Source organism: Papilio xuthus, unplaced genomic scaffold (assembly GCF_000836235.2).
Source record: "Papilio xuthus unplaced genomic scaffold, Pxut_1.1 DF825928.1, whole genome shotgun sequence".
In the NCBI taxonomy this organism is placed as follows: Eukaryota; Metazoa; Arthropoda; class Insecta; order Lepidoptera; family Papilionidae; genus Papilio; species Papilio xuthus.
The window spans coordinates 5,609,792-5,664,124 of NW_013532721.1; the positions used below are offsets into that span (position 1 = coordinate 5,609,792).

General features: G+C 32.1%; 1 protein-coding gene across 3 annotated transcripts; it reads left to right on the forward strand.

Annotated features, from left to right (window-relative positions):
• The first annotated feature begins 6,297 nt into the window (after nucleotides 1–6,297).
• On the forward strand, nucleotides 6,298–38,364 carry LOC106125389 (elongation of very long chain fatty acids protein AAEL008004). Of its 3 annotated transcripts, none has more exons than XM_013322571.1 (8): nucleotides 6,298–6,607; nucleotides 21,765–21,843; nucleotides 26,078–26,268; nucleotides 28,409–28,489; nucleotides 29,929–30,091; nucleotides 33,864–34,000; nucleotides 35,313–35,501; nucleotides 35,841–36,298. In XM_013322571.1, exons 2-8 carry the CDS (start codon nucleotides 21,795–21,797, stop codon nucleotides 35,970–35,972), a joined length of 942 nt encoding a protein of 313 aa, XP_013178025.1. In that variant the 5' UTR covers nucleotides 6,298–6,607; nucleotides 21,765–21,794; the 3' UTR covers nucleotides 35,973–36,298.
• The last annotated feature ends 15,969 nt before the right edge of the window (nucleotides 38,365–54,333 follow it).

Sequence of the window (54,333 nt, forward strand, 5' to 3'; positions counted from 1 at the left end):
CTAGATTTTATAAATCTATTTTTTGGAAAAAATCATCAAAATATCTACCAAAATAATGTTCGATAAAGAAATAAAATGTTTACGTTAAATTAGGAATTGATTGCTAAAGTGCTAACGCAATAATAAACCATAGAGGTCATTCACCCCTTGATAACTGGTTTAATTTAATCGAGATTCAGAAGGGTTAGTGACTTCTTTAGAACCATACAAAAGATTCAAAACTGTAGCTGTCGGTATAATTCATATGTTAATGGCATAAAATACGGTGCATCGGCCCATAGGACCCGCCCTCCGGCCAACGTTTGTACACAGCAAAAACCTATAATATTTAATACATTTCAAATAAAAAAGGCAACCCGCGTCTTGGTAATTGAAAAAATATTGATTTTAATTGTCAAACTTGAATTCGAAATGAATAAAAGTATGCCCATGGTCTAGTGACTAGGTCTAGTGACAGCCACAAAATTTATATAGAACATTTCTTTTTTATAGTTTTTTACGGAGGTAAAATAGTAATGGCCAAAGTTAATAAGATTACATTTATAATTCCTAAAGAGAATGTATTTAAATTAATAAATAAAAGTTACATCTATAATCTAACATAAAACAAAAGTTTAATGAAAGATTATTCTTGCTACATATATGACATTTTTTTATTTAAACTGTGTTATTTTCACTACAAAGAACTTTAAAGTTCGATTGGTATTTAAGAATTGATAAAATTTACAAAAAATATATATTTCAACTAGCTGTCGCCAGCGACTCCGTCCGCGCGGGATTAAAAATAGATGTTGGCCGATTCTCAGACCTACTCAATATGCTCACAAAATTTCATGAGAATCGGTCAAGCCGTTTCGGAGGAGTATGGGAACGAAAATTGTGACACGAGAATTTTTTTTTAGGTTACCCATAAATCAATGAAATAAGCACTTGTTAATTTTTCATTTTTTTATTTGAAAAGGCATCGGTCGCGAGCGATATGCTTTGTAAGTGAAAAATGATAAGCCACGTTGTGTTGGACGTGAATTGTAGATTACAGTTATCATTGTAAGATTAATAAACATAGATCTTATCACCACGTATTAATTACCGTTTGTAATCTCTAAAACCTTAGAATATGAATACCGAGATGATGAATACTGAGATTAAATCAAAATATAAGTTTAAACTAGCTATCGCCCGTGACTCCGTCAGCGCGGAATTAATAAAACTTAATTACTAGCATATGTGTATTTCCAGGCTATTTTTTTGCCAAATTTCAGCGAGATCCACGCAGCCGTTCCGTATATCTTCTAAAAACCATCCATCCATATATCTAAACCTACAAAATCGATTTCAGAAATTCTTTTATTATAATATTACATAATTAATGAGTAACCCAGACTGATAAGGATAAAATGCTTGAAAAATTTTACTTCTTACTTTGTTGCTTCTTACTAATATTATAAATGCGAATGTTTAGATAGATGGATGTTTGTTTTAAGGTTTTTCTGGAACGGTTTAATGGATTTTTATGAAACTTGGCAAACATGTAGAACATAATCTGGAAGAAGACATAGGCTTATTTATTAAGTGTTTTTTAATACCGCGCGGGCGGAATCGCGGGCGACAGCTAGTGACTAATATAAGGATGTTTTTTTTAAAAACCAAGACCAAATGGAACACTCCAGATATTTTCCATTAAAATATGTGGCCATTTCTGATTATATCATATTTAACTATGTAGTCATCAGTCAATAATGCGGTAAAGGCAAATAAATACCTTCAATATTTGGCACAATCAATGACAAATATAAAATATTTGGATCAATGTTAAAGATATTTTTACTTGAATTAAAACCTTTCATAAATAAAAAGTAACCTTTTGTAGCCGAAGCGTGCATCAACTAGTTATCTTTGTTTTTTTAAAGTGAATAAGCGGGATGGCTATGTTTTCGACAGAGGAAAATTTAAATTGCAATTTGTAAGATTAGGTTATGTTAGATTGAAAGGTGTCTCACCGTTTAACATTATTTTGACTTTAGCATTTTGACGAATTCAGGAAGTACAATTAAATTAGAGTGACTTTACCGCGTTAACGGAACTTGGACTGGAAGCTAGCTTATGTAAGCGGAAGGACTTAGGCTACTTTTTTAAATTCCGTCATGATGAAGTCGTAGTCATCCACTAACGTAATAAATACGAAGATGGTTAAAATGTTTGATCTTACTCATCAAGACATAAGATTATGTTTTGCATGAGACTTGTTTTTGTATCTTATAACGAAGTGTTTCCGCGGAAAAATTTAAGAACCAGTTTCTTTAATAATTGGTTCTATTAAAATTGATCGCTTTTATACTAATATATACTATAACGATCATATTTTATTTTCAACTAGCGGTCGGGTTCTACAGCGAAGAATTAAAAAAAGCTATAATATTCCACCATACATCAGCTTTCTTCCTTTTTTTTCCAGAGAGGAATGCTTTATGCATACTCCGCGCCCCGGGGGGACGCGGTAGTTATGTGGGATTCTCCTACATAGCGGAAAAAAAACCTCTCTGTTCCTCCAACGCATCGGGACGCGACCACGGGCACGCTTTCGCTCTCGTCCGCGGCCCCGTCTGCATCAGCTATCTTCCTGTGAAAGTCGTGTCAAAATCTCATCGTACCTTTCGGAGTTACCCAAAACAAATGCGGACAAGCAGACAACAGATAAAAATTTTAACAATTGCTTTTTCGTCATAAGTAACGCAAATATTTTATATACATTAAATATGATTTTTTTATGATATGTACAGGCACTGTAATTTTATTAATTGTATAGATAATTTAGTTAATATTAATTATGTAAACAAAATAACAGAGTTAAATGCTAATTCCAAATATATACCATAAATTTGTAACAAGATATGTTAATAAATGATAATATTCAAATGCCAAAACCTTTTTAATATTAAGTCATATCAATAATGACTTCAATCTCTTTTCTGTTATTGAAAAAGACTGAAAATATTACGATCGTATTACGTATACAGCGTGTTCTAAAATTCTACGATAAAACTGTAATGGTGTATAGCCAGATCAATAACTACACAGGAAAAAATACTAAAAAAAAATCAAAGTCTTTTTGTTTAAAGTTATATTAACTTTTCTTATAATTTGATACCCTCCACCTAGTAGTTATTAACCTGGCTATACACCATTGCCGTTTTATCGTTGAATTTTGGGACACGTTGTATATACAAAAATGTACTTTGCTCACTTTTTGTTTTTTTTTTATAATTCGCGTGCATAAAAATGCAAAAAAATGTGTATTTAACATTCCATTACGTGTTTTAACAAAGTATAAGAACACTAAAACTTTATTGCATAAGATACCTTCGTAAATATCTCTTGATTTAGGAAAAACCAACCGATGTGTTTATTTTGCATTAACAAGTTTTTAACAATATTACAAAGTCTTGTTTAACATTCCTACGTAAAGTACATTATTGCGAAAGCGAATCGAATCCCACGCGAAGTTTAGACGTATGGGCTTCATTTTCCACCATTCCACTCTCTCACGTCTCACTCTAGCCAACCCAAGTCCCCGAAGAAACCTGACACCACCTTGAAGTTTTCTATAGTTTCCGGGAGTGATGTCTTCGAGAGACGCGAAATAACTAACACCCGATGCAAACAGTATTTTCGACTATATCAAACTAAGATAAGGTTCCCGCTTTCGCGGCAGTCTATATACGTTACAAACAGTCTTGATACTGGATCCGGATTGAATAAATACACATGTACATACAATTAGTGTAACAAAACGCCAAACTACAAACGTTTAAAGGAACTTGCTAGTCACAAAAAATCACACTCCCACTTTTTCTACTAGATTTATGTTACAAACTATCAAAGTAGTACTTAAAAATTTTCATGGTCAAAATTGTTTTATTTTGTCCATTAAAATTTTTAAATCATCCTTTTTTTTGCTCAAAAACATTATAATCAAACGATTATAATGTTTTTGAGCAAAAAAAGGGATGATTTAAAAATTAAAGTATTAAGTATATCTATTCCATCGCGACTGTGTAAAAAAACTCAACAACGTGCCCTTTAGTGTGTGGTTTCTTTATTTTTTTAATTACGTGTTTATTAAATTTTTTTGTCATAAATATTTTAACATAACAAATACACTTATAAACTTATTTATCTTTTATTTCATGGTAGTCTTTTTCGTCTACATTTTATTATAAAATCTTTGTTTATCGTGCAAAGATGGGCATATTGTTTACACTTATAAATGCTTAAGGTTGAAACATTTTAAAACTTGTCACGATAAGTTATCGAACTTAATTGTAACACGTAATTTTATAATTTTGTTATATTTCTTGAAACATTTAAAGGCTTAAAGAGATGGCTTAATATATTGTGTTTTTTATTTATACCTCTTTGAATAACACGTCGCAATATACATATTTCAACTGACAAGAGACGGTGTATGAGATACGGCGATGACAATCTCTCGTATCGGAGACCAAACTTGCGTGGCTGTGTCAGCGTTGTTCATCAGCTCACTATACGTTTCCACTAAAGGGCTTGGAGCCTACCTTCTTCGCAGATATGTGCAGGTTGCATCACGATGTCATCCTTCACCGTAAGCGCAGTGCTTAAATGTAAATATCGAATAACAGACCCTTACTCCGTCCAAAAATGTTTTAACAAACATCTTGTAACCCAGGTACTTCGTAAATTGCTAAATGTTGAAAACAGATTTACGAATTTCAGTTTTGGGTAAAAATAAATTACTTTAAACCAGGATTAAACGATGTTGCACCTCTTGTTTTCATATAAACAATAAACGTTCCCTATACACTCTCTCTCTCTCTGTGAACTTAATAAATAAAACTGTAAACTATGATTTAATAAATATATTTACGCACTTTAAATACAATTATAAATTGTGAATAATTTAACTGAAACTAGTTAATTTAACAATATTCCATTCAAAACATGTTGCCATCAAAACATCCGCTAATATTGTTTCAGAGTTGTTTCGTTAAATAACAAATAACAAGATAAAAGGTACATTTTATTATTATAATATTTATAATATATAAAAATCTCCTTAATTATATTAACATGCGTACGGAGATCTTAAAATAATAGTCCTTTTTTTGATTCGTTAGTTATCTTGGGAAGACAGACATGTTATGTCCGGTTTGCAAGGACTAAAACCGCACGATGGCCACCAACTGCGATAGCCAGGTGACACAGGATATTCACACAGTCCCTTCTAGCTTTGCTACATGACAATATCTACCTAGGCAACCAACCTTGTGGATCTCATCAAGGCGCCCTAGTGCCTCGTCGCCGACGTCTCGACTCTATCCCGACAGCTTTACAGAAGGAGGAGTATATCTCTCAACATACACATGTAGGTTGGCATTCCTCTATCTGCCACCAAAGGATGCACTTAGAAATGGGATAGGCCTTGTAGGTATCTTGTATGAAGTATTTTCCAAATGTTGTTTTAATTTAACAGACATGTTTTAATCTGGCACCATGTTATGGAAAATAACCTAATGTTTGTTTCGGATATTACATTCTTACGGACCAATAGTTTTTTATACGATTATATACCTGTTTGATATCGAGACTCAATATTAAAATTAACAGACTATCGGGGCCTTTCTGTTGAGCCTAGAAAGGCGCAAACGTGAGCAGATTACGTCGGACTCGCACCAACTGAATGCCTGCAATGTTTCCCAAAGTCATGTTGGTAGGAGAAAGCTAAGATTAAAATGAAATTGTACCAATTCAATGAAACGTTTTCTTATCCTTATCTATAAGGTATAAATATACTTTGCTACCAAGTAGCCTTCACATATACCTATATTCGGAAAAACTTTCGTAGAAGTAGCATCTGGTAACAACCATAAGCGTAGAGATTGAGATGAACCTAAGAGGTATGACAGTGACATCTTGTGATAAAAACATTAAACTCGATTTAATCTCACTTTTTTTTCATTCATGTAGCGCCACCTAGTAGTCAAAAGACAAGATTATAATAATGAGCTTTTGGACGCCAGATGGCGAATGATGCGTACATATAATAACTTTCTTCGTCAGATTTCAACAATTTCGATGCAAATGACGTTTTTTTTCAAGTCTACATATCTCTATCGGTGCATTAAATACTTTCATCAGTCTTAGAAAATAATTTGCAAATACAATATAAGCGTGCCCTATTTAGATCATACCTTATGACGGTATGACGTAACAGCAAATGTCAAACCTTCTGAATTCTTATTTAATCTGTGTGATCCAACTGAAACGGGAGTGGGTCATGGAGTAGTATGTTGTTAGTGGAACAGTATTTCTTTTATTTAAAATATAAAAATTGTAAAATATAGATATGGAGTTAGAGGTGTAAATTAGATTAAAACATAAGTTTAAGTAGGAAAAGCTCACTAAGAGCTATTTTCATAACCTAAATTAGTCATCCAGTGTAGATAAATGAAGAGGTGACAAACGTCTCCGATATTGCATTGAATCATAGTTAGTTTGAATGCCATTACTAGTACTACACGTTTTTCAATTTGCAATATATTTTTCGTGGTGATATCAAGAGATTTTGAGGGTGAGTAAATAAATGTATATATTCTCTCTCACAGCATATGTACAACGCCCACTGGTAGCTATGCCGCTATGCTTGGTAAAAAAATGTAGAAAGTATCGTGAATAATTTTTACGTGCGGTTAACAATTCTCGCGGTTTGTTTCTACTTACTAAAATAGAATTAGAAGAAAAAAGATAACGTTTGCCACATTATCTAAAAAACAGAATGTGAAAATTAACACTAACAACTATTAAAGCGGCAAATTTTTAACCTTTTTACAAATCTAAATATTAAAGATAGCCTTTAGTTTTTATTTATAAGTAAACAGTACTTCAAATACTTTGTCATTTTTTTTCTGCAACTTCAATTGTTCTGATATTTCAAATATTCTATTTCTCTTCATAATTTTGTCAAAGTTTAGTTAAATAATTAAGCTACAATTGCTTGCTATTTTTCTTGATCATAATAGCATTTTTATATCAAATTGAATCAGGTACATATGCCTAAATTTAGACTAAGTTTGTTATTAAATTTTAACATCCTTTATTTTACATTTATAAATTGACTAACAGAAATTATTAAAATAAATATGATAGAAATATAATTTCCAATTTATTTTAATAATAATAACTATATTATTATTTAGTAACAGACAATAAATTAAGGAAGAAGCTACAATATGAATTAAGTATTTTAACATATATCATTAGATTAAAAACAAAGTAATGTAAATGGAGATTAAACATATTAAAGAGATAATATAGAAATGTTTCAGACATGTTTCTATACACCCCTATATCAATAACTATAATAAAAAAAGGAAACGCTACTTTTTTAATACTTCTGTTATTTCTTGTACACTAAATAATAATCCTTGAGCTGTTTGTCGATGAAATCTTCTTACCTCATGTACCAAGTTTTTTTTTTTATTTTGCCTCATAAAATTGCTTGCTCCCGGTTCATTGACCAACAAACTTATCTAACTAGGTGGGAATAACTAAATTGCTATAGTTAACAAGTTTTGAGTGTCAAAAAAATGTCACAAGAATTGTGTCAGACTTACACTGACAGATAAATATAAAGACTACATTATAAACTAAACTTTTCCGCTCAAACAAAACACTGGTCCAGTTTAATTCACCAAGTTGTGTTACTGTATTCAAATGTCATAATGAATTGAAAAAATTGAAATATGCTCCCTATATTTAATCTTACTAATATTATAAATGCCAATGTTTACATGGATGGATGGATGTTTGTTGGATACATGGATGGATAGATGTTTGTTGAAAGGTATCTCTAGAAGAGCTGAACAGATCTCGATGTAATATGGCATACTTATAAAACATAGTCTGGAAGAACATATAGGATACTAATTATATATTTTTTTTAAATTCTATGCAGACAGAGACGGGGTGATAGCTAGTAATGTTATAAAATAAAAAATCTCAACTTACCTATTGTTACATTTCATAGTGTTGTACCAAAGTGTTCGAACAAACCCGTAATGGGTTTATAGACACTTTTATTGTAATTATGTATTTTGTACCATGCTTATATTAATAAATATGCCTATTTACTATGTCGCAAGAAAAGTGCTGTCAATATCCTCTGTATTATACATATGAATATAGCAGAATGTGGCAAAGCCGGCAAATGATTACTTTAATTCGCCAAAGTAGCGAAGTTACACAGGCATCCGCTCGAAGATGGTTTATCTATATTCGATAGAAATTAACACATAGAAATAGGATATTTCCATTTACTATACCTCTCCTGTGCTGCCATTGCCATTCACTCTTACAAGAAAAAAGGGATTAAACATAAGGCCTCCGTCACACAAACTCGTCAGCCGAAAGGCGTAATTGCGTCCACTTGAGAACTTTTGTGTTCGGTCGTGATACAGCGGTCAAGATAGCCAATTCGTGCAATAAATGTTACTGGCTACTATCTCTGGTAATAGATAATAGTAAGGTTTTTTATGTGAATATGTATAATAATTTGAGTGTTGGTGGATCAGAAATGAAGCACTTGACTTGTAATATGCAGGTCCTGGGCTCGAAGTCCGCCATGTACAAATGTTTTTTTCGATTTCCGATTTACATATGTACATTTATCCGACGTTCTTACGGTGAAGGAATCACCGTCATCAACATCGTGATGCAACCTGCACATATCTGAGAAGAAATTCAAAGATATGTGTGAAGTCTACCAACCCGCACTTGGCTAGCGTGGTTAACTATGTCCTAATCATCCTTAACTTAGGGTAGGCTCCGAGCACCTCGGTGGGGACGTATAGTGAGCTGATGATGATATATAATTCTGTATCATATTGAAACCTAGAGCTTGACCAATTATTATGTTATGTTGCTTTTTCGTTCTGCCTTAATATCAACAGTGACTTGTCGTCGTGAAATAGTCTTTACTATAGTTAATACCTTTTTTAACTTTACTCCTATTTACGCCAAATTTTCAGGTAATTAAAACGCACGCAAAACTGCATAGCAACTAGTGTAATATAAAAAAATGTCGTGATTATTAAATGACAATTTCGATGGTCATAAATATAGCAAAATATTATTCTTCCTATAATTGGACAGATAGACACGACTTAATCCTTGACAAATTTCAATATTATTTAAATTTACTGCATAAACTTTAAATCGATATGTTTGACAGGACCAAATTTATGTTTATTTCGTGCAAAATTATAAAAAAAATCATAAGTTTTTCTGAATTATATAATGTAATATTTATCAACGTTTCTATCCGTTCTATATGGACACTATTTATTTTTCTAAATTTTACGTTAATTTTCAAACTCAACACCTGATTGAAAATAACACTTACCTCTCGGTTGACTTGAGATTTACAAAGAAGACATTTTTTGAACACGCTGTTAATATAATGAAAGGTTCAAACAGTGTACCATTTACTGTTATGTACAAAGTTATCTTCCTTTTTATTAATTTCTTTTCGGGATTCTTCAATCTTAAATTTATTAAAAAAAAATCTAATAATAGATATGGACTATGAAAACCGACGATAGTGTAAATTCCCAACAATGAATTTTTTCAAATTGGTTCGTTATTCTCGGAACCCATTCAATGCCAACAAACAAGTAAACATACAATAAATTCGTTCCTCTTTATAATATTAAAGTATGGACTACAAATGTCAGCATAAATCAATTAATTAGAATTTAATTATTCATAATATTTTATTAAAATGTTCAAAAATTCCGGATTAATTTGCTTAATAATTAATGCAATAAAAATAAGACACGAAAATAAAACCTAATCTAACATAACCGTATCAACTATGCGTCATCCGCCCGATTTGTTGGCGTACTCGATGATAGCGCCTAACGGAAGTTACGATTTTCAAGATAGCATTTTTGCTGATCTATTTATCAAAATATTTAATTTCAATTTCTGTACATTTTAATGGTTTTTTACTTAAGGGTCACGTTCTGGTGACAGTGTCAAACAAAAGTATTGAATTTAATTTTAAAGATAGTATGAAAGGAAATGGTTAGTTATTCGCGATGTTCGGGTTTGGCGGTCAGGTCTGACGAGCTGGTGACGTACGTGTGACGCAGGTGAGCGTGCCCGAAGTCGGTATTGCCGCTGCCGTGCTGTTCGCAGTCACTGTCCGCCGCGCTCTCGACGGACGCTAACTTGCGCGTGCGCATCGCTCTCTACAATTCGAAACGATTTAATTTTTCAACTCGTCACATCCCTACACGCGCTCGGTATAGGGTTGTCGCATCATTGAAGCCTTATCATAAATTGTAAGTATATTTTTTTCTCATTTAAAATCGGAACTAGATGCTTGATGATAAGGAGTCTTATTTAGTGTAAGATATACCTTATTTAGCGACAATTAAAAATGAAACCCTTATTTTTAAGCCCTATATGCTTTTCTAAAATTTATTTTTATTTGTACACGTAAAATTACGAGGGGACGTAAAGATGGTTACCAAACATCTTAACAAGAATATTTAAAATAGAATAAATAAACAATATTGGATGGATCGTGTGAAATATACGCAAAAAGGGAGTGAATTTAGATATAACGGCTGATGGAGACGTATGGAAGAGTTGTATATACTGTGCCGACGCTTCGTAGGGAACTTGATAACGAAATAAACAAAAACAAACCATAACTTAAAAGAAAAAATTAAATTATTAAAACAGATTTATTTCTTGATTTATCTAGAAGTCAGTAACATTATTTGTTTGGTATTGCCACCATAGCTGTTACGCATAAACTGCAATTTAAAAAACTGTTTTTTTTTTGTTAAGGCACTGTCCTCTAGCGTGCGAAATTATAGTTGAAGCCAGTAAAACATACTTCGTATTCAATAAAATAACAAGAAGTCAAAAATTAATTTCTTTATCATCATTACCATATTGATAATAAAAGATTATGCATAAGTTTATTGGAACGAAAAAATAATTTAAAAAGTTAACAGTTAAGTTGTTGAAAGATACGAGATTTTTGTTTCATGTTTCACTCAAGTGATAATTTCATCAGACGCTGACCGGCTTCGACCAGTGTTACAAAATTGTTGCATTTTATTTTATACGTTAATGTTTTGCGTTAAAATTTGCACACAATAGTTGATTTCTATTGTCCTTTGTTTTAACTAAAAATAATCAAAATGTCTTCCGAATTCGATCGATTTCAATGTAAGGCTTTAAACTTGATTTATTTTCCTGTAGTTAATGACCTTTATGTTCGTTAAATAATAAACTAATATATTTGAAATATAAAAAAAAGTTTAATGCGTGGATTTTTGAATACGATTCAACATATTTAGAAATATTCTTCCAAAAAGAAACATAGTGTGTCGTCAAAACAATCTCAGATATGTCTCCAGTTCTTCGAAATTCGCAATGCTAAGTTGTCTATTAAAGCGAAAATGATAAACGTCGCATAAATTAAAGATAGCGTTAATTTATTATTTGGTGTTAGATTGACGATAGTAACACCTGTTGTCGTCTTTAACACTTATTGAGAATATGACATAACAATATTTAGGTATGGATGTTTTGATAGAGTAAACTCACCCTCAATCATCTTGTTAAATGCCTGCGTAAAAGTGCACAAGTGGGCACAGGTTAATCGAAAAGTTAACTTTGTTAACAGTTAATTTGTTAATTAAAATATTAACTTCGTTAATCGTTAACGCGTTAAATTTTAGAAAATTTTACGCAAGTTAATGTTGATGGTTAACAGTTACCAATATGTAACTCATACTATTTTTGGAAGTTTATATAGATAAAACAACCAATGAAGAATTATCTTATTTCGAGTTATTTTATTAGTGTTTTATCACATACGATTATCTAGTAAACAAATCAAGAATTAGAAGGGATCATTAGAATAGATCATTAGAAGGGTTGGCCATCAATTTATTGAATTGTTATTGCGTACTCAGTGCTCCGGTCCATTTGATCGTTTGTTCACAAAAGCGGTAACAGTTTTTGAAGTTAACTTAAAATTTAATTCTTTAACAAAAAATTTAACTTCGTTAATTAATGGATTAACGAATCAATGTCCACCTTTGTTTATATGTTATTACGTCTTTCTATCATGTATTTCTTTTTAAGTCGACTTCAAGAAGGAGTAAGTTATCAATTCGTTTGCGTTTTTTTATAAAATAGGAAAAGTAGTGTTTGTAGCGAATACTGTTTTTCACGATATGTTTATTTTATCGTAACATCTACGTCGGTTAAAAAACCGGTCAGACTTTACCGGTACTTTTATCTATTTACGTAGGTTTGACGGAAAGATCAGTTTCGTATATTGCTTAAATATTTTAAAACCGGTTTTGTATTTTGACGTAAACCGCCTTAAATAATTTCTTGTAACCGATACCTATTACATACTGTTTTTGAAACTATGTAAATGCACAATTCTTTTAATGTTACGGAATGATTCCTGATATAGCATTTGTTTTAATTTAGATTATAAATGTAAAATACTATTTTAATCGTGTCCATCGAATTAAAATCAAGGCCCGTCATTTTAAAAATAGGTGTCATTACTTCCTTCTACATAATTTCCTAATGTTTCGCAGCGATCCTTGTATAAAAATGTTAGCCTATCATAAACATCATAATATCTGGTTTATTCAAATGACACAATTAATATGGTAAAACATGTCAATTTGTTATAATTAGATATAGCAAGCATCCTTTATTTTTATATATCTTTGGTTCAATTAAACATTAATACTTTTAATACATCACGAAATTATAATATATGCATAAATATTATATATAATTTTATTAATGCGAATGAGTATATATATGGATGGATGTTTGCTAGAAGGTATATCCAGAACTTGCTGCATGGATCTAGATGAAATTCGTTATAGATGTAGAACACAGTCTGGAAGAACACACAGGCTACCTATGATCCTGGTAATATGTCAAGTTCTCGTGCGATACGGTTGATTTACATATGTACTTGATAACTCCACAATGACTTAACATCTTATTGAAGTTTGACACAGATATTGAACATAGGTTTGAGTAACACATGAGATACTTTACACCCTTTTTTTAATTTTGTACAAACGAAGTTGCGGGAAAAATCTAGCTTTTAATAAAAATGTTATAAAATAGATTTGAACATCGTTTTTATGATTTTGTTTTACTTTTTACGTCATAAATTAGCTTGTTTTTGATAACTGTTACACTAAATAGGTTTTTTAAACCCTTTTTTTCTATCCCTTTGTCTTTTTAAACTAAATACACTTTCAAAGTAAAATATTTATTGGAAATAACAACTTTTAGTGATTGTATCTTATAGTATTGATTCCGATTGCAGACAACATGTCTATATGTTTATCTATATTGCGTTACATGTATGATACATAGTCGTAATGTCGTGTGGTTGTTTTCAATTTCAGTTGTAAGTATTGTTAAAATGATTTCAAATGTCAAGTTTCATAGCAAAAGTATTTTTTAATGCTTAATCCTCGGGTGCCTTCGAAACGAACTACTAAAATTATACCAAAAACTAGTAAATTGGCTTTGTGATTTTGAAACACATAGAGACGAACATAATTTTTTTTGCATATTATTTCATCCTAGGCTTTTGCTTTCATGTGCAAGTAATAAAAAAAAAGAATTTTGAAATTCGCTATTCCATACAGTACCCTATATTTGTCCCAAATTTTATCTCAATTTGTTTAGCCGTTTTGGAGTTACTTGCTGACAAACATCCATCTAAACTTTCGTATTTGTAATATTAGTAAATGTCGCAATACTACTAGAGTTATTTGTTTATTTTTTCTCGAATATATCAAGGTTAACATGGCTCTTTTGAGAGAACGCGATATTCAATTATTTATCCATTATAAAGGGTACTAGTTTTTTTATTTGTAACAAAATATGTTTTTATTTAACGTTTGTTTCTTTAATAATTTGTATTATTTTTATTCGTTGAATAGGTAATGTAATAAAGTGTAAATCGCTTAGTGTATTTTATATTTTAACATATTTAATCATTGTCTTGTTATTGACGAAACAATATGTTAAAAATAAATACTTATTTACATAAATTCGTTGTTTTTTAAGCTATTACAGTAATAAATTGATTTTTGCTACCTCTTAGAAAATGCAGTAATTAAACGATGCGCAACATCTTCAAGTAAAGTTTTAATTTTTTATCTTCGAAATTGTTTAATAAATTCAACATTTACAGTTGCAGATAAAAATAAAATGTGTGAGAAATATATTGACCATTGTTATAATTCTTTAACTTTTTTTACTTAATTTTTTTTATTCAAAACACTTAACGCGAACTTAAGAGGATAACAGTATGTTTGTGTACAAGTAAACAGTAAAAACTGCTCGTTATTAGATAACAATTTATAACACAATATAGCAAGAAATAAAAGCACACTTCTGTTCGTGGTCTGACCCAAGGTTGTAATCCGTAAATAATTAAAATATTTGTCATTTTTACGATTTGTTAGTAGGTAATTTGGTCTTAATTTCCCGCAATACCGATAAGGACTTGCTGATCTTGAGACCACCTAAAGATCCATTTACAAAAAAAAAACAAGGTCCACAAACGCCAACACAATGTAATCCTACACTAAACGTTACGCTATATTAATATATAGGAAGATTCGCGGATATTTGAAAACATTCGAACGAGTATTATTGTACGTATTGTATTTTTTTTAATTTTTAAAGCCAGTAATCACTTTTTAGATATGGAAGGGCGCAATAGAGGAGAACTCAATGCTAATTCAATCAATTTTGTTCGTACTTAAATAATAACTTCGAGTGTGGTTTATGGTAATATTTAATAGACACGAACATAAAAGGTGATAACGGAACTGCCCACGATGGCTATATTAACATGATCTCTGGTCTTTTACGTACTAGGTCATCTTTCGTTTCCTGTCATCGAGTTACAATCCTTGACTTCTCATCTGCCCTTGGTATTTTCGATTGCTAAACAAAAACCATCCTTTTTTAACTCGATGAATTAATAAACTTTAATATTAACAAAACTATGATTGATAGCTCAACGAATTCTTATTAGTTATAATGAGTTTTTGAAAGACGTGCATTTGTTTAGACTCTGAATACCGAATGTTAAGCTAAAAAATGCAAAAAAAAAACCCTAACTTTTTGCCGCCCATATTTTGTTTTCTATAAAGACACAATGTTATGTAACATTTGTTTTGAATGCTTCTGTTCAATACAGTAAACAGTTGCAAATAACAAATTGAATTTCGAATTACGCCAATGCACAAATTAATCATTTTTTTATTCTATTGTTTCACAATGTAAATGAGACTGGCCGCATGTAATTTCTTTGGATGCGTTCATCCGTAATACTACTCCACGATTGTGACGTATTCAAGTGAAATGCCTCTACATTTAGGGTCACTACGCTTACAATTTATTAATTCATTCATCAAATAATAAAATCAAATAGATTATAGAGTATATTTATCAATATGGCATAGTAATTATTAATAATTGTATTATAACTAAGATTATATTTATTAAAAAATAGAGAACGCATCCGTTTACCTTACTTATAATTCCTTATACTATTATAATCTATGGAATTGAAAAAATGACAATTATTTTCTACTTTAATTAAATACCTTACTCGTTTTTACCTTCCTTATACGATGTTTACATTTATACATGAACAAAATTTCGTTATATTTTTGATTAACGAGAGATATTCGCTATTTTTCCTCAAAAATCAGTAACCTGTTTCCTTCAAAATAACTCATATTTCCCACACTGAGCCTTTAAGTATAAAATGAGTTTATTTATTAGAATATTAAGTCATATATAGTATAAGAATTTATTATTCCATTTTGCTTAATTTCCCGTAACTTATGAACAGCCCTGTAAAACTCACAAGGCATGCGCACGCGCAACATAACGCAATGTTCTCAAACATTCTATGGGATGGATGTCGGTGTCGGGTGGTGGATAGTGGGGTCGTACCGGCGGCGGGGCTACTCTGTGGCAGTGGGTCAGTGGTTCCGCGGCCCGCTCTGGCGCAACGTCCTTACGTAAGTCAGAGTACGAGTGAAAGTTGCCACGACCCAACGACACTCGCACGGATCCCGTGAATTATAAACATTCCAACAGATAGTGCACTTCTTTCCTCATTGATTAATGCATATAGCTTATCAGGTCTTTTTAAAACATGTGGAATCAACGCTGCCGATCTTGTATACTTATATTAATGATGACATTTTTAATTTAGCTATTTTATATATTTAAATTACAACAAAAATAAATAATTATGACGGTAGTTAAATTGGCATTTATTTTGCGACCTCCTTATCCAAATAATTTTAAAGCTTTTTGCTAATTTTAATTGGTTTATCTATTCTTATTTGACATACATTTCCAGTGGGCTATGCAAATTAGTTTTCTGCAACCGAGGTGAAACAAATCGTTGCTCGAAATATATTAATATTTTAATTGATGCAAAGTAGTATTATTTTGTGCATTGAGTAACAGTTTCCTCGTTACATAATGCGCGGCGGATGGTGTGTAACACTTAAATAATTTTCAAGTGTAAGTGGGAGTCGGTAACTCGGAGACCGGGTCAAGGTCTCTCGTATAACATACTCTATGTGTGACAACTGTTTCATAACAGATTCGTGCTTTGTCCCTTCTTCCTGCAGTTTCCATCGCACCTGTCCTGTAAAGTGTGGAACTTTGGTATTATATGTTTTTTGTTATTACGTTGAAAAATGCAATGCGAATGACCTTTTTGATTCATTTAAATAATACATTTTCTCGAATGTACCGATATTTAAATTGAAGATTTAATGTAAGGTAACAGATTAACAATACTTAGTGATTGGCATTACACTCATAAAGGAACAATAACATATATTAAAAGGCTACAAACGCATTTCCTGTCTTGTAAAACTAATCGCTAATAAGATCGGAATATTTAAATTTACCAACAAAACACGTATTTAGTTTTTAATTAAATTAATAACATTGCTTAGAAGTTATTTCATCATCATGATAAATTCGCGAAGCGTTTATATTAATGCGCTTAAAAAGGAACTGTTAAGTTATGGCGTTTTGTATATTAATAATTATTAAATAATAAAATAAGTAATGTAGTAATTTCAAATAGCCTCGATGTCATCTGGTATAACAGAAGGTCGCTCATAAAGTCAGTTTTCAATGAAAAGGAACCTGGTCCAGCAGTAAATTGCAACCTTACCTTGAAGTTGACTTCAATTATTAAGCACTTAATAAGTCATTGCATATCGTAAGTCTATCTACCCACAAACTCAGTGGCTATGATTGATTGCCTTTATATGTGTCATTAACAATATAGTTATCTCTTTATTAGATTACTCGTTTTATCAGTTTTACCTGGTCTAGTACGGCCCTGGTTTTTGCGCTGTTTGCAAATGTTTATGTTTACAAATCAAGATATATTTGTATACATGCGTATACAAATATAAGTATACGTCGTGTGTTTGTTCCATTGTGATTTACCAAAAATACCAATGTACTAAGGTAAGATGGCTTAATTATTGTAATACAAGTTAGTCCAGGACATGTATCACTAGTTCGATGTATAGCAAGGTGTAAGTTTGAAATAAATTTGTCTGAAATTATAATATTTAATGAAGTGGTCATAAAATACCGTATTACAAAATGTATAAACTTTGTAAGTATTATAACGACGTGGTTATAAAAGTTTAGTCGAAACTATAATACCTGTCGCCCTTAACTCCGTATACGCCGAATAAAATCTTAATTAGTAGCCTATGTGTTCTTCCAGAATATGTTCTATATGTATGCCAAATTTTACTGAAACCCGTTTAGCTGTTCAGGAGATATCTATCCATACATCTAAACTTTCGCATCTAAAATATTAGCAATATAAAATGTCAATATGATCCTTCCAGCGTTGAAGTCTTTACTATGCTGAGTTTGTGTTGTTTTAACTAGAAACCGTTCGCAGCAACAACATAATATATCTAGTATCCGCTTTAAGATGGTACTGTTTTGTGTGACATTCGTGGAACGTGACAATAGCACGAAAGCATACCCAACGTGCGCTTAGAAGCGAAACGTGCTGTTACCACTTCCGATGCGATTGTTAATTTGACACGATCAACCACGACGTATACGTACCGAACGATAGTCATCATACACTGCAAATTGTTAGTAATTTAATTAATATATCTAATAGTAGAATGTCATTCAAGTAATTTGTTTAAAAAGGATAACATTGTTGGATTAGAAATATAATCTAACTTCTTACTAATGTTATAAATGCGAAAGTTTAGATGGATGGATGTTTAGTAGACGGAATCGCAGGAACTGATCAACGGATCTTGATTAAACTTGACACATAGCCTAGATGAACACATTATTAAGTTTTTTTTTAATTTCGCACTGACAGAGTCGCGGGCGACAGCTAGTAAAGTATAGGTATTGTGCGTAAAATTAAATGTTTTTAATAAAAATAAACATTTACCGTAAGTTCGTTGTAGCTTTGTAAAATAAACATGATATGTATCGAACAGTTTCGATCCGAATTCACTTTTACCTGTCTGAGAAGTGGGCATTGTTGTTCGTGCTCATATAAATTTGTTTTTGTGTATGTAGATTTGTATGTATGTAAATTCCATTACGATGGCCTTGAGCCTAAACCATTGACGAGTGAGGTGTCATTGATTCGTCGTCTTCCCCGAAGTGTAATATAATATACCACATCAGCACAAAACATACAGTCGACGTAAGAAATACAATTTTAAATTATTGAAAAACGAGTTCGAATCTCACTCCACATAACTTTTTTTACATTGATTGTTTTTTCGACGTTTTAGAACTAACTAGAATATAATGTAAAACAAGAAAATGTACTTTAATTACAGCTTATTTTGCATAGTTATATTATTAAAATATTAGCTTTGAAATTCAGACAATAGATGGGGCTATAGGTCCATTAGAACCTATCATTCGTGTTTTTTTGTAGTTAAATTAAGGCGAGATTATATTAATGTTATTTTGATGTTCATATTTTTTTATAGACTGATCCGGCATCTGATATAGTCAGTTATTAAAATTGGATTTACTATAAAATTTACAATACCGTTCTCTCTGGGGCTTATTTACTATAAGTCTTATAATATGTCGGCCATTATAAACAAACTGACAGATAAACAATCCTGAAAAAGTCTGTCTGTTTTATCTTCTAAATACAAGCTACGATTGCGTACCTTCTTATGTATAAAATTCTCGTATCAAAATTTTCGTTCCCATACTCCTCCGAAACGGCTTGACCGATTCTCATGAAATTTTGTGAGCATATTGAGTAGGTCTGAGAATCGGCCGACACCTATTTTTAATCCCGCGCGGACGGAGTTGTGGGCGACAGCTAGTTTTAGTATAAAAGAATAGTATGTTGTTTATATTACATTTTCGATAGTAGACGGAAAAATATACAAGTTGATGACTACATGTGAACAAGTTATTCCACCATTTCGCCCCCCTTTCTCTCAGCCATGTGTTATGTGACGTAAGACTTGGAATTCTCTTTAATCACTCATTCCGTATGCGAAATCTGCAAACGTTCACGATTTTTAAGGACAGCGAGTGCCGCAACTCGCTTACATTGCTCGCACTTCCGCCATGAATACGCTACGCACAAAACTGTAGTAACTATCTTGTTAAAAACATTGTGCATATCTGTAACTGATAGGATTATTCAGTCGTATCTATAAATATGTTTACAAAAGCATACAGCAACATTAAAAATACAACATTTTATACCTATCAGACATGAAGTTAATAGTCAAATAATCTTACTAATATTATAAATGCGAAAGTTTGGATGATTGTTAGATGGTATTCTCAGAACCGCTGCATGGATCTCACTGGAAATTTGACTGTAGAACATAGCCTGGAAGAACACATAAGCATTTAATTGTTTTTATTCCCGCGTAAACGGAGTCGCGGGCGACAGCTAGTATTTTATGCGTATAAGAATCTCGTGTCTTAATGTATTTGGTAAACTCCAAAACTACGAAAACTATATTGGTGAAATATCGTAACAATGTGTAATTGAGTCGAAGTTAAAAGATGATATCTTTTTTTACTGAAGTAACTGGTACGGTTGAAGTTAGGGCACATCTCTTGAACTATAAAGTATACGTCGTTAGCAGTACATTAGTGATCTTTGGAACTACTTAAACACTCGCAGTTTGCAAGCGTGTTAAAACAAATGAATCGGTACAGTGAAGTTCTAGATAAATATACATATGGTAACCATTGACATTTCCATTCCGCATTTACGTATTTTGTCTCTTAATGTATTTTATATGATATTACGTTCGCTTTGCATTAATATTGTAAACTCTGATCTTCATGTTTTTTTTCCTTTGCGCAAATCTTATGTAATCACCATTTATACTAGACTGATTTAACGGTGTGGTCGAGATTATTGTATTTATGTAATTCATGACCCTAATGTTCCAAAAAATATGTTAATTCCTTAAAATGTAGGACATCTAAAAACAAAAACTGCACAACACCGATTCAAATGACATTTGGGACAAATGTTGCGAACACATTTCGTCCTTATAAATATGTATTTAGAACTAATTCCATCTTTATATTAATATCAATTTATAACAGACTATAAGACTTAACAACACGAAAAATTAGGTTAGGGTTTAACAGGCAGATGCTAGCTATAGCAACATGTATTCACGAATAGGCCGGCTCGCCCGGTGCAATACCACGACCACACAGAAGACAGGCGTTAAAGTCATTCCGCATTCCGTCTGAAAATTGTGCGTGCCGGAGTCCTAATTTTAGTTCCTTTCCATTCCTTTTTCATATAGGGATAGGATATTTGACGGAGGAGGGAAAGCATAGGACGGGAAAATATCCTCGTTCCGTGCACCCCTTACCCGTCGAACGGTAGGCAACGCAAATGCAATTGATGATGTCTATAGACCGCGGTTGTTTTGTTATTTCGGCAAGTAAAAGAAGGCGTTTCTTTAATGATGCCGATAATTTTCTGACCCCGGTTAAAAAGGTCATTATAAAGTGTTTAAGGCCGTTATTAAAGGTCTTTGCCTTTATTCAATTATTTTTAATCGCTTTAATACTTAAAATGAACCAATTTAATCCACTTCCGATCATCTTGTTGCGTTAGTAATATTTGTGATAATAAAAACACTTTCAGTTTCCCATCGGCCTTCATGCAGCGTTAAGTTTTTTTGCATTTATATCTTAAATACGATTAAATAGATGGTGTATACACATTCCTGGATCAAGGGTTTATGCTTGTTATATAATTCAGTCATGCAAACTTAAATTTACGAAACCGGCGTTCGTCTGAAATAGCTGCACGCCGCCGAACAAAACCAACATCCATTCACCGCCACTTATCCGATGTTAGCTTCATAGCCTAATTGTGGAAACACCTCGCTCGGCTCTTCCAATTAGTACAAGAACCGCGTAATTAATAAAGTCGAATGGAATGTATTTAAGTACATTTACAGCTCTAAAAAATAACTACGTAAAGAATATTTTTTACTGACCCGGTACTAAATTCTGAAACCACATATTTGGTTACTTAATTCTTTCTGTTACTAATTTAATGTATCTCTTTGTTGCAGATTTTTAGTTGCTAGATAGAAACCAGCAAAATGGAAACCGTTTATGATTGGTATAGAGACCTTATGGACAACAAAAGTGGTAAGTTTGTAACATATATTTTTAAAACCCATTTTGCTTGTTTGATCGTGAAAACGATTATTTTCTTCACAAGTGCTTACTTTTAGACAGGGATATCTGTTCTACAAATTCCTCGTACAAGATTTTGCTTTTCTTTTTTTGAATGTACTTTTCCTGGATCACAATATTTAAAAAGAACGTTACCATTATTATGTAAATTTCATACTTCGTTTTAGCGAGGCTTTAGATAATTAATTACCCAATTGATTTATAAATTCAATATATTTACTGAAATTCGCAGCAATAGATGAAGCCGCGTGGTTCAATTGTAATTTAGTAACAATTTTTAGTTTTGATATTTTTAAAATACGGTAATTAACACGCGATTGCGTGACAAATAGCTTTCAGTATTTAGGGTACTGGTGTATTACACGTAATAAAAAAGATGTATGATCGTTGAAACCATTAATTATTTAAAATATTACTTTCGCCTGTGTCTCTAAGGACAATATTAATGGGGAGTAATCTGAATAGTTTTTGCTTGAGGCAATGATACTTCTATGTGCATAAACTAGCTCTCACCCGCGACTTCGTCAGTTCATTAATAATAAAAAAGTAGCCTTATTGTTCCCGCGTGCATCACCTACCTTACCGTCCAAGTCCTGTCAAAATCGGTTCAGCCGTTTCGGAGATAACCTAGAACAAACGCGGCCTTGTAGAAAGACATACAGACCTATAGACAAAAATGTCGAGAAATGGTTTTTCGTTATCAGCAACGCAAATACATCGCATCGCATATGCGAAATATGAATTTTTTCTTGCTGTAACGTAAAGACACTTCAATTTTTCATAAAAGTTTAATATTTAGATTATTATTCGTATAATTTTTTTGCAAATCATCAGAGCGGTGTTAGTTGCATAATTACTATAATAATTAATTGTAATTTCGCAACGTTCCACAAACTGGATGTTAGTAAATTTAGGCGGATCGAGTCGAATTAACTTTCGTTTGACCGGCTCGTAGCCGGGCAGCGTCATCTGTGGCGTTTGCTCAACGATGTTACGTAAACCGACGCTGATCTAAACTCAGCTGATGTAGCATCACTACCGTAACGTAGCCCCTCCCCTGCTGTACGCCACTAGGTTACGACTGGGACTTTCCATAAGCCCGAGTTTTTACTAAGCGTGCATCTGGAACACGTAACACGTTGTGCAATGACACAATAAACAAACCTATCGACATGTGCAAGGGTCTTTACAGTTATTTATTTTAACCTATTTTTGATATAAAAATCTCAGTCTACCTGCCTTAGAATCTCTTTGTTATCAACATCTCCTTGTCCTATATTCGTTCCTTATAGTAGTTCGTTCGTTATATTAGTAGAGATACAGACATATGCTTGCAAAGGTTTTACTTCTTGCACTACGATGAATACAATAAAATAATTAGCATAAAGATTAATAAAACTTTGACCTCTTTATTGTCTTAAAAATAAACATTTTATGTTAATTTAAGAGCAAGCCAAGTAAGGTCAGTTTTAAACCATTTATTATTTATTTGTCACATAACCGAAACACTTACGACAAATACTACTGATTAAATTAATAATAAAACTTTTAAAATGTTGTTATGTTACAAACATGTAGGTTACAAGTATGTATGTTCCAAGATATTTCATTTATCATAGAATTAGTGCGACGTTTTCATGAAGATTCATTTAATTTTCTCTCAAATATTTAAAAAAACCACGTCGGTGAAATTTATTAGATTCTTCATGTTACCATTCGGAAATTAAATAGATGTATAATATATTAAAATTTTTATATACCTATATGTAATACACAGTGGAATATTTTTACTATTAATTTCTATTTAATACAAGTATTGTAGACTGACATGTGATATGATAATTAAATTACCTTCAGTACGCATAAAATACTAACATCATCAATAATATTACTAATACTTATAAACACATGTAATCCTTACATGTGGTAATCCTTCTATGAATATTATGAGATGTATTTTGAATGTAACGAATAAATAAAATAAGCTTTATTTATTACTTTATTTTATTTTATTTTATTAAAAAAAGACAATTGCAATATATTTGTATAGGTGCAAACTAATTGCATGCCTAACATTATAATTTTCTTTAATTAACTTATAATGCACTTAGGCGATGACGATAGAATATTAACTAATGATTAAATTCACTGTTGTGTAAAGTAATTTACTATAAGACAAGCTGTCGCCCGGGACTCGCGTCTGCGCGATATTAAAAATACAGAATTAGTAGCCAATGTGTTCTTCTATATGTATGCCAAATTTCATCGAGATCCGATCATCCGTTCTGGCGATACCTTTGTTTGAATGTCCATCCATCTAAACATTTGCACTTATAATATTAGTAAGATTACTTAGTATAGTTAAAATAAAGTCGTCTATTTACACAGGTAATACATTAATCTATACATTAAAGGTGGTACACATTCTTACAAGTGTATGTCTTGTCTGTATTTGTCTCCAAGGCTTGCTCTTCAATCAATTATCAATTGCCCAATGACCGTAGTCATTTTATTTGTAACGGTAGCAGGCACATCTTTTCAAATAACTATACATCAAGTATAGATCAATTTCATTGTAGAAGTAATGATAGGCTAGGAAATATTATGTATCTTACTATTAGTATTAGAAATGCGAAAGTTTAGATGTATGGATGGACCGATGGATGTTTGGTAGAAGGAATCACAGGAACGGCTCAACGGATCTTGATGAAATTGGTCGCAGATGTAGAACATAGTCTAGAAGAACACAGCTTGTGCACCAATCAATAATTTTATTTTTAAAATCTGCGCGAACGGATTCGTGGGCGGCACCTGATGTATCACAATATGACTTTCATTTGATGATTTTCACTACAATAGCTAAGCCGCTGCATAGTTTCAGACGTTGTTTTTTCCATCTCTGAATAACATTCATTTCAAATAAAATAATATTTGTAGTTCTTCTACTGCTGCTTAAATAATGAAAAAACTTCATTGTGAACATTAATTTCATAATTGAATTTCATTTTGTTTGTACATAAACGAAAAATAATTTGGAAGGAGCGGCTTTGTTAATTAAATTAATTTGTCCTCAAGAGACATGCCTTGTCCAGTTTCAATGAAATTGCTCTATTTATCTGTATTAAAAAGGTATTTTTACGTAAAACGGAAATTAATTGTGTCAATGTCTTTTTACTGCGGACGAGGTTATTTCGAGTATTTTCATGGGTATATCCCGTTGGGCCGATCGGACATTTTATATAACAGACTAGTAGTTGCTCGCGATGTCGTCCGCGCTTAACTATAAAAAAATCTAGTAATAAATAATTTCCTGTTTCAAATATAAGTGTAGATAAGTTCTAATTTTTTTTAATTTAAATTTACCCTGAGTTCCCTTGTTTCGAAGTTTTCCTCCTCAAGTTTACTTTTTACAAGTGGAACTTAGATCACTTAAGTCAAACATCCGTATGTTGAGTTTATGAGGAAAATTTACATTATAAGTATATAAGATGTACACATACTAAGAATATATGCTGTATTGCAATATAATGTAAAATATTTAATACATTAGTATATAAATAAAATAGACTTTGACTTGATAAGATTGTTTGTAAAATTAAAATGTCTTGTCTTAAGTATTTTCTTTAAAATGTTTCGTCGCTTACATGTTCCTAAACCTTTAAACAAATTTGATGATATATAAAAATATAATTAGTAAGAACATACATACGAGCGGAAAATTATGCTCGTGTCTTGTATAAAAGAATAAAGTGCCTATTTCCAATAACCGTTGGAAAGGCACGTTCTCTGCGCAGCTCGAGTGCAGCTTCTACAAGGGATGAATGCGTTGTTCTGTCTAGTCGGCACTTTCCCTAGACTCTTTCTAACTTTGTATACGACTTTTTTCAAAGTTAAGAGCGCAAAATCGCTGTATAAAGATACTAGCTGTAAACCGCGACTCCGTCCGCGCGGAATTAAAAAAATTATAATAAATGAGTAGCATATGTGTTCCTCCAGACTATGTTCTATGTCTGTGCCAAATTTTATCAAGATATGCTGAGCCGTACCATCCATCCATCCATCCATCTATCCATCTAAACATTGGCACGATTATATTACGAGCATCTTAAATATTTTTTCTTTCATAATATGTTTTTCCACATAAAATAAATATTCAACTTTTTCATACTTTCTTCTTTTGTTTTAGACCCTCGAGTGAACGAGTGGCCGATGATGTCGTCTCCGTGGCCAACATTGGCCGCTTGCTTGTGCTACGCATTCTGCGCTATAAAATTGGGACCAACCTTAATGGCCAACCGCAAGCCATTCGAACTCAGAAATGTGCTCGTCATTTACAATTTCGCTCAGACCGTATTTAGCGCATGGATCTTCTACGAGGTAAAATTTATTTCCTGTAAACAATAAGATTTCCTTTTTTTTAAACAAAACTTTTAACAAAACAAATGCGTTATAAATACTTATCTATATTACGTAACTAAAACCAAGTATATAATATTTACACACAATATCAATTGATTTACATTGTTTTTAAATTATGTAAATTGTCGATTATAATAAAATGCTTTTAATGGATTGTTATCAATAATAAGTGATGAAAAATTTTTACACTTGATATTAAGTACTGGCCTTGTCCCTGAGTAGGTTCACAGTCGTAGATGTTAAGACCTTATTCCACTAGCGCGGGTGTGACTCGTACAAATGGCAGTTGTGTGACTAGCCGTTTATTTAAAAAAGGGTCTAAGAATCACTCGAGACAAGCCACTTTAGTAAAATTGAATTGAATATTTAGTAACTTATTTATGATGTTGTTTAATTGTTAAACTTATAAAGTTCGATCTACGTCCCGAGTGAAAAACACTTTTCTAAAATTCTTGTGGTCAGATGTTTTACGATATTATAATAATAATTTCTTGTTTAAAATAAATTTATCAATATTACAAAGCGTGACACGACATTGTCGTAAAATATAGCGTGCAAATAATTTACTTTTAAAACTACACTTTCTCAGAGATAAGAATAATGTCACCATTATAAGTATAGCAAAACTTATTTATCTATGTCCACCAGGTTAGTTCAATCTTAGACCCATTTTCCACTCGACTCGTCGCATCACGCTGATTGCGATTATCATAGGAAAGGCAGTTGTGTACTTTACTCATTCAATGAACAATCGCACAAAAATTACGTCGCGTTAGTTGAAAACGGGTCTTAAAGTCTGTCATCTTATAGCTACATGATATCGCAATGAAAGAACATATGTATGTAAGTGCATGCGAACGATTAACCTTCTTTTGATATGCCAAAACAAGCGTTATATAATCTGCGAATAAGTTAATCACACCCAGTGGGTAACCGCAATATTTTTAATGTTCTCTAATATGCCTGTACAATTTGATTTAAATATACGTACGATGCATTCCCACATTATGGTGTTCATCAAGCATTATTATACTTAGGTAATAATGTTACGTCTTGTAGATGAGATTTTTTGTAAGAAAACTAGTGCATTTACTTACCTAGCGAGATTATTTTTAATGCCATAACAACCTTAAAAGGTTGATTTTGAAAGTAAAAAAAACTTCGATTTACATTATAAAAACATAGTAATAATAAACATAGTATCAATATAAGTGGCGACAAGGGTTTGTGTTCAATTCTGTGAATGCTAAGAAGCTCGTAGATTTTTGTATTTTGTGTTTCTTATTCGAAAAATTTTGGCACATTTTATGGTGCAACATATTAACGAATGTCGGCCGCACTGTTTGTGTTTTCAAAGGCACGGTCAGCATCATTAATGAATCGCCAGCGACCTACTTGCAACTCGTATGAATTTTAATCTATTATTTCCTAACCGCGCTCGCTACGGCCATGTTACGTCTATGCCACTATTAATAATTACTCATTGATCCTGTTATGTAAGATTGCTTCTAAGGAAATTTCTCGTTCTCAACTCGCTCCGAGCTCGAATATCTGATGATGCACTTTATATTCACTATTAACTTTTCGTCTTCAATTATGCAAAGAATAAAGATTGAATACGGAAATAGTGAACTAATTATAATAATCACTTTAGTTTTCTATTTATAAAACAGCTGAATACAAACACATCAATCTCTTCTTGCAAATCTATGGTTATAAAATTGACACGGTTAAAATGTTTAATAAATGTCGACGCTTCTTTTACGAAAGAGGATATGCGTAGGGGATCGATTCAGATATGACGGCCGATAGAGATGTATAGAGGAGTAGTACATACTGTGCTCCTCCATAAGTATAAGGGCAGGTTAATGATGAAGCCGATGCTTTTTTTACGAATGCTTAAAAATTACTTTTATGTTAAACAATTGTAAATGATATAACCGTAAATTGATAACACAGGACCGATAATCGTAGCGATCTTTGGGGGAGGCCTATGCCCAGCATTGGGCGGCATATAGCTGAAAAGAAAGAGAAAGAGAGGGAGAGATTAATAACAAAAGATTAAAATGTTATAAATAAAATTTATTAATATTCGCAGTATCTGATGAGCGGTTGGCTGGGCCACTACGACTTCAGATGTCAACTAGTCGATTACTCGCGACACCCCCGAGCTATGAGAGTAAGTGAAATATTTTATTATTGTAAATTCTTTAGATTATCTTGCTAAGATTAATCTCATATCAGATTATATCTTTAAGGCAACTAAATCAGATACCTGTAATTACTATATTTATAGATTTTTTTCGTTTGGTTTATGTTTGTACAAAAAATTGTTGTAAGTAGATTTTGTTGGGATTTTCCATTCCGACCGCTTATCCCAGTCAAAAAAGTTAATGGTCATTTTTCTCAGAATATAATTACAATGTAACCACCTTCCGTATTTTATATGCACTTTTAAGCGAAATATTCTGTTATATAGCTGACATAAATGAGAACTTATTAGGTATTTTTATAGTACATTTTATTGAAATGCAATATAATATAAAAAAACTAAAGGCACTAAAGTTTCTGTCTGTAAAAAATGATCATTAGCGTTCATAATAAAATCGAATGTTAATAAGTAAGAAACATGTAAACAGTTTTATACTGCTATTGTTTCAGTCACGAGAAAAATTTAAACAAAAAATATGGTAAAAAGTGCCAAAGAACTAAGATTTTAAAAATATTGTGCGCAAATGAATAAATATAATGTTTTTGTATAATATTATTCCGACCATTAATCGTATTTAAACAGTTAAGATTTAACTACAGTTTACAAAAAAGTTCAACTTTGAATAAATTGTTATATATTGAGTTAATTTAAAGCCATTTGTTTCACTTAAGTGTTAATATTAAAAATGACACGTGATTTAATTAATGGTTACCATTGACTATAAAATGTGTTGCTTCCATGAAAAAGTGAGAAATAAGGATAATGGATAATGTATTGTGTTAGCGTCAAATACAATATGTTGTTCGAATAAACAACATTCCGAATATTGATATAGAAATATCCAGTTTACTAACGGTACTAAAAAGAACTGACATCAATATTCCACTCGACAGGCTACAAATCATGGTATTTTATGCTTATTTGTTTTTCGCCATTTTGTCGCTGACGGTAACTGAAAACTCAAAATTGAGGTAGAATGAGCAGAATTAAGACCCTTCATACACAAGCCAACATAAGTCTAAGGAACTAATATAATACTCCGAACACGTAATGTTGAATCGTCGACGCGAGTCGTCTATTCGGTCAGTATATACTCGTACATAGACGCTACGTGTCAACTGTATAGATTTGGTCCGTCATTTTGAAATTCGCAGCAAATTGTCTCGCAATTATCATGACAAACAGGTGGCGAAAGACTGGTTTTGGCGACTACCACTACGGTTCTATTGCTTAAGTCGCTTAGAGACTAAAAGGTAACGTAAATCTTCGAAACCTGGCTAAGGTTTCGAAGATTTACGTTACCTTGTGTACGAAGGGCCTAACTTCAATTGACTTTAAGTTGGAATAAAACAAAAATTGTCGATGGTGTATAGAAATCAGTGCTAAAATGCATGTTTTATGAATAGATGGCGAACACATGTTGGTGGTACTACTTCAGCAAGTTCACTGAATTCTTCGACACGCTGTTCTTTGTATTGAGAAAGAAGAACGAGCATGTGTCGACTTTGCACGTCATCCATCACGGCATCATGCCCATGTCCGTCTGGTTCGGGCTTAAATTTGCACCGGGTAAGTCACACAATTAATACCCCTCTATTTTACGTGACGACAGTTCATTCAAATAAAAAAAAATCCTGGTATATGATACAATATGGAGGAAAAAGAAGTTTTTTTGAAATTTAGTCCAAAATTACTTTCGGACATTCTCTGAAAACCAACTGATTAATAGATAAAGTAATCGAGGCCAACCAATGAACGTTAATTTTTGTTGTAATTATAGGTAATTTTATTTATATAAAACTTAATACGGTTTAAAAATATCTAAAATCAAATATATGCAAAGCGTAGATTTTCACTACGGCGTTAAAAATATTTACACAAACTTCGTATACTTCATGTCACGACAAAAACTAATAAATTATATTTAAAATATAATGAATTGTCACGAAATTATAAATATATTCTAAAATCATTACTTGAATAATCATATAAAATTATTTTTACTAGATATTTGAAAACAAAGAACACTGATACTCAGAGTCGTTTAAGAGAAATCCTCGCTGCCATTATTAGTCTTAATAGTCACTAAGGTAGAATTAAACCAGTCTCTACACGGCACAAAGATATCCTTTTAATGTCTTTTTATTTGAAGTAATACATTTATTCCACGTAATAACCTTCTGCAACTATTAATTTGCAAATGGACCAATTGGAAAAACCTCTCTCTTACAGAAAAACCCGAGATACGTATAATAGTGTTATTTATACGTTGTACGTAAACACAATTTAACTTTGTAAAATTCCGTAATCAAGAATTTTATACGTATAAAAAACATAGGCAGATTTTTTATGTGTTGTTCTACTCTGACTTATCTTTCTATATATATATATATAAAAATCAATTGCTGTCCGTTAGTCTCTCTGAAACACTAAAACGGCTGATCGGATTTATCTTATCTTGATCTCGAAATGTTTGTGGAGGTCCAGGGAAGGTTTAAAAGGTTAGAAAATTCGAATATTTGCCGGGAATTAATTCAGTTTTTTTTTTATTCGGACGGAGTCATAGGCGACAGCTAGTTCTTTATATTTATGCGTGTTCAAGATAAGTAGCTTTTAACATTGGAATACGGAAAACGTGAAATTACTATTATTTTTTCCATTTGTCAAAACAAGTATATGACTTATGTTTGCGTTGACACTTTGAACATTGTAGAGTGTACTGCGCAGTAGGTATTAAGTAATCATTTTTTTATTTTAAAAAATTGCTTTATTACGTCATCTATCGGTAAAAATAAAACCTTCGAAAGGTTAAGACAGTGGAAATCCTCAATTAAAACTCCTGCAAAAAGCTCAAGTTCCACTATCCATCAGTCTTACCTTATTACTAACCGTTGGTTTGACAAAACAGAGATAACAATATGCTTTAATAACGAGATTTTGATCTCGGAAACCCACAGTAAAACAAGTAAATATTTATTATACATACATTTACATGCAAATGATTATTCCAGTTTATAAAACAAATAAAATAAGTTTCCGGTAAACGAGAAAAACTAATATTAATTTAGTGTAAATGTTCACGGTCGTAACTCAGCCGAATATGTAACACAAAATAAATAATTAACATATTATATTAACAAAAAATTATAAAATGTGTTAAGATTAAAATTATATTAATATTGTGCTAAATAAATATGACAAAGCGTTCAAACAGCTACTGACTTAGAGCTATAAGGAAGACTAGGATTAAACATATCTCCAGCTCATGCTAAATGTATAGGCAAACATTACGTGCTTTTTATACGATGTTTGTACTAATAATAAGTTATGAGCAAATCGACAATGGTTTTATCTTAGTGAATACATTTTCTTTATGATTTAATTAGGAAAATACATGTAGAATAATAAAAAGGGTCTTGACAGACAGACGGACGGACAACATAGTCATCCTATAAGGGTTCCGTTTCATTCCTATGAGGTCCGGAACCCTAATTAACGTAATTATAGATGTAAAGGTAACAAAATATTATATCAAACTAATGTCATAAATGCGAAATAGGGTTAAGCGTAAAAATTAAGTCAAAACGTTAAGGTTAAACCCTTTCGAGCCGATCCCACGATGATAAGCTTAGGGAGATAGTGATTATAAATGCGAAATTATGAATGCTTGGATGGATGTTTGTTAGAATGTATGTCTAGAACGACTGCAACGGATCTATCTGATATTTAGAGATGTAGAACATAGTCTGAAAGAATACAAAATTAACTAATCAAGTTTGCTTTTTAATTCCGCGCGGAAGGAGTCGCGGGCAAAAGCTATGTTAATTTAAATACGGAATTCTCCACTTGATTTGTTATACACAAACCGGTTTAATTTTACTGATTACGTATTAAAATATATTAATATATAAACATAATAGCCCTATCCTGTTCTATTGGAATCAAAATTATAAAACTCGTTTTCAAAAGTTTCTGCTAACCTTTATACGGCAAATGAAACGGAAGTTTAAATATTTTATTGTGATATTTGTTATATATAATGCATATTTACTTTATAATTAAGTAATATTATAATATATAACTGTGTAACGTAGTAAAGCTTGTTTTTATTACTTTATGCTACGATAATATAACGAACGAATTTACATTTACCTGCTTTAATAACTTTGAGTCTCTGTATAATATTTACTAGTGGTCGCCCGCGAGTTTCAGTGCAAAAAAAGAACCTAAAATGCTACAGTCCTAAATCGGTCCAATGGTTCCGGACAGACAGACAAAAATAAAAATAAAAAATGTTTCAATATTACATACAATCAGTTAAATTTTATATGTATAGATTACTTACAAAAGGTTTAAAATATACTCAAGAAACAAATTAAATTATTCAAACTTTCGTGAGACATTATACTAAACTGATATATAAACACGGCTAAACACTCACGTATATACGTCCGGTGGCGGCACCGACTAGTTTCGAGCCCATCGGGGGCCCTTCATCAGGATGAGTGGCACTGGTATTATTTCGCGGACGCGAAATAATACCAGTGCCAATAGTACCAGTGCCACTCATCCTGATGAAGGGTCCCCGATGGGCTCGAAACTAGTCGGTGCCGCCACCGGACGTATATACGTGAGTGTTTAGCCGTGTTTATATATCAGTCAAGAAACAAATGTTTAAATTATGTAAATGTAAGATTGAATTAAATTATTAGATATAAAACTTAACACTCCAACACTAAACCCTAATAGTTATTAATACTTCCCAGAAAAAATATTAAAAATATGACTTGTAATATTTTCCGTAGATCCTCAATTAGCATATTCGTAACGGTCATATTATTCCGTCAAAACATTTCTATATTGACTGTTAGTATTGTTTTAGCAACTGTAGTTCGCTGCCAAATAAAAAAAAATGTTTTTGCCATAAATGAAGTAAGTGCTAATTGTTTTAACGAAGGTGAATATTATTTATTAACTAACTGTCGTCCGTTACTCTAGCCGCGCGAAATTATAAAAAAAAATTAAAAGTAGTCTATTTGTTTTTTAAGACTGTGTTCTACATCAATACCAAATTATAGCAATATCCGTGCAGCCGTTTTGTAGATACCTTCAAACAAACATCCATCCATCCATCTAAACATTCGCATTTATATTAGTAAGACTAGCTGTCGTATGTTACCTCAGCCGCGCGGAATTATGAATAAAATAAAAAGTAGTCTACGTGTTCTTCTAGGTTATGTTTTATATATATGATAAAATTTCAGAGAATAGCTTCTAACAAATATCCATCTAAACATTTGCATTTAAAATATTAGTAAGATGTCGTTTCTTATTGACGCAGGTGGTCACAGCACATTCTTCGCGCTGCTAAACACTTTCGTACACATCGTTATGTACTTCTACTACATGGTGTCAGCCATGGGTCCAAGATATCAAAAGTACATCTGGTGGAAGAAGTACCTTACCGCCTTCCAAATGGTAAGTCAGACACACACACACACAGACAGAGAGAGGGAGAGAAAAAAAGATATAAAGGGCTAAATTGTTTACAAAATTAACATACCTAGGGAACCCGCAGTTAAGTGAATCTCCACATGTTTTTGTGGTCGCGTAGTACATAACAAGTACACTAATATGGTAAACCAAAGTACTTATGATCAGTGTATAATCTTTTGTATTGATTATAAGGTCTAGACTCTAGACAAAAGTGTGTCTCGGTCTTTTTTTCTATTGGCTATAGCATTTATGGAATGTTGCGTTGTTTGATTTGAAAAAACAGTATTAATTATTTAGGGAGTTAGAGTTGCTAAGTAAATTGAAAATTATAGCAAGCCTGTTTACCCCGGATTAAAGTTAAACCTTGGTTATACCAACCTTGGTTAACCTTAGAAATAATGGAGCATTTTGTTTGAGCAATATCAATGGATTTATTGCTTGGTTTATGAACACGAGCTTTGATTAAATATAATGATGGGTCAGCCACAAACCTTGTACCCTTCATTATTTACATATAAAACAATTTCAATGTAATAACCATATTAGTGTATTATATGTTAATATTAAATTTATTCAAATATAAAATGTTATGCAATGTTTAGATAATTATATATTTCTTGTAATGCAATTGAGGAAATTACTAAGGACAGGTTGAACAATGCTTACTAAATTAAAATTTGATTGTTCCATTGTAACATGTAACCTCTGACTAGACTCTTTTTATACATAAAAAGTCGGCTAAAAACTAGCTATACAACGATTCCACTTGAAATATTAAATGAAGATATATAAACATAGAGACGAATAGAGAACCTCCTCTTTTTTGAAGACGGTTAATTGTAATTCGTTTCCTTTCGAAGTACCAAGCAAGGTCTAGTTCTCTAGGTTAGTCCTCTTTCCCTTTCCACCCTTTTTCTCTAATAAGAAAAGGATGGGAAGTGGACGTGGACTTTCCGGATGAGAGGGTGCATGGAAAGGGAAAATATTTTTACTTTCTGTGCATTGTGCATGTCCGCCGGTTAAAGATAGGCAACGTATATGCAATTGCGTATGTCTATGTGCAACGGTCACTTCACTATTTCAGCGATTTCAGATGGCCGCTCGCTCGTTTGCTACATTATGATATAAAAAAAATTGCTTATTGTTGCAATCTTTAGATCTAAGCGTTTTTAATTCTTAGTATTACAAACGGTCAAATTTATTTCACCTAGATTTAAATTAATGCTTTGATATGTTATCTTTATATAATTAAGAAGCGTTCCAGTGGTATAATATTGCGTGTGTAATATCACAGGTCCAGTTCGTGCTGATATTCAGCCACCAGCTGCAGGTGTTGTTCCGGCCGTCGTGCCAGTACCCTCGTCCCTTCGTCTACTGGATCGCGATGCACGGCTTCCTTTTCCTCTTCCTCTTCTCAGACTTCTACAAAGCGCGTTACAACAAGGCCGACAGGAAGGCGAAGGCCAACAACGGACTTTGTATGGTAAGTTACATCACGCACTATTTTTATTTGGTTTGTGACCAATTATATCTTCAAAATGTATTTGGAGAAGTACGAAATGGATGAATATAGGTGACTAGCTGTCGACCGCGACTCCGTCTGCGCAGAATTAATAAAAACTTAATTAATAGCGTATGTGTTCTTCTAGACTATGTTCTACATCTGTGCCAAATATCATCGAGATCCGTTCAGCCGTTCTGGAGATACCTTCAAATAAACATCCATCCATCTAAACATTCACATTTATAATATTAGTAAGATCATCATATTCAAACTAGTCTTAAAATTATTTGTTTAAATTTTTACCTGTCCTTGTTCCAGGCTGTAATGAACGAGAACGGGATATCGTTGAATGGAAAGAACGGATACAAGCAGGAAGTGGCGTCAGAAGTTCCCAACTCGTACGCTTCTTCAGCAGCCGACGCCTTCGTCCGCCGGAGACCAATCTCATAGTGCCCTTAGTGATACTGTAGCTTTAAACCGGGACAGTCTCGAAGTTTCCATGAGACGGAGGTCACCAAGTGTTCGCTTTAAATTGACTAGGTATTGTTACTTGGCAGTGTGTCATCTCGGTGGCATGGATGTACAACATGTCAACCGCCCGTGTTCAACGCCCACAAAGTGGACAAATCGACTCTCAATCTATCTAGGGTTGGCAATTGAATATCGATACAAATTATCGATATTCATCTCGGAAGCAAAAACATATCGCTTACCGATCTATCGATTGTCATATGAGAAAATATTTTTGGATTTTAATGAAATTGTCTTTAAAAAAATTAGATCAAATCGAGAGCGTTAAAGGAAATATCCAAAACTTTTTTTTTAATAAATGGTAAATAATTATTATTCAGATTGCTTTCCTGTTTAACTGAATGTTATTATGAATTTCGATAAAGATTTTATCATGGTTATATTGTATCGATATAAATTGATATTGCGGCGCCGATGTTATCGATAATTGTAATTGATTTTATCGATATAAAGATCCAGCCCTATCTATGTGCACAAAACGCTATGAATCTTTCGAAAGCCTTATATTATTTAAGTACAAAGTTTTTAAGAGAAAACTATCAAATTGTTAATTGAATCGTGTTTGGTACTAGTTGTATTGTGTTGGTATGTTCTGCGGTGAATTTAACTGTCGTACTCAAGGTCATTTCATGGTTACTTAAACAGTACTTAGGGTAGATTTCTTTATATCTACACTGAGTACGCTAGTGATCATTTGATGACAGATTGCGGCGGTAAATCTGCATTTTGTATCTAATTGTCTAATACGGGACGCTATTTTCTTTGGATGTAAATATATTTTATTTTTTTCTTTCATAATGTCTTTTATAGTTATTATCTTTTAGGAAGTACATTTATTTACTGATAATGTTATGTAAATATTACTTTACTGTTCACGAATAAAGTTATTTTTAATGAATGTTACCATAGATTCATTTAAGCAAACCTATTTTCATTTATAGATTAAATAGTTAACTTCCAACAATGTAAAACATAACTCGTATCGGAACATGTATAAATACATGTTTTAAACAAATTAAAAACTATCCAAGAACATGTTTGAAAATAACTCATTTTTGTAATAATCAAAACCACATTCAGAGATTTTATCAAATCAAGAAAAGTCACAAAAACACTATGAAATTAATAGTCACGCAAGCACGGGGCGAACAAAGAAATATGTTGCTTTTGAAACGTTTTTAAAAGGTTTATGAACTTATATCTTATAATCTTTGGTTCTAAAGTTTAACAAAATTAGGTATTTGAGTGGCCATTTTTTTCTTTTTCAATACATTTTATTTCGTGTTTATTGTTGTAAAATAGAATATTGTTAATGCTGTCATTGCATTTGCGTATTGTACTAAACTTTATGTCCTTACTATTAAAATATAATTGTTTGGTGTTGGATACTCATATATATAAAGTTATAATGAACGAGCGATTGTAAACTTTGTTGACCTTACAATTAAAGGAGTTATTACTAGCTGTCGTGCGCGATCCCGTTCGCGTAAAGTTAAAAAAAAAAAACTTAATTAGTAGCCTATGTGTTCTTCCAGCCCTAGTCCTAGTAAAGGTCTAGTCATCCCTAACCTAGGGTAGGCTCCGAGCCCCTTATTGGGGACTTATAGTGAGCTGTATTTAAGCTAAATTTGAGCTAGATCTATGCAGCCGTTCTGGAGATATCGTTACTGATATATCCAAATTCGCATTTATAATATAAGTAAGATATTTTCTTGGGCCCACTCTGGAATAAAATGATTTTTTTTTAATCTAATGCAATTAAAATTAGTACTTGAAAGACAATTTTTGTAAAATGTTATTGGGTGCCCATTTTAGTTTTTGAGTTTATTCCTAATACTAAAAGTATAAGAGTGTGTATTAAGCTGCAAAAATAATATGTTAAAAGTTACAACCGTCATCGTATAGTCATTGCATTAAAATGTGTGCAGCGCCTCTATCGGCCGTCAAGTACACCAAAAATGTCACAAATTTTGACAAATGACCATGACTACGAAGACGCATGTCGTAAATCTTGCTAGACCTAATGGACGGCTTCATATCAAATTGAAGTAAAAGGTATAACAAGAATGTACTCTAATAGGAATGTAGAAGGTATTAAAATTGAACAATCGCTCTGTTCATTATAATATTATGTGTATAATCTTTACAAATACCCTGGTACTTGTTATAATTGTTTTATCCACGCTTTGAATGTTGTATGTGTTGCACACACGTGGTGTATAGCGGTGGGAGCAGGCAATAAATCTGCTCAATACATCCTCGTTAAACATTTGCAATTTATTTATTATTTTAATAAAGTTTTTACAAATAATTCGTTTCATTTATTTGGTAAAAGAACGGGCATACGGGTAACGTGATAATTAGATATTCAACAAAATGCTTTTATTGGAACACCCTGTAACATCGGAAAATTGACAGATGTCAAGTGTCATTACATTTCGTCCGAGTAGACGTGCCGGAGGCCTATAAGTCCTTTTCCCCTTTCCACCCTTTCCTTAAATGTAAAATATGAGAAGGAGAAGTGGATTTTGCAGAAGAGGGAGCGAATACTAAGGAGAAATATATATAGAATTCTCTGTGCGTCCCGTCCTCCGTCGATTAAAGATAGGTAACGCAACTGCAATCGGTTAAGTTAATCGGGTAAAGGCCGCTTTGCGTAAGCCAAGTTATAATATTAAAAAATTAGACATGAAAACTATCGATGGTTAAGTTATCATAAGGATGATTGTCAACCAATATTAGTTAAAAATTTGCGACATAAACGGTTGTAACTTTTGATTGCGTTGCTTTAGAAGTTTTATTTTTTCACAACACCAAAGGACCGCAGACCTGAGTATTTGATATAAATTCCAGCTTGACAGACAGAGGGACGGACAACAAAGCGATCCTATAAGAGTTCCTTTTTTTTCGTATGGGTTTAGGTACGGAACCTTAAAAATATATTTCATGTGTTTACGAGATGGGTGAAGGTCGACATCCCACCGGTTCTTAGACTAAAATGTACATATGTCGTTGGAGAATTAATCATTTATTTAAAACGTGCTTTAACACGTGCCATTTTGTCATATACATACTCCGTATACATAACAGCGTAATTAATTCGCATTACATATAGTATTTCTTATATGTTGACCTTATAACAAGCATAAAATTCCAAATTATTAATAGTATGTAATTAATTAAGTTACTAATTAAAAATTTCTAGGTGTGATTCAGCCTGAAGCTTTAATTAGGTGGCCATGGGCTTGTGCGTTCAACATACATAACATAGCAAATGTTTAGTTATAATATTTCTTATTATCGCAACACTTTTGTATTAGCCTGTAAGAAAATACAACACGCTAAGATCATCGAACTTTGGACATATCAAATAACCTCTTTTGAAATGAACTTAATGGTAAGATTGTATGTTTAAAGAATTAAAGGTTTTTATACGTACAATTTAAAATATAAAAGATACTGCTGCTTAGTTCTTTCTGTCATATCTTAGTTGAACATCCTCCTAAGGCTTAATATAAAAAGTGCTTTGTGTCACTTTTTTTCATAACTCTAACGATGTATTTTGGGAATTCCAATGCACTTAAAGCACAATATAATGATGTATTATTACATTGTTTGAGGATTCCCTGCGAATCTCAGACGATATAACTATAAAAAAGGCATTAAAACTGTGCAAGTTAATCATATACCATTTTTTAGTATTATAAGCAATAAATATTCCGAAAAAATATCTGACAGTAATAGTTTACGTTTATATTGAGCGGTAAAATTTTTAAGCTATACTAATACTAGCTGCCGTCCTTGGCTCCGTGCGCGGAAAGATCAATAATTGTAATAAAAATTACACTATACACAAGTTTCTGTTTTTTTAATGTATACATACTTGTACATCTGACTGTACTGACAAAATGTAAGCCAGACATCAGTTGCAGTTTACTTATTCGTATTTTCGCTATACGCTAATCAAATTAAATCACTCTTCTATATTAAATATGCATTCCTTTTATGTTACATATTATACGCTTCGCAAAAATATCTTATTAATACATCTATGCAAATACATAAACGACATATAACGCTATATGTCCTAATGTCAAAGGAAAATCACTCTCTATATCAAGAATATTAGCAAATAACTAGCAAGTATGTGTAAAATGGCAATATTCGCATTAAACGATTGTTTTCAATATCAAATAAAAAATAATATAATATAACAGTAGGTAAAGGAGGACTTCAGACATATAATTCAAAGATATGTGTGAAGTCAACCAACCCGCACTTGGACAGCGTGGTTGACTATGGCCTGATCACCCTTAACTTAGGGTAGGCACCGAGCCCCTCAGTGGTGACGTATAGTGAGCTAATGATGATAATATAAAGGAGACACATGTCTTTTTAATTGAACATTCCGTATAAACTAAAAAAACATTGCACGTTTAATAATATCCCAAATATCAATACAACTTTTACCCATCTATCTAAAATAACACAGGAATATAAAACACAAAGACTAAAGGACTTGCTTTTGAAAACAACTCATTAAACAGAAACCCGTTGTTAAGGATTTTACACCTTTGCCGTGAATTCTAAAATACTCGTATTGTGTACACTATTCGCCGAGATTGTCATCAATAAATCATTACAAAGGAAAATTAATGCAATTGACCACATTAATTGCAGCTAATATTTTTGTTAACTTAACTTGCTGTTTGCCAAATAAACCAAACCGCAAATAGGATGGCAAAAAAGCCTTAGCAAATCAAGTTAATTAGGTATAATTTGCAGTAACTACTGTGCTGACCTGAGACATTGTAAATATTGTCATCCCTCAAATTCTCTTCGAAGAGACAAAGACGACAATATGTTTAAAACAAGTATCAATTCAGTGGAATTCAACGATTACTACGAGACTGAAAATAATCATGTAAACATACCGAGATCATGCTAAAGTGACATTCAAGTGACAAAAACTAACGCGTCACATGACAGACGGATTATTAGCAAATATCTGTAAATCAAATGAGATTTTTATTCGTATTTTGGATGTTAAACAACAAATGTTTTACAAACAATATATTTTAAGATGTCATCATTATAAATAATTGTACATGTTCAGGCAAAGGTGAAGTTAAAACAAATATCGATCAGTATTTTAACAACATTAGACGGATTTATTTTTAAGTAGCCTAAGTAATTATTGTTTTAACTTAATAAGTAACTCGCATATATTATTGCAATTTGATTTTCTATTAAGTAATATTTACTGTGCATGCTTATTATTATCTTATGTCGTATTTATTATTCAATGATTTACAAAATCATCATCTACTCACCGCTAACTTAGGCTCCGAGCCCCTAAGTGGGGAAGGATAGTGAGCTGATGATGACGATCTTCTCCCGGTGCTTGGCAGACTTGCGTAAGGTCGGCGCACCAAGTTTCCGTTTTCCACATCAATCTATCTGCCATCATCTCCGTCGTCTCCCCCTTCCTAATCATGTCACCTTTCACGCAATTTATCTCTTAGGCCTACCTCTACAACCAAATTTATAAAATGTAAATAAAATATATATTGATAATAAATAATGTAACGCTTTATTCATAATAATGTACCGTTATAATTACCTATAGAAGCTATTCCTCTCCATCTTTGCTGTTGCAGTCAGACTGGTCGTGGTCATCATGTGTGATCCGCTTACAAGTCATCACCACTCCTCCTTATTCTCTGTATTATTTGCATATTGGTAATAGACGTTATCAACCTTACTGACCTAATTAAATTAAAAAACAAACATCTATTTTTCATCTAATACAGAACTTGTTAATAAATAAAACGTGTGATGTACATCCTTGTTCAATAAAAAATGGGATATCTAATTTTATTGCGTTACAAATTCCTTCCATAATAATGTTTATAAAATACATTTTTATACCTGAATTAATCGATCCAATTATAATGATGACGCTTTTAAATTTGAAATCAACATACGGCGGACTACGAATAATTCAATAAAAATCATGGGTACGTCATATTATCGTTGGGGATATCCGTGCACGTGTTTTTGAATCACGTGCAAAATTTTTATAGACATAAATTCTCTCTAATTTTGTATATTTTCAGTTAACACAACCTGTTCGTATGCGTGAAGTAAGACTGCATTCGAAATCTATACTAATATTATAAAGCGGAATAGTTTGTTTGTAAACACGCTAATATCAGAACCTACTGGTTCAATTCCAAAAAATATTTTTTTGTTGAATATTCCATTTAAAGAGGAAGGCTTTAGGCTGTACAAAATTACGCTACGACCAATAGTTTTTTTTAATTCCGCGCGGACGGAGTCGCGGGCGACATCTAGTTAGATATAATGTAATTTAAGAGCTAGCTAAAAGCAGACAACACATATTTTATGAAACCTGAAAGTTTTTTTATTGAGATCTCTATGCTTGTTGAATAAAACATGATGACTAATAAATAAAGGTTGCGTTAAATTCACACTGGTGGGGCAGGTAAAGATCGGGTTGATTTAAATGTCAGAAAGCTGTCGTTTTAATATTAGAAGAAAAGGAATATAAACATTAGAAGTTTCTAATGTAACACTTTGAACTTATATTGTTTGAGACAGGTAACGAAATACTAATCGATCGAAATTATTATTTCTTCCTTTGAACTCTGTGTTAAAACATAAAATCTTTGTTTGCTGTCATATAATCTAGAATTACATACTTAAGGATATGTATATTTATGTAAATTAAATAATAAAAATAAACACATATAAAATCTACGCCTAATTATAATTATAACTAAAAACAATAAAGAGGTGGGTCTATTAATATAAGGAAAACACGAAATTAACCTTTTTATAGGAAAAGCTTTTCAAATATTTTTTGCTAAACTGCAAGGAGTGTTTCCTCGTTTCAAAAAAATAATAGTTTTATTATGTTTAATAATTTTTGACGACCATGACCTTTGTCAGGAATTTTTACCTATGTACAAATTAGGTAAGGCAAATTATGTTCAAAACAAACTGAAGTAATAAATAATACATATTCAAACAGTAGTGCGTCATCAATCCACCACTTAGACCAAACAAATAGTAAAAGGTATATTTACAAAATACTTATGAGATGTAAAGATTTATCATTTAACTTGACTATGGCTGTTTGTAAAATTGAATGAATATAATAAAACTACTACCGTCGGGGGCTCAGGGGTTAAACACTTGACTTGCAATCTGCAGATCCAGGGTTCGAATACCAACAAGTACCAATGTGTTTTTCGATTTTTCGGCAACAGGCACATATCTGAGAAGAAATTCAAAAGATATGTGTGAAGACAAACATCCCTCACTGGGCCAGCGTAGTTGACTATGGCCTAATCACCCCTAACTTAGGGTAGGCTCCGAGCCTCTCGGTGGGGTCGTATAGCGTATACATGATGAAGAATAAAACTCCTTATAAAATATAAAGTGATATATACGAGTAAAAGGATAAAACGCTATTACGTTTCACGAAAGTTTGGATAATTTATTGATACGTGTTGAATCGTTTTATTAAACACAATGTAACATAAGATAAGGTTTTTATTTATAATTAATGTTATTTAATTACATAATTGTTTCAATAAATATCGTAGTTTTATAATAGTATTAAAATCTACTAATAAAAAAACTTTTCATACCTCTCCACACTATGAAGATCATTACAAAGCTTCTGAGTGACAATATCAACATTACATCTCTTACTTTATTGCGATTTAATTTCTGTAGGCACGAATTTAAATTTAGTAATCCATCCATCCAGTAATCCGTATTCAGTAAAGTTATACACGTATTTATGTATTAGTTTATAGTTATTAATCGGTTATACTCCTATATTCTAAGGTTTTTATGTACATAAACCGACTTATAATTGTGTTCTCGCACATCTGGGTAGATTGAAAACACTCAAATTTACTACTACCCATCGGACCAGATAAGTTGTTAGGTCTATGTCATCTATTCATTATGACAATAAGTTTCTTCATAAACTTGAACAATATCAGACGAACATCGGTTTAAAACTCGCTCGCATGTGACCAGTTATGCTAAACTAATGAATCTTAAACCAGTTCCTGATGAATAAAATGGCAAACTATGGAAAACCTACATCGTATTAAACGATGACGTCAGACGTATGAATGGTTTTATTATTGACCATAATCTAAGTCGTTATGCTTTTATGTCTGTATTTTTAATTTATTAGTATCTTACTAACGACATAAGACAGAAGAGCAATGAACAACGCTCGCCTCAGTAGTAACTCATCATTGACTGTGGACAAAAATGTTGAATTAATTCAAAGTAGTTTACCTAAAGCCCAAAACAACAATGACTGTGGTGGTTATTTTGTAAGTAGGTAACCGTACCCTAAGTTTCTATATTTTAACTTACGCATAACTTACATATACTTAGATACTTTTAATAGTTAGGATTAATAAAATCAAAACTTAACTTATAACATTTTATAGCTTTTTGCTTTCATTATTTTTTTTCAGGAAATTTGGTCTTGATGTTACGTATACCTACATACGTTTTGTTGCTACATTGTTGTTCTAAAGTTTGAAATATGCCTTGGATTGAAGATTTGGACTGTAAATATTTAAGGGTTATCTTTATGTACGTGATAATCATGTGATACGTGACACTATGTTATTGCAGAAGTAAATAATCCGTAGCTTATCAAAAGATGAGTGATTATCGGAAGCATCGCATCAATCGGATTTTAAAATAATAAGTATAAAAGACATACAATTGTATCCAGTAATCGCACGGATCGCACTTCGGCAATGTCGACAACGATGCTCACATGATCAACTTTTGCGATGCGTGCCGATGACGTCATACAGAATGCAGATTGGACGCGCTGCTTTTAAAATTGAGTTTATCTTGAGACATAAAAAATATTTGAAAAACATTTAATAGATCAGGAAATTGTGCAAAGTATTCCGATCTCTTTTTGAATATGTCGTGACCGGTATTATGTTTAATTTTAGACTTTTTGCATTTTCTTCCTCTTCGGCTCAGAAACATAATAATGACAAATTATTCTTCGCTTTCTTCCATTCTCATGAACACACATACGATCAGATACTGACAAAAATCCGAATGTAACTGGCATCAGCAATCGCCATTCAGATCAATACCGATACTGTAGTCATCCGTATAATGCGATACATCCGATGCGTCCGATACCGAAATATGGCCGCTACGCTTATAGATAAGACATAAAGTGAGTTGATAAATTATTTACCTTTCTGAAAAAATACAAGGCCCTATTAATGTTTATTAAAACATAAATTTACGTATAGTAACCATGACAATGGCTTAAACTTGACATTCCGTAATTGACTAAATATAACAAGCACTTTGAAATCACTAGCAGTGACAGACGCGACCTTTGTGCGCGTGCGCAAATACACATCGGCTAATATTTGCAAAACTATTATTTAGTAGAGTTACTTATTTACAAGCATACGGAACTATTGTCGATCGTTCTCGAAAAATCATTCGAATTGCGTAAGCGATCAAAGCACTGCTCATAGTACATTGTTCAGGGATATTATAGTTGGCATTGAAAGTGGCTTTTATCATTTTTTTAATATTCATATAATATTTCGTTTAGTTATAAGTAAGTAACTGTCGCCCGCGACTCCGTCTACGTGGATAAATAAAAAAACATAATTACTGTAGCCAGCCCAGCCCACCCACCCATCCATCCATCCACATCACATCCATCTAAACATTAGCATTTATAATATTAGTAAGTTAAATAAAAAGCAACTCTTCAAGGCATAAATTGGAAAAAAATAAATAAATAGTAGTCCGCCTCCTGGCTCTAAGTTACCTCCTCACCAATTTTCAGCCATATCGGTAAAGCCGTTCTTGAGATATAAATAGTGTAACTAACACGACTTTCTTTTATATATATAAGATGTAATCAACCTTTTACATCGTACTTCTTACTAATACTATAAATGCCAATGTTTGGATGTATATATCTAGCTTAAATTTGGCATAGATGTAGAACATATAGTTTGGAAGAAGACAAAAACCACTAAGTTTTTTGTAATTCCGCGCGGACAGAGTCGCAAGCGACCGCTATATTTCTATAAAAATATATGTCTCCATAATGGATTCTATTCCGATCTATCTATTTATCAAGCTAAAGAAAAACTGTCATGTTACTTATTTTAATTTATCAGAAACGATCAACGAGCCCATTTATGCAACAGCTCATTTCTGGTCGAATCTTGATTAACTATTATTTTAGTCTATAGAAAAATCTTTAAAAATTACTTTTATTCCAAATGATATTGTATTTGTATTAACTTAGCGCACCTTTTACCTACATACCATTAGCTGTCAAATTATCACATTTTTCTATAAAATCTTACTAATATTATAAATGCGAATGTTTAGATGGATGGATAGATAGATGTTTATTTGAAGGTATCTCCAGAACAGCTGAAAGGATCTCTATGAAATTTGGCTTAGATATAGAACATAGTCTGGAAGAACACATTGGCTACTAATCATGTTTTTTTTTATACAGCGCGGATGGAGTCAAGGTCATTCGCAAGAAAGCTCCTTGTTAAGGCGGAAAACCGCAAGGATAAAATGTGGGCACGCGTTGCTGATTGACAACATTCTTTAACAAATTCTCTGTTTTCCGTGGGACAAAATGGTCGTTACCATATATGATGCAACAAACCATTTATGCAAGCATATAGTAATGTTCACGCTTTTGGTCTATCCGGGTATAAAAAGATTTATAACACAGTGTTTAATTAAATAATTAATTTTCCTAGTAAATCTAATAAAGGAAGATCCCACAGCTACCTGACTTACGTCATTTTAACAAAGTTACTGTGAACTTATCCACGACTATGAAGATTAAATCAGAGTAGTTTTAAAAGTTACCTAGAGATGTAGGTAAAGTAGTAGGTACATTCGCATATTGTGTTTTTCTGTTAAGTAAAAGGATTGCATTTGCGTCAGAGTTACTTTTTATACACAAAATTATTTTGAAGCGCTATCCTAAATTACTTAGGTAGTTGTTTTTGCATGATAACACTTGTTTCAGACAAAATAATAGCAAAAAACCGGATCTGAAATAAGCTTATTGATGTTTTTACATTGGCATAATGGAGATTTCCATAGGTTTTTTATTTTTTATTAGTTATTAGCCTGTAGATTTATGTTTATGAAGTACGTAATGAAACACAAAAAATTGTAAGACTCAAAAGCAGTTATCATATAGCATAGCATATAATTAGGATAATGATTGTATTTACTCGTTTTGATGCTTAAATCACTTATTTTTGTGTTAAAAGTAAACATACGACAGTACACAAAAAATAAAATCTAGTAATATAATTTATATGTGTAATTGATTTAAGTTTTGGTTAAAGACGATGTGTTCAAACATTTGTTAACATAAATTATCACACAACAGCATGACATATCCTCACTCGACAATAATAAATGTCAGAGTGCGCCTACGTCAGTGTAACCATACCTTTTTTTTTATACCACAGTATACACATTTTTCAAACATGTACAATATGTTGATTTCAACACATTTAATAGGTATCGTAATTATTAAAAACATAATATATTTCTGCATGCACCCTTGGGGCCGTTGACACCACATGACATTTGTTCGTCGATTAATCAGCAGGGCGGGGGAGGTCGCGGCGCAGACTGCGCTCACCTTGTGCATGCGCGGCCGCCAAACACCGCCGCCGGACGAATATAATTTACATGAATAATGCGGATATTATCCCCTCTCGTTAGCTTAGAGAATTTCACATAATTATCAACATCGTTAATTATGTTCTATTTTGATCTAAAACTCAAACTATACTTTATTATTAATAAAGTACCTAGTTCCTTCCAGGTGAACCGCCGAGTTAGTGTGGACGGAAGGAAGTCGCTGGATGCATAAAGCGGAGGATCGTGTATTGTAAGCATTGGAGGAGTCCTTTGTCTAGCAGAAGCAGTAAGGAGTGGGTGGTATTTATTTTAATTCATGGATGAGACACTTAAAAGTATGAATACATGAGTAGAGCTGTAACTTGATTCTAGTTGAACTGTAACGCTGACTTACTTTATATATATGGTTGAATTTTTGTTTTGACAAAGCAATAAAAACTTTATTTTATGATTTATTCTCCCACGTTACACTTCAAATTCCTTTGTCGGCGGACATTCTGTTCTTGTCGGTTTCCTGACCAATGCAATCAATAAGGCATTTTTATGTATTTCTTCGTGTAATAATAATCAAAATAATTTAATTAATAAAATAAATAAATAAGTGGAGTCATTTGTATTTTACGACTTTCATATGTCTGTATATTTATCCGACGGTCTAACGACGAAGGAAATATCGTGATGCAACCTGCATATATCTTCAAACAAATTAATAGAAATTAACCGACCAAGTCGGCCAGCATCGTTGACTTAGGCGTCCTCTAACATATAGGTAGAGTTGCGCTCTCCAGTGGGGACGTGTATGGACAAATGACGAATAAATGAAAAATGTATACTATTGGGATATCGACGTTTAATAAATCATTAAGTTTTACTTACGTAAACTTTTAACAATTTATAAACTTTAAGGTTACAATGCTCTCTGAACATTGGAAAGGCAAATTTAAAAAGCATTGCTAGGTCTCACCCAGTATGTTTTTATTTAAATTATAATATGCTTTCAAACAGAAAAAGCCAATGAAATCGTTTAATTTATATATATTGTAGACCTCGAATAAGGTAAAATAAAATTGCGATAAAAATCGTTTCAATATTTCATTTGAATTATATGTATAGTACGACATCGCTTATATTTTATTTATTTCTAATAATTTAAAATCAATTAAATCATAGATCATTCTGTCAATATTAATTAAATCATAATATATCGATACCTATATTTATTCATCGAGATGGAAGTAATTCAGTAAAAGATTAATTTAATATAAAAATCAATTACGTACACGTGGACACACACCTAATTTGATATTTAAAATTTGGCAAACATAAATCTTATACAAAGGCAGATTAATTTTTTATATGTAATTCACGGTTATACCAAATTAACGGTGAACCAACTAGAAACAAGTTATGTAGCCTTTACCAATCCAATAGTATAGGCAGTGAGCGCATCACAAACTTAAAGCAAAAAACAAAAACTGTACAAAACCATATCGCTATCTCTATTTTTTTCAAGGAAAATGAAAGAGATGACAATATATTTTTGTAGAGATATTTCCACAGTGGAAAAATTTTAACAGTAATGGAGTCCGCAAGAACTAAATTTGTTGCAGGAATGGGACGGCTCGATTGAACACAGAAGATACGCATGGAATGAAAAAAACTCTGCGTTTCGCCTAACTGTGCCAGTGGCCTAATTTTAGTATTCTTCTCTTTTCCACCCTTTTCTTATAAGGCAAGAAAGGGTATGGGAGTGATATGTGTAGAAAGGGGAATAGTGATAGTAAAGGAGTAGGGGGAAAGTGATATCATTTTCGATACGTACCCTTCTCTGTCGATTAAATGCCTTAGGACTGTACAATCGCTATTTTAGCGAATTCAGGTGGCCGTTTTCTTATTTGCCATCTTATACTACAAAGAAACCTTTGGTAAGGAAGACCATAATTATTACAACATGTAAAGATTTAATTGTTTAGAATATTTTATATCTTGGAATCTAGTAGTACATCGTAATCATCATCCTAGCCTTGTAATACCAGTTTTAAGACTTTTATATTCTTGTTTGGTCAGGTACAAACATCAACTATGTAAATCTTTAGTGTTAGGATATGTAATATTAACTGTCGCCCGCGACTCCGTCCGCGCGGAATAAAACAAACTTAATAAGTATCCTATGTGTCCTACCAAACTATGTTATACATCTGCGATAAATTTCAACAAGATCCGTTGAGCCGTTCTGGTGATATCTTGTAACATTTATCCATCCATCTATAATTTCGCATTTATAATATTTGTAAGGTAAATTAAAAGAAAGATGGATACAAAAGCATGGAAGGAGAACCACTAATACGAACTGCAAAAATAATTACCCTAAGAAATGATATCAATGCTTTGATATGCCTATTGTAATTGTTTATTTTTATGTTGTATCATCAATTGCTTTGTATGGGACTTTAAGATAAAAACCTTGAGCATGTTACGTAGATATTATGCCTTGGCCTCGGCAATCGCCAACGAAAGGTAAGTCATTGAATATTGGCATTATTAAATAATATAAGCCAAATTTAAAAATTAATCAGACTTCCGTTCTTTTATATTCTCATTCAAGAAGTATGTGAAGGTCTTGTATGTTTCAGTTATACGCACCTTTCGTCTTTTTATTTAACAAATATTCTAATAGATATTTTTACTTGGCATTTTATTAAGATTATATCAAAGCAATATTGATATCATTGAGACAAAGTTCAAGGAATCTATGTTTAGTATATAAATACTAATTAACGTAATTAAAAAACAAATCAAATTAATGAATATTTCTGTCATGTGCTATTCAAATTAACAACACAAATACTAGTTCTTTTTAATAACTTTTTACTTTGATTCTATTAGGATTGAAGACTAAAAGATTTCTTAAATTACGATATGACATCATTATATGTCTACATTATACTAGATGTTGTGAAATGTGATATTATTTTCTCATCATTATCAGCTCACTGTACGACCCCACCAAGGGGCTCGGAACCTACCCTAAGTTAAGGGTGATTAAGCCATAGTCAACCACGCTGGCCAAATGCGGGTTGGTTGACTTCACACATATCTTTGAAATTCTTCTCAGATATGTGCAGGTTGCATCACGATGTTTTCCTTCACCATAAGAACGTCGGATAAATTTACATATGTAAATCGGACATCGCAAGACTCAGGACGGGATTCGAACCCAGGACCCAGATTGCAAGTCAAGTTTAGTAGGTTTCGGAGACCAAAACCACAGTATAGAACACTTAGCTATCTCTGTGTTGTCAATGTTAATGAGTATATTTTATATGGAGATATTGGTCTCAAAAACCAACGATATATCTTTCAGGACTAAATAATTATGAGATTTAAAAAAATCTGTACTGACCATGATTAAACCACGAGACATTATGCTTTTCTTAATTTAGCTTTTTCCTGTGCTTGTTTGGTTATAGGTACGAAACGTCATAAATATATAAAAATACCTTCGTATCTACAATACAATAAGGTAAAAAAGTCAAAAAATTTTAGGACAAGGTTTAAACACAGATTATAGCAGTGAATAATTATAAAAAATGTTTTCATATTCACACACATTTCTTAATATAAAAAATGTTTGCTGTATTGCTCTGCACATCCAAAGAATAATTTAAACTTATTTATATAAAAACTAGTTTTAAATACTAGTATTAAATAAACTTACTTAGTAGTCTATGTGTTCTTCCAGACTATCTTTCACGTCTATACCAAATTACATCGAGAACCGTTCTGGAGATACCTTCTAACAAACATCCATCCATCCATCCATCCATCCAAACATTCGCCTTTGTAATATTAATAAGATTATAAATGAAGAATAATAATTAATTTAATAGCCATAAAATATTTTATGGATTTCCTACATATTAATATCAACATGAAAAATTAACTAAGTTGTCTATATTTCTACAAAATATACGTATTAACATGGTTGCACATAAATCGATATCGTCATGAACTTGAACCTACGACTCGTACTGCAAGTACACTGACCGCTATAAATAAACTTTGCCTTCGGTTATATGGCTAGGAACTCGATATTTTACGATTATAAATACATATTTACAAAATTAAACCTTAATTTTTTTTAAATTATCATCTTCCTTATACTCTTCGCAGTTTATCCAAAGGCCTTATGGATTTTTCTCGATGGTTAAAGAAATCGATGAATATTATTGCACGGCGTTATGAAACTACAATTATGAAATCATGTTAATTTATAGTTATAACAAGATATTATCAGTTTATGATAACAAATAACCTTTTACTACTTCTTTTACGGCTTTTTTAGGAGTATACTCAAATTAACGAGCATTAAATCCAGACTAAAGACCCTGCATTTATTTGTATTTAACTTAATTGGATGCTAGTGACCATGTGATAATGTTCGCTGAAATACTCTAGAAAAATAAATATTTACTTAATCTTACTAATATTATAAATACGAATGTTTAGATGAACGGATGGATAGATGTTTGTTAGAAGGCATCTCCGGAACGGCGCAACAGATCTCGCTGAAATTTGGCATACATGTGGAACATAGTCTGGAAGAAGGCTATTTATTAAGTTTTTTTTTAATCCCGCACGGAAAGAGTCGCGGGCAATAGTTAGTATCTTATAAATATATCCAAATATCCAAAGTGTTGCGTGCCCATCGTGACATGAGCGACAATATTTATGAATTTGACGTTAGAAAGGAATCTCGATAAGATGAAATAAATCAGTAGCTATTTTAACCAACATTTAACCGTTATATAGATAAATTTAGTTTCTAGTGACTAATTGCATCATTTCAATTCTGCATATATGATTTAACCGTAAAATATTAGTATAAAAATTGTTAAACTGGTTTTATAAATGTCGATGACCCAGCGCTATAATATTGATCGTATTTTATTTGCGAGGGAATTTTCCGTTAGGATTATTAAAAACAGAAATTGATAAAAGCCTTCACATTTTCGTCTTAGACACGGACATAAGATAATTTTTACCTCGTTTCCTTTTTAATTAATTTCGCGCGGGCGGAATCGGGGGCAAAAGCTAGTTATTAATACAACCTGACAGATCTAGAGGGTTAGTATGTTTGTATGCTGGTTCGTAAGTACATTTGTAAGTTCCATTGTGACCAGCTGTAGCCTAAAAGGCTGAACCGATTATGTCTAGTGAACTAACATTCTTTTTCTTCGCCTAACTTAATAGTCGAAGGCTTTTTGATTTTTAATTAACAAAATAGTGATTTTAATAATAACAATGAAGACTCATTTAAGAAATAAGGAATTACATGATTAAGAAATAACTACAGTTTTTATTTATTTTTTATACAGAGATGTTTGGGCTGAAAATGTTTTTGTGTTTATTTTTTTACCTTGCTTATTTCATTCAAACGTCTGTTCTTTGTGTGGTAATTCCATTTGTTGTGTTGGTAATTTTCCATATTTTTAACCAGTAACGCAGTCTATAGCTAACAAGTAACGTAGTAAGGCATAAAAACTATTCCATGCACGTAAGCGATTAATAAGGTAGGCGGAAAACTTCATGTCATTATTACGCTGTCTACAACTTTTATTAGAAGCTTAGTTTTATAATATAGAGGGATAAATGATAAGTTTGTTAGTTAAATATTCACATCAACACTGTAACAAAAGCTCAGACTGTTAATAGAACATATTAGTATTGGAAATGTCACAAGGAATAGATAGTTCAATCAGAAGTTCTTTATAGAAATGCTTCAAGATTCGAGAAATATTGATTATTATTTAATAATTTTGTCTAATAGTGAGACCAAAAACCCCGTTTTAAACTTATCGTCGTCTCTGTTTTGTCAAACATGAAAGACGGGGATGACGATATGTTCTATATATTGAAACCCACGGCAGGAGCTACATCTTATGTTAAGCAATAGTAAATTGAAAAATTAACCTAAAGTTGGACTTATAACAATTGTCTTAAGAGAGCTTTTGGTAAAGATAAATATCAAAGTAAATTGTTATGAAAATTTCTGAATTTTTCAATACCCAAATTTATTATTTTTATTACTTTATATTGTGAGACATAAAACAGATAGCTATTTATCAATTTGTCGGTATAAGCAAATTAAACATAAAACCGGTTCTAACAAAACTCGTTCACGGACCTACTTTGTCGGGAAAATCAAAAAATATAGTTTATTTTATACAGATATAAATATAAAATAACAAAGGTCGTAAATTGAATATTGTAAAATAATTATTAATTTGGAATTCGAAACATAAATCTGATTCACCAACATACATATGTCACGTTTCCACGGTGCGTGATTTTACGAACAGACACGGCGCAAAATAGATACAGCATCGTCTGTATTCGTCTGTGCTCGAGCATTAGTAACCGTCAGTTTCTTATATATTTAAAAACAAAATAACACAGATAACAATGGGTTTAATAGAGGTATAGAGAGATCTAGGGAAGGCTTGGGCAACCAAGAGACTCTGCT

Coding starts and splice junctions, on each gene's coding strand:
- LOC106125389 (XM_013322571.1), top strand. CDS start 21,795: ATGGAAACCGTTTATGATTGGTATAGAGACCTTATGGACAACAAAAGT. Junction 26,269..28,408: donor GCGCATGGATCTTCTACGAG/GTAAAATTTATT, acceptor TAATATTCGCAG/TATCTGATGAGCGGTTGGCT. Junction 28,490..29,928: donor GACACCCCCGAGCTATGAGA/GTAAGTGAAATA, acceptor TTTTATGAATAG/ATGGCGAACACATGTTGGTG.